This window comes from Diplotaxodon limnothrissa, linkage group LG7, assembly GCF_057381915.1.
Source record: "Diplotaxodon limnothrissa isolate DT_005_m linkage group LG7, D_limnothrissa_male_GT1.1, whole genome shotgun sequence".
Lineage (NCBI taxonomy): Eukaryota > Metazoa > Chordata > Actinopteri > Cichliformes > Cichlidae > Diplotaxodon > Diplotaxodon limnothrissa.
The window spans coordinates 17648665-17718976 of NC_140602.1; the positions used below are offsets into that span (position 1 = coordinate 17648665).

The window sequence follows — 70312 nt, forward strand, 5'->3', positions numbered from 1 at the left end:
CCAACAGCAGAGGGGAAGAAACTGTTCTTATGGCGAGAGGTTCTGGTGCGAATGGACCGGAGCCTCCTGCCTGAGGGGAGCAGGTCAAACAGACTGTGTCCAGGGTGAGAAGGGTCAGCTGAGATCCGAGCTGCACGCCGCAATGTCCTGGAGGTGTACAGGTCCTGCAAAGATGGGAGTCTGCAGCCAATCACCTTCTCAGCAGAGCGCACAACACGCTGCAGTCTCTGTTTGTCCCTGATAGTGGCTCCAGCGTACCACACGGTGATGGAGGAGGTGAGGATGGACTCGATGATTGCAGTGTAGAACTGCATCATCGTCCGTGTTGGCAGGTTGAATTTCTTCAGCTGCCTCAGGAAGTACATCCTCTGCTGGGCTTTCTTGATGACGGAGGTGATGGTGGGCTCCCACTTCAGGTCCTGGGTGATGGTGGTACCCAGGAAGCGGAATGAGTCCACAGAGGTGATGGGGGTGTCAGTCAGGATGATGGGGGGGAGTGGGGCTGTGTGCTTCCTGAAGTCCACAATAATCTCCACTGTCTTCTGGGCATTCAGCACCAGGTTGTTGTGGCTGCACCAGGACACCAGACGTTCAACCTCCCTCCTGTAGGCAGACTCATCCCCGTCCGAGATGAGCCCAATAACGGTGGTGTCATCTGCAAACTTGATTAGCTTGACAGACTGGTGGGTGGAGGTGCAGCAGTTGGTGTACAGGGAGAAGAGCAGAGGAGAAAGAACACAGCCCTGAGGGGAGCCGGTGCTGATGGTCCGGGAGTCCGAGACATTCTTTCCCAGCCTCACATGCTGCTTCCTGTCCGTCAGGAAGTCAGTGATCCACCGGTAGATGGGATCAGGCACATTCATCTGGGAAAGCTTGCCTCGGAGATGGTCTGGAAGGATGGTGTTGAAGGCAGAGCTGAAGTCCACAAACAGGATCCTGGCGTAGGTTCCTGGGGAGTCCAGATGCTGCAGGATGAAGTGTAGGGCCATGTTGATGGCGTCGTCTACAGACCTGTTGGCTCTGTATGCAAACTGCAGGGGGTCCAGGAGGGGGGCCGTGAGGGTCCTGAGATGGGAGAGAACTAGGCGCTCAAATGACTTCATGACCCACACCAAAAAGGTGTGGGTCATTATTAGCAGAGGTTTTGGGCGTAACCATCGTGATACCTTGCCTCACCCTATCATGTGACCCATTGAGATCACGTGAGTCGAGGTTGAAGCGTCTGGGAAGGGATCTCAAAACTGCACCGCAGATCACAGACAATTGGTGTTGTAAGCCACCTCTTTTGTTCAAAGATCATTCACTCCTCTTTCAAACCATCTGTCTTCTCTGTCCAAAAAGTGAGCACTGGCATCCTCGAAATAATGACCTTTGACCTTTAGATGCAGATGTCCAGCTGAGTCATGTCCAGTCGAGGTGGCTCTTCTACGTTGTGCTATGCATTTATGGAGTGGGTGGTTGGTTTCTCTAGTGTAGAAGTCTGAGCACTCCTCGCTGCACTGCTTAGAGAAGTCCAGTCTCTTTCTTTCCAAGCTCATTAGACTACCATGATCAGGATGGGTGAGAACCTACACAGACATTTAGATGGGGTCAGGTTGACCTGTGAAGTTCAGAATAGGGAAGAACGGTGATACTTTGCATAAACAACATGAACAACATCCTTTACGCCTTGTATTTGTGCTTCAGGTGTAATGGTGGGGCAGATAGTGGCACACTTTGAGCATTGTTTAAACACCACAGCCACCACAGAGTATTTTTGTTGACCATGTCCATCTCAGTGGGGCCACAGTGTACCCATCTTCTGATGCCAGTTTCCAGCAGGATAATGCAACATGTCCCAAAGCTTAAATGATCTCAAACTGGTTTCTTGAACATAGTAATGGATTCACTGTATTTAAATAGCCTCCACAGTCACCAGATCTCAATCTAATAGAGCATCTTTGGGATGTGGAGGAACAGGAGATTCACATCATGGATGTTCAGCTGACATAGTTCAAAATCCTCTTCTTTTGCAAATACTTCTTACTTTAATAACTAACAGTATAATGTGATAAAAGCGAATAAATTGACTGACAATTTATTGATTGATTGATTGTATTGACGGGTGTGACTTCTTGAAACTGCACCAATTTTCTTGAAATGACCTCCAAGACAGAAACTTGAACCTATTTTCGTAATACTGATTTTTTTTTATGCCATAAAAAGTAACTGTGCAGAAAGGAGACCATCTTCCATTTGTGGTAAAACGATGATCACATGTCCACTGTCACATATAAGCATTTCTACGTAGGTTGTTTATGCACCTGCACTTCTGCTGTCCAGTGCTCCGTCTTATTTGCGATGTTCAGGATGTTGTGTTTATGAGTTTTCTTTTTTTGCTTTGCATCCATAATTTTGCCACAAGTAATGAGCTATATCACAGAAAAACAGCCGCTTTACCTCCCTGAGAGCATCAACTGGATTTCATGAGCACAGTAATAAATTTTTATTAAATTGTGAACTCAAAATCAGCAGGGGGCAGCACATGCACAGACACAAACACACGCACGAATATTTTCTTTAACCGTGAACCATTATGTTCCACATCAAGGTTTACTGATGGATTTAATTTTTTCTTCGTTGTTACACTCTGCTCACTCAGTAGTTCCTTCATGCGTTCACACTCTGATAAACAGCTTTTATAACTTCAAGGCACGTGTGTAAAATGATTAATCAGGCTCTCAGTCTGCAAATGTTCTGCTTGTCTGTTGTGTTTTGCTTCATTTAAAAGAAAAAAGCAAGCACTTAAAAATTAATTTTGCCGTTGCATCGATATAATTGCTTTGATCCCATGATGAGCAGCAGACTAAAGTGTCCTTTTAGTTAACGTCTGCATGCGTCTGGCACTTCCTTGGGTACATAGAAAGGCTGCAGTAGTCTGCCAGGATGCGGTCCACATTAACCGCCTGTTCTCATCTTATTCTGTGAGAGGAGAGAGATGGTTTAAAATGATCAATAAAGATCCACAGCAAATGAGGTATGAAATCAAATAATGTGTTTAAGTCAAGTCGGGTCGTACTTTCTTGGCTTCGTCCACACACTGCATGTAGGCAGCGGCAATGCGCGAGCAGCACAGAGTCTTTCCCGTGTTCTCCTTGTAGCATTTTAATATCTGACTCTGCAAGTCTCCACACACTGGGTGGGTGTTAAAATGACTGAGAGAGAGATGGAGAAAATAATATTAAATAACATTTGCCTCATTCTTATGATTCAAACTTAACTTACATCAAATAAAAGCTGTAATAAGGCTTACATGACACTACACATAAACAAATTAAAGTGTTCTGACTTACGTAAAACGGCTGAGAGTCTCTTCTTTGCCCTTCCGGAAGCTCTCGACAGAGACTTTGTAAAACTCTGCACACTGCCAAAGTGGTAAAAAACACACACATTACCCTCAACATAACATATCACAACTGCTTCAACAAAATCCCACAAAAGAAATTCAGGACGTGACAGCTCCTCAGTGGCCAAAATTTGCATTTAAAGACCCCGAAAACATGTTTTAGCTCAACTTCACGGTTCTATCACTGGTGTCAGCTGTAAAAGGTGGTGCTACATGTGTGTAGGCTCTAATTAGGATCCAGACATGTTGGAATTAAAGCGTGATGACATTTGTTAAGGTGTTTGATCATGTACCTATGGCACTGTTAATAAAATGAAAACAAAGCGCAGCATACTGCTGTATCTTGGATTGGCACATGGGTGCATTTACAATGCAATTTGATACCTGAAGAAAGTAATTAACAGTTTCAAATAGTTCCAGATATACTGCTGAAAAATTAAAGGATCACTTAATAATTTTAACATCAAGCCCAGAAAGGATTGACGATTTGATAATTTTGGTTTCCACTAACTGGTGTTGTTTCATTTCTTTCTCCACAAATTATTCAGTGTGCAGTACTGTGCAAAAGTCTTTTTTGTTAGGAAAATGGGAAATAGCCAAAACGTGCAGATATACATGGAAAACAAAGTTGTATAATTCTAACAACTGTCCTCAGGAATCGCTCTGTAAATTTCTTGAAAGACATTCAAAGCTCTTCTTTGGATCCTGGCCTCTTTTTATTCTGTTCTCTTTCAAGATGACCCCACACTGCTTTAATAATGTTCAGGTCTGGGCTCTTGGGGGGGCAATCCATGAGTGCTAGTCATGGTTAGTCATTGCATGTTTTGTGCAGTGCCTTTGGGATCATTTTCATGCTGAAAAGTCACTTTCCAGATGATCCTAGATGGTGGATCAAAATCTGAACGTACTTTTCTGCGTTCATAATTCCATCAGTTTTGACAAAAATCCCCAACACCACTGACTGAAATGCAGCTCCAAGTGATGACAGAGCAGTCAGTCACTGTTGAACCTCTCTTCTGACCCCTGCTGTACAGATTGATAATCACTTGAAAACAAAAACGTCATTCAAATCTGGGTTCATCACTACATAAGACCTGCTGCTACTGATTTTCAGCCCATTATCTTGTGTAAAGATAATGGGCTGAAAGACATAAAGACCTGGATGGCCGCTAACTTTCTGCTTCTTAATTCAGATAAAACTGAGGTTATTGTACTCGGTCCTGAAAATCTTAGACATATGGTCTCTAACCAGATTCTTACTCTGGATGACATTACCTTGGCCTCCAGTAACGCTGTGAGGAACCTTGGAGTCATTTTTGACCAGGACATGTCCTTCAACGCACATATTAAACAAATATGTAAGACTGCTTTCTTCCATTTGCGCAACATCTCTAAAATTAGAAATATCCTGTCTCAGAGTGACGCTGAAAAACTAGTTCATGCATTTATTACTTCCAGGCTGGACGACTGTAATTCATTATTATCAGGATGTCCAAAAAACTCCCTGAAAAGCCTTCAGCTAATCCAAAATGCTGCAGCAAGAGTCCTGACAGGGACTAGAAAGAGAGAGCATATTTCTCCTGTTTTGGCTTCCCTTCATTGGCTTCCTGTTAAATCCAGAATTGAATTCAAAATCCTGCTCCTCACATAGAAGGTCTTAATTAATCAGGCCCCATCTTATCTTAATGACCTTGTAGTACCATATCACCCCATTAGAGCACTTCGCTCTCACACTGCAGGCCTACTTGTTGTTCCTAGAGTATTTAAAAGTAGAATGGGAGGGAGAGCCTTCAGTTTTCAGGCCCCTCTTCTGTGGAACCAGCTTCCAGTTTGGATTCGGGAGACAGACACTATCTCTACTTTTAAGATTAGGCTTAAAACTTTCCTTTTTGCTAAAGCATATAGTTAGGGCTGGACCAGGTGACCCTGAATCCTCCCTTAGTTATGCTGCAATAGACGTAGGCTGCCGGGGATTCCCATGATGCATTGAGTTTTTCCTTTCCAGTCACCTTTCTCACTCACTATGTGTTAATAGACCTCTCTGCATCGAATCATGTCTGTTATTAACCTCTGTCTCTCTTCCACAGCATGTCTTTTATCCTGTCTTCCTTCCCTCACCCCAACCGGTCGCAGCAGATGGCCCCGCCCCTCCCTGAGCCTGGTTCTGCCGGAGGTTTCTTCCTGTTAAAAGGGAGTTTTTCCTTCCCACTTTAGTTGTTGGGTTTTCTCTGAATCTATTATTGTACGATCTACTGTACAATATAAAGCGCCTTGAGATGACTGTTGTTGTGATTTGGTGCTATATAAATAAAATTGAATTGAATTGAATTAATCCAGCTTATCTTTTTCTCCCTGTTTTCCTGCCTTAAAAATAGCTTCTTGACATCCACCAGAGAGACCATTTCTAACACGGCTTCAGTGAACAGCAGACAGCTGAAAGGCCAAATGAAACTCAGGTCCTGTGTCAGGTCTTTGCTGGATTTTCCCCCCCATTTCTTAATTACATGACATTCAGATTTTGATCATTTGCTGTAGATACTTTTTCGGCCTACAACTCGCTCTTTTGTCCCTAATGTCTCTGGTTACCTTTAATACTTTGAAGGACACACTGAGATTACACAAGTTACAAGATAGTTTGGCTCCTTAGAAGCAAAATATAATAAAGGGTGACTCAAGACTTTTGCTCAGTACCATATGTCAGTAAAGATTTTCAAGTTGAACATTTAATTTATCAAGATCTGATGTCTGATTGTGTGTTGAGGGTTGCCTAAATTTTGGAGTAATATATACATCACATTAGATTAGATTACAACTGGAATTTTTCAAAACTAGTTAAAAAGCCAGTTAGGCATACACGTTGTCTTTTGTTTACAGTCTCCCCCCCCGGCCACTCGACACATCTCTAGCAAAACATAGTCTCGCTTTAAACCTGTAAGAACTTTAAACATATAAGAATTACTTCAAGTCTCAAAAATGTTAACTAACCTTTGTATCGAGTTTTGCAAGATGTTCCTTGTAGAGAGCGTCTCGTTTCTTCAGCTCTTTCTCCTTCTCCTCCAGCTGATGAGCCTGCGATAATGTAACATTCATAGAAGATATCAGCACAGCTCTGAAAACGTCATATTGAAATTTTTTAGAGGCTGACACTCAATTTACATGCGGTTTTTTCAGGGTCAATTTTTCCTGTTTTTCAAAGTTACAGCTGCAACTCATGTCTGTGATTTGCAGCTGTTTGAGAGTGAGGCATGCATGCATGCATCTCTATCGTCCTACCTTCAGCTCCATCCACTGAAACAACAATGCGGCAAGAAAGAAAAAGAAGCACATTAAAAGGAGGAAAGAGTTTTGTATTTACAGCAGAGTTCCTCACATATTCAGAGTCAAGCGTGTCTTCCTTTGCTTACATAAAGCTGCACCATGAGCTTCTCATCTTCCGTCTTCATTCGCTCTTTCATGATAGTCTCTGTGAGCTTCTCCGTGCTCGCCGCCCTCTCAGCCTCCAGAATCTTCTTCACCTGCTCCTCCACCCGAGCCCGAGCTGCTGCCCTCGCCTCAGCTCGAACCTGCACCCTCATCTCCTCCAACCTTCACATGCACAAAGTGCATCTTTTAAAGAACTTAGAGTTGATTAATCGATAAGCTGATCAACTGAGAATGCATCAGCAGCAACTGCTCAAGTGTGCAGATATCCTGGGATAATTGTACTTAATTAATAAGAATATATTCTCTGACTGGGGAGGGGCTGTAGATCTAGTACACTCTGCTTCTGTATGTGTAAGACACGGACTGATACAGTTCAAGGTGTTACACAGACTCCACTTGTCAAGGGAGAAACTGGCAAGAATGTACCAGGGGGCCGATCCGACCTGCCCCAGATGTAAACAGGTGCCAGCCAACTTATGCCACATGTTCTGGTCTTGTTCCAGGCTGAAAGACTTTTGGGCTAACATCTTTAGAACATTCTCATTCATTTATACTAAAGATATGGAACCAATGCCTCTGACAGCCATCTTTGGTGTGGCACCGAGGGAAACTCAACTAACAGCCTCTCAGAGGAAGGCAATAGCATTCACCTCATTGTTGGCTAGGAGATTGATTCTATTCAACTGGATAAAGGCAACACTGCCATCCCATAAACGCTGGGTGGAGGAGGTGATGGCACACCTCAAATTAGAACATCTCAGATTTACTATACAGGGCAACACCAAGAAATTCTTTAAGGTCTGGCAGCCTTTCATTTCCTATTTTGAAGATGAGTTTTCGTCTACTCCATAACTGGCAACTCCCCCCCCTTTTATTTATTTATTTATCTTTTCTCTGTCTGGGTATAGTTTGTCTTACACTGTGTTGTAGGAATTGAGTTCGAGCTTTTCTGTATGAATGATATGCTTTCTGAAAACTCAATAAAAACACTGATTAAAAAAAATAAGAATATATTCTCTGATATTCAAAGTTTTGATTGCAGTTTAACTTTAAAATCTTTGTTATCGCTATTTAAATATTATATTTATTATTGATTTATGGCGTTTTTGCTTAAAAAATGAATAAATTTGAATGTTTTCCTATTAAATAGAATTAGTGACTAAATAATTAATGTGGCATCTTGAGCAGAAATGTGTGCATCGGTACGGATCGACTACAAACCTCTACAGTTGTGTTTTTATCTTATCAGAAGGGACAAATGAGACAGCAAGATTCAAAACTCAGTAAAACATTCAGTCTTGTGTCCTTACTGCCTCTGTAGCTCCTGCCTCTTCTGGTCGATCTCCTCCTTCAGACTTCTCTGCATCTCCTCTTTGAGCTTCTGCCTCAACTCGTCTTCCGACACTTGAGAAGAAACAAACAAAGCAATGATTGCAAACATGTTAAATCTACTGATTAAATTTGATCTCCTACTAAAAGCCTGAAACTCTTTCCAAATGAAAGCCTCAAACATAACTTGAACATCACTGCTTTAGAACGCTGAAATGAAACTTCTACCAGAAATAATGGTCTGAAATAATGGTTACACATTGGTAATAAGAAAAGCAACAAATGGTGTGTCCCTGTGTACTTATTTTTCTGATATGAGTGCTTGATCTTCTTCACAGAGTCAGTATAGTAAGAAGCAAGGAAACGGAGAACCTCACTGGGAGGCAAATCTGCTGAGGTGGTAGGTGGCGTGTTCTGGCACACGCTACAGTTCGGGTCAATTCCACTGAATGCTCTGCCTCAGAGATTTCCGGATGTTACACTGTAACTCTGTAATGTATTTTAGGCTTGGAAACTTCAAACTGCTGCTTTCAGCTCTTGTTAACTGAAATGATCCTGCAGACAATAGACGGAAATGCTCATTCTCAAATCTTAATCCCACCTTAGAGACAAGTGGTTTATTATTGTTATTATTACACTTTTTGGATGCTTCATCAGCTGTATCTCTCTCATTTCCTCAGAGTCATGTGATTTGGACTTTAATTCTGCATACTTGTGTATCTACAACGAGTCTTCAACCTCAGTCTGCGACTGGGGAGAGTGCCTGCCCTATGGAAGACATCCTGCATCGTCCCGGTCCCCAAAAAGAACCGGCCCAATGAGCTGAATGACTTCCGACCGGTGGCACTGACGTCACATCTTATGAAGACTCTAGAGCGGCTCTTCCTCAACCTCCTCCGACCACAGGTACAACATGCCCAGGACCCACTACAGTTTGCATACAAGGCGGGTGTCGGAGTGGAGGATGCCATCCTGTACCTCCTACACAGAGCCCACTCACACCTGGATGGGGGAAAAGGCACGGTCAGGATCCTGTTTCTTGACTTTTCCAGTGCCTTTAATACCATCCGGCCCTGTATGCTTCAGGAAAAACTGAACAGGATGGAGGTGGACCCCTGCCTGGTCGCTTGGATCTCCGACTACCTCACCGACAGACCACAGTACGTCAGGCTGAAGGACATCACGTCTGACACAGTGGTCAGCAGCACAGGAGCACCACAGGGAACTGTGCTGTCCCCTCTTCTCTTCACCCTGTACACCTCTGACTTCTGCTACAACTCTGAATTATGCCACATTCAGAAGTTTGCAGATGACACGGCCATCATGGGGTGTATCTGGGATGATCAGGAAGAGGAGTACAGAAGTCTGGTGAGGAACTTTGTCACATGGAGTCACACAAACCACCTGCAACTCAACACCTCAAAGACTAAGGAACTGGTTGTGGACTTCGGGAGGACTTCTTCGACTTCCTCAGGAGGCTGAGGTCTTTTAACATCTGCAGGAAGCTCCTGAGGATGTTTTACCAGTCAGTGGTTGCAGGAGTACTTTTCTATGCTGTGGTGTGCTGGGGGAGCAGCACAGCAAAGAGGGACTCATCCAGGCTGGAGAAACTGATCAGGAGGGCTAGCTCTGTGGTCGGCATGAAGCTGGACACTCTGGTGACAGTGGCAGAGAAAAGGACATTAAAGAAACTGATGGACATTATGGACAATGCTGGGCATCCTCTGCACACGGCCATTAACAACCAGAAGAGTCTGTTCAGTGACAGGTTGCTTCTCCCAAAGACAAGAACTAACAGACTTAAAAACTCCTTTGTCCCACACGCCATCAGACTGTTTAACTCCTCTCTGGAGGGGAGAGGGAGGGGAAACAGGAGGACAAAGGAGGGGGGAACAACTAAGCTGTAGTGCCTCTTCACCTCACTGTACAATACCTTTTGTGCAATACTTTTGTAAATAGTCAACAGTGCAATAGACTCAATACTTGAAATGTGCAATTCACTTGTATTTTTATTTTTATTTTTATTCCTATTTATTCTATTTATCCCCTTCGTATATTTTATTTATATTGTCTCTGTATTTATATGTGTGTGTGTGTGTGTGTGTGTGTGTATATATAATATTCTGTAACTCTGTAACTTCTGTCGGTGCTGTGCTTTTTTGGAAATCGAATTTCCCAGAGGAACCCACCCGAGGGATTAATAAAGTTCTATCTTATCTTATCTTATCTTATCTTATCTGACTGAGCAACATTATAAGGTTTGTCCTATTAACCTCCATGTCCTTAGCCACAGCATGCACTTCAAAGCATCACAAGAGCTAATTGGAAATGCCAAAAGATTAGGATGGTTCAGACTCACCTGTCACAGGTGGGGGTGGTGTTGTGACAACAGGTACTTCCTTCTCATCAAAAGGAGGCACAGATGGGTTCTTGGGGGACTCCTCGGTTGGTGGCGGTGGAGCTAGAGGTGGGTGAGTTGGGGCAACAGCTTGCTCCACACAGTGACAAGATGGAGATGTTTCTTCAAAAGAGAGCATTGGAGGTGCTAGAGCGTCCTCTGGAGGAGGTGGAGATTGAGCACATGGAGGCTCTGGATCAATAGCTGGAACCACGACTGGTGCCTCCACTTGACACCGCTGGTCCACTTCCTCCACTGGTCCAGATGGAGTAGATTCAACCGTGGGTGGAAGTTGGACTGTTTCTACTGGTGGAGGTGATGGGGTAACAGATTCTAGAGGTTCAACAGATGGAGTGACAGTAGCGGGCTCAATAATAGTGGGGGGTGTTTGAGATGAAGGTTCAGGTGGAGCCAGAGATGCTTGAGATGACTCTACAGACGTGGGTAGGATTAAGGTTTCAGCAGAAGGTGGGACTTCAGCAGGGGGTGGAGGAAGGGGCTCTACAGGTGCTTTGACTCCTGGGGAAGGGGTGGATGGAGTTTGAGCTGCAGGCTCTGGAGGGGCTGGAGGAAAGGAGTGAAACTGCACAGGAGGAGGCGGGATGAGCTTAACAGCAGGAGCAGGTTCCACTGTTGGAACTGTGGCTCCCTGAGAAGGAGGAGAAAGAGAAGGAGGTGGTGCTGCGATAACTGTAGGTGGAGGAGGTGACAAGTGTTCCACAGAAGAGGTGGGATCTGGAGAAGCCACTGGTTTTGATGCATGAGCGAGATGCGGTGAGACGACCTCTGGCGACAGCTTCATCCGCTTGATGACTCGGTCTGACAGCTGATGAAAGAAGAATAATAATAACCATAAGCGCCACCTGCAGGCCACAAAGAGCAAATTCAAATGTTTCCCATGCTGGTGCTCTGCTCTCTATCACAGGTTCAAGTCTTGCGTAAGTAATGTGAAGTTTACGCATCACTGCCATTAAACACTGCAGCGTTATTTCATAAGACTCAGCGTGCCACTGAACAAGTGTCCAAAGGAATTTTATATCAAATACATCAGAAAATAGGTCTCCTTGTTTCTTGTAAATATAATTGAAAAGACCTTCAGACTGTCTGACCTTTAATATTTTCTAAGAGAAATTCAGAATAAGAACAAATGAGAAATAATGTTATTTTATTTGTGCTTTTGTCTGTTGAACAGCCACCGGCAGTGACATAAATACACATTCAAAATCCAGAGAAGCGACTTTGGTACAGCCTTGCTGCCCTTTGAAAAAGTAACACTTACTGAGAAAGATGAAAGCATAAATGGTATATAACTTTATTTGTTTAAGAGTGAAGAACCTATCACTTTTATGCAACAATATATTTTCTTAAAAGAGTTCTTATCAAATACCATGACCAAGGCTACATCAGTGGAGAAGTTTAGTGACTTTTAAGAAAATAGAAAGCCCAGCAGTATTGCAGCATTGAAAACAAGCCAATCAATCCAATGATATGTCAAACAAAACAATAACTGACAGTTTTTAAATTGAAATTGTGCTGTTTTTAAAACACAATCTCAAACACCACTGGCTCAAATGATGCTCCAAACCATGACAGAGCCTCCGTCGTGCTTTTACACAGCGGAGGCTCTGTAGACACTTCTCTCCTGACCTCCTCCATAAATTCAAGATTTGAACCTACAACTTTAAATTTAGCTTCATCACTATATAAATTTAGTTGGCCTTGAATTTCAGCCACCCTTCCACTGAGACCATTTCTGATGAAGCTTTAGCAAAAAGTGTCCTATTATAATTATTATTAGGACTTAACTTTCAGATGCGTTTCATCTAATCTGCATAGTTTTTTTAAGCCTGCCACTTCAAAATGAGAGAAAAAGGAAAGAAATGAGAGGTGGCTCAAGACTTTTGCACCTTGCTGTATTTAAGGACCCCAGTGCCTGTACTTAAATCATTCACATTTCTCGGGACTTTTTTGGTGTTATGCTGCCTCCCACTGACAGCACATAACACCAACTAGCAATATGCCTTCTGCATATTTGGACACACTTTAATACAATCTGTAAATACGATCATTCTTGACAAAATCAGAGGTTTGAGCCAGCTCCTACTGGAGAATTATATATTTTAGGATCATTTTTTATTGCGATCAATTCATGCAGTAAAATTTTATTCTTTGAAGCCAGGGATGTCAAACTCATTTTACCCTGTTGGTCACATCCAGCCCACTTTGATTTTAATTGGGGTGAAAATCCCCTCTGTCAGTGTAAAGAAATGTAACTGCGCACTTAATCCCTGTGATATCTCAATGTAAGAAAAAGGAAGTATGTTTTTCTACGTGACAAAGGAACTGTGCTGTAGTTAATAAAAGAAATCTTTGAGCAGGACTATTCTGGCTTAAATTGTAACAAATAAAAGCATAAAATTACAGAAAGATGTTCTGGTAGGTCATTGCCCAGACCATCCGGTAATTATAAAGAATAATATTTTTGTTAATTCACAGAAAGTTTCCTATTTTATTTATTTGTTTATTTTACTTTAAAGTAGACAGATTAAAAAAGGAATTTCTGTAGTGGATAGTGAGAAAAATAGTAACTTTAGTGTTTTTCATTTAACTATTACTTCATAACTTTGGTGACAAATACAGAGTCAAATACTGAATAGCAGTTTCTATCCTGTTTTTCTTATATTACTCTTTTGTAATTATATTTAAACCTTTTCTCTTGACCCCGCAGGGACTTTCACTTAATTTGTTACAATGACAATAAAGATATTCTGATTCTGTGTAGTATGAATGGTGGCTGGGCTGTCTTTATTAGCAGAACAAGCTGTAAAATTTATGAAAATACAGTTCAAAGTCCAAAATAAAAAAAAAAGAACAAACTCCAATCCTGTGGGCCAGACTGGCCGGATTCAGGCACGCGGGTCTAATATTTGACACCCCTGATACAAACCAAGGTAAAAGTGCTGTTGTTACACTGTAATGTCACCAATAGAGGTCGATAAAGGTCGCAGATTGAGAATGGCATTATTTACCTGAAATAAAGCTGATTTAATTATAGATATGATGCCGTAAAGAATTAACCCATAGTTTGGATATTACAGGAATTTAAAGACTTTGTGAAGCAGCACTTCCACACGTGTGGGGAATGTAAGGCGAGCATGCACTTTCTATTTTTAACCCCTACACCAGAGGGATGCCGCTGACTTTGTGCGGGGTGATTTTAGCAGACTTTAAAAAATGGAAAGAAAAAAATTTTTCAACAAGGGCGTCTGAGACAGGAATGGTAAATGGCCTGTATTTATATAGCGCTTTACTAGTCCCCAAGGACCCCAAAGCACTTTACATATCCAGTCATCCACCCATTCACACACTGGAATGACAGGAAATCACTGACTTGCACTGATGCGCTGTGCAGCCGTGCGCTATACTGATGGAAACAGCTCTAAACAAGCCTTCACTCACCCGAATGCCCTTCAGAAAAGTAATTCCTCCGCCTTCATCTTCCTCACAGAAGTGACTCGGGCTGTTTCCCCCCATCACTGCCCCTGCTGAAACTACAGCACCCACAGCGTGGACGAGTGCTTAGTGACATAAAACCCAAACAGCTGCCCTTCCCACCACCGACGGGGAATAACATGAGCAGCCATTGGATGGAGTTGAACACCACCCCCCCCTGGATTGGTCCATTGCGCATTAGTCAGTGAAACGTAAGAGAACAGAGTGTCCCAGCTTTAAACATTCATAAAACTCACTTAAAAAGGAAGCATGCACAGATAAAAAAACAAAATAAAAACAGTCTCAGTCTTCAGCTATGTTCCCACTTTAATTTCAGTCACCAGGGAGTGTAAAGATTTATTGTTGACAAATACACCTGAGACAATATGACAAGGACACGGGGACTTTAATATGCACTGCATAACCTGTCCCCCTATCTAATCACGCAATCTGACTCCAGCAGCTCTTCACACATGAATCGGTGAAGTCCTTAAAATGAACACGAACCTGGAGCAGCTAGAGGCTAAAAAAATAAATATCCAAACAACATCATAGGCAAAAAAGAAAAGTGGCACTGAATTTGTGTCTGTGAACGCACCATAATGAGGTACTAATGTTAAAACACCTAACACCGAGAGTATTCGTATTTTTCCTATTGTTAGCAAATCCAAAATAAAGACCAAACTCAGAATCTGTGTAGCCAAAGTATTACAACACAACACTGACCGACACTGTTGCACTGGCTGACAAAGCTCTCACCAGACCCCCAATCACACACTTCGAACAGTACCTACAAAATAAAATATTAACTCGTCCTGATAAAAACAGTCTCCAGCTGTATTCAGAAATGATTTCGTTAAATGACACCGGCTGGAAAAGTGGGACTAAGTGTGAAAATCTGACGTTTTGGCCACAGGGGGCAGTAAAACTGTCGACACAGCATATACATGCTGCAAACATATTTCTTTCCCCTTCAAATCTATCATTATAATTATAACAGATTAAACACTGAAAACATCTTTACCTAGAGTCTGTCAAGCGGAAACAAGAATGTTTATGGATTTTGTATGAAAAAAAAAAAAGACAATTTAATCTGACTAATAATCACTCTTCAAGTTTGTGGTAAAATGCTTGACAGGAAGCTCACAGTAAGTCGTTTTTACAACTTTCTGCAATCAAGCACAAGAAAAACAAGTTCTGGGGTAAATGATGGCATGTATCTCTTTGGGCCTGAAGAGAGGGTGAAAACTCTCTGTGGGTTCATCACCATAATCAAGTAGTCACGTGATCAAGTAGTGTAAAAATATTGACTATAGCTGGTTTTAGAGATCTACATCTTCAGTCACAGCGAATGGGCTTGGTGCTTGGAGTCAGAGAGCACAGACAGACAAAACACAGATTCATTCACACGTGGAATTAAAATAAATAAATCCATCATGAATGAGATCTGGCTCAACTGACTCAAAAAGCTCCTAGCAATAAATCTGTGCTGATTTTTAATAATCTGCTGGATTTGATCTGTTCATGGGATTTGCTGACAACAATAAAAATGCAGAACACCACCATCCTTTAAACTGTTCAGGTGGTGTATGACTGAGCACCGTGTAATCAAGTATAAATCTAAATGACCCTAAAACTGTATAAAACTGCTGCGGGATAACAACATCACTCTACGTCCAACACGATAACTGATTTTCTGTCCACCGCCAGTCTCTGGTTCGTCACTCTGCCTTCTTCTCTTTGGCGTCGGGTCCCCGTAGAGCCGCCCGCACGCTGCTCCACACCTCCGTGTACAGAAGAGTACCGACGAAGACCACGGCCGTCCCCACCCAGTGCCAGGTGGTGAAGGGGTTTTGGAAATAAATGATGGAGAAGATGAGGCTGAGGAACTTCCTGAGCGTCACCACCAGCGTGACCGTCAGTGAGGCGCACTCGGTGGTCAGGATGAAAACACCACGAATGCAAACGTACCTGAAGAAACGGTTAAAGACTGCAACAAAACTTGAGACACAGAAGACAAAAACCTAATTTCTTCACGTGTTGCTAAGACGGTCTGTGTCAATTGACCTCGTAAGCTAAACCGCCATTTAATTAATGTTATTTTTCACGATCAGCATCACTGGACAGATCAGGCAGGGATTAATCAGTTAATATTGTGATCCCGTGTATAACAGAAATATTCAAACCTAGTTTTGGTAGTAATATAAAATTATTCTGGTAAATTATTGTAGTATTTATTTAAATTAACATTTTTCTATGAAGCCCATAGTGGATTATTAAGGTTTTATTTTACAGCTGATTTATAGTTTAGTTCCATTAATTAATATTAGTTTACAAATATTTAGGAAAACAACTTAAACTTTCATTTTTTTAAAGTAAAAAAATAAGGGCCACTCTTTAGTTTTCTCACTTATAATATTACTTTGTGTTACGAACTATTTTAGCAGTTGTTACAGCACGAATTTAGATTCTGGGTCATACTGTTTCTCTTACTGAGACAGCATTATAGTTTACATACATGCTACAAAGGCTGAATCCCCACGAATATTTTCTGAATTTCAAATGAATCAGTATATGTACAAGTAATCTCTGTGAACCATAAGCTCTGGTTTCAGACTGCTCTGAACACACGGCTTTGTATTGTCAAATAAAAAGGATATCACTACCAAAGTTATCTCAGACACGCTTTTGGTTCTAAGCTGAGAGGCCCAACCAGGAACCAGCATAAGAGTTAAGCATTAAAAACAGCGCATAAGCGGCTTTGCCCAAATAACTCTGTTTTATCATTATAAATAAAGGCAAAGTCAGTAATCAAAATTCAGCTGATGCTCAGAAACAATGAAATTTGATGAGTCAGCTACTTAGAGCAAGAGGTGATGTATAAAATTTCCATGATTAAAACCACGCTGCAGTTTTGACTTTTGGTATAAAAATCCAAGCACCTTCTTCCTTTACAGCAGTGCCTTTCATGCCTTTATTTAAACAAAACAAAAGAAAATCCAAACAAGCCTTCATCAGCACAGCGTTGTCAACCCACTCAGGGGAAACATGAGCTGGCCTCTCACAACGAGAGGTATTACTTCACTGATGTTGTCACAGAAACCGGGCTCAGTGCTGTGAACATGTCCGGATACTTGATCTGTGAGCTCGCCGAGAAGCGACGCTACCATCTGTGGGACTAAGACCTGCTGACTCTGTGAATCCCGCCCAGACGTGACTAAAACCACAGGGCTGCTGAAGCGAGGGCCACCTCAGATAGATCCTCTGCTGTGGTGTGAAGAGCTGTTTGTGACACCACAGTTTTTAAGTCCAGTAAGAGCGCGATACTTTCAAACTCAACGGCTGTTCATAATGTCAACAGTGGGCTGAATGTGTCTTTAGTGCAAGCTGAGACAAGATTGATCAAACTAAACCGATTTTTTTTTTTAATATTAGCTTTAATAGCACACACATATGTGAAGTGCTCGACAGTTATCTCTGCCTAATTAGATGATTAAACTCTGCTTGGTATGTGGGTGTAAACATTTCTTTAAAACTGTGTGTGCTTAATGATATGAACATTGTTTTTTGCATCTGATGAAGGTCATTTGGATCTAAATTTGTGATTTAATAAAACAGCAATAAGCTGAGGTTACAGTTTCTATTTTTAGCTGCTGGGGGAAAAAAGCAAGTTATGAACTGTGATATTGTGTTTAGTAGGAAAAGAGAAAAACAGTACAAGCAAACTGCAAAAGTACTTGTTTTGGTAGGATACTGTGTGATGACATTGATCAGCAGGTAGATCCACATTATCGGCACGGTCAGTTCGACCCCAGGAATCAGCGTGGGAGCTGCAAAGAAAGTAATCATTGACACCTGTGATGAAACACGCACTCTGAAAAAGACTCCCAGAATGAATTGACGGCACTCACTGCTCTGACTGAAGAGGACACAGTGGTTGTAGATATTTGTAGAGAGAAGCAGGAAGCCCGGCAGAGGCAGGCAGTGCTGCAAAAAGATGCAAAGAAATCATGTTAAAGGATTGCACATTTTAAAACAGCTCCATGAAAACATTTGTGGAGTGAATTCCTGGGCTGTTGGTGCTGGAGGAAAACTCACATTGTAGAAGAGCGCCTCTTTGGAGTGTTTTCCATACTTCTTGTACAGTGTCTCCTGAAAAATGCCCATCCTCGCAGACATCAGCAGGGCAAAGGTCAACATGGCGATACCTGAATGCATCCGTACAACATGTATATGGATTATCAACATGTCATGATCAACATGACTTCCCACCCCTGCAAATGCCTCCAACACACAAAATGATTGGACAGAAACTTGTGACTTACTACTAAACATACACACCGATATTCACATATCTGCAAAAAGCCAGCATCAGCTGCCACTCACCTATAAGCCAATGCATAAAGGTGTAAAAGCCTTGGTCTTCTGAACCCTCATTTGACACATTCTGCAAAATCAGGAGTGCAGTTTATGAGAGCACACTTAAACAAATGCTAAAATGACTCACAGTCAAACTGCAGCAGTACCCAGTGTTCTGCAGAGGACTCACCACTTGTTTGGCAGACATGATGGTGCAGATGAAGATACCTGCAGAAACTAAGGCTATAGACAGATATTTGCTGGCCGAATATCTGCGGAGAGAGAAGAAAAATGTGGGTAGATTCACTACGACTCTTTTCAACTTTTATTTCGATTTGAAAGCTTCCTCTTTTCAATAGCTTCAACTACACAGCTGAAAAAAGTGAATAAAATTTGCATTTTTAAGCCCGAGATGAGCGTTTTCATTGTCGCCACCTTGGTTGAAAACTTGGCTGGGACAAGGAAGGGAGGAAAGCTGACTCATTAACCAATGAGCGGATAATTCTCCGTTCCTAAACATAATGTAACCAAGATTTACAAAATAGAATGTATTTGTTACTGAATATAACCAAAACCGAGTGACCGAGAGGGGGAACACAGACAGCTTTTCCTCCCATAGACTTCTATAGTATGGAAGTATCTTTGCAACCTAAGCAAGCGTCATCTGGTGGCCTTCAGATATAATGCAGGTGTTTCCACAATAGCTTCCTTTGTCCAACCTGGCTGCTATGTCCATCTTTAAAACTATCAATGTATAAAATATAATGATGGGTACTGTAGACAGCACCACTACAAACTTTCAAGACAATGAAGATGAATGTGTAAATCAGACTGTCGTAGTAAACCTGCTCCAACAGGATCTGGTGAAGATGATTTTATTTCTATAAAACAGCCAAATTTGTGGAACACGGGATTGTCTTTGTGAAATATGAATGAATCAGTTCAGATGCAGGGATTTTTGCAACTGTCTGTCCACGGAATAAAACCCTGATCATTATAATCTCTGTCAGCAAAAAATTGATCCTATTAGCATTTAATCAAAGTGTGTGGTCATTAAGTACACTCCATGAAGCGTTCTAGTTGCTAAATTTACAAAGTCAAAAACATAGTGGGGAAACGTTATGTATGTTGTTGGGGGATGCTGGGTACCTTTTCTTCAGGATGATTATTCCCAGGATCATGTTAGCGATTAGTGATCCCTACAGAGAAACAAGAAAACAGTTCAGAGATCAGGCTTTGGTGAAGGAAGTGATGGTCAGTGATAACAGGAAACATTCAAGAGTCATAGTGTGAAACTTACTGATCTAAAGATCATGTGTAGAGGCATGGCGATGTTGAAGTTGAGAGCGTAGTTGTTGATCACACTGACAGTGAAGAACATGGTCACCATGATCACATAGTTACTGAAAAAAAATAAATAAATAATGGACAATGTGATTCAGTGTCAGCTTTAAAAAGTCACCAGCTGAAAAATATTCACGTCAATCTTTTTTGTTAATAAATTATTTAATTTTCACCTAATAGGTATTGCTGGTTTCTTGCGTCCAAAGTTTGTTTCAAAGATGAAACCTTCCAATGCGATGAAGACAAACTGAGCAAAGGTGACTATGTTGCCACATCCTGGAAAATCTCTATGAAAAAAAAAAAGAAAAAGAGCCAAGAGTTAATTAATAATGCATCATTTAATGCTAACGACAGACATTTCAAAAATGAATACACTGGAAAAAAACAACAACAAAAAAAAAAAACAGAGCAATATATGTATAACTTTTTCTCTAATCTACATACCCACTTAGTATAATTGAATGGCATTATGTAACTGTAATGAAAATAAAAACTAGCTTCAGAATAAATGTGCTAAAAGAAAATAAAGATAGAAGTAAATCTTTAGTTTTAGTCTTTGGTAATGTGGCCCAATCTATGGATACTATACCATGAGCAGGCTTTTGCATGGCTGTTTCTAGACATAGGGATATCTACATGAATATGAGCCAGGTGCCTGCACAAGTGCTGTGATTATTTATTCAGAAATTCTTAAATTTACAGTCAGATTTACACCCAGCCTCACCTGTATGGACGCACAACTTTCACAGGTAAGGAAGGGGGGATAAAAACAAACAACTAAAACAAGGTGCTGACAGACACCCCAAATATGGGTGTGTATAGTATTGACACTGTGCATACACATAGTCACCTGACACTTTATTTGGAATACCTGCTCAGCTCTTGTTAAATAAATTATCTCATCAGCCAATCATAGGCACCTTGTTAAATCTGTTGCCAGGGAGAATTAAACAGTTCTGAAGGCAAAAGGTCCAAACTTGGACCAAATAAGTGTGCAGTAAAAGTATTTCCATAGAATCTCACTAACTACAGGAAACCACTCTCTTACTTTCACTTCAGTAACACTGACCAACAGCTGATAACACAGAAACACCGAATAACCACAGAAGCACAAAGTACATGTCAAAAGACTGAACTCCTTCCAGCATAAACTCGTAATGCAAGTGATTATGACACACAGTGATACTGCTCTGCTACATATACTGCACGCAGCGTAGCCAGTTTTCTCGTTAACACCATCCATTAACTACGTGAGGTCAGGAGTAACTTAAAAAACGTCTTGATCAAGTATGATTTAAGAAGCAAAAACCGTTGAAAACGAGTTAAAATTATTCAGGAGGAGAAGGGTAGCTTAGTAACACTCAGACACTTAGACAAACATGCAAACGAGACTTCACTTCCTGTATGAATTCAGTGAAAACACCTGTGCAACGAGGAATCTAAAAACAAACTGTTCACACAAACGTTTGTGAAGTAAAGTCTTCATGAGTCATTGGTGTAGACACGGTGTAAGTTTCTCACTGACCTCACAAGCAGCTCCAGAAACACCACATTGCTACAACAGCCGACAAAAACAAGAACAACGGCAAACACGGGCCCCATGGTGTTCACGGCGGGAAAAACTCGGTGGAAGATGTGTCACTTAATCAAACGGGACAATGAACGGAGCATGTTTGCATTACGGCAGCGGTTTGTGTGTCCGACTTCTTGTGCTTTCACACAAACTCCGGTTTCAGCTGAACACGTCTGAATCCGAGATTTCGCTCTTCCTTGTTCCAGGTGCTTCATGGGAGTTGTAGTTTATTTAAAAAATAGGAAAAGGGGTTTCCCGTGTGCGTAATATTTATAGTTTCATGTAACACATTACGAGTTAAAAAACGTATTGTACAGGAAGCAACACTACATGTGAATATTAGAGAAAAATGTAACAAACGAATGAATAAATATGCGTTCAGCGTAATCACGGTCCAGCTCTGACGACACGCATGCGCAGCTCATTACAGACTGAAAAATAATGAGATATCACTCTGCCTCATTTTATAGGTACATGAAGCCACGCAAGGCTGTTGGAGCAGGGGAGCTGCTCACTATGAACTATGATCGTGCAAATTTTGGTATCGATTTGATACCAAGTAAATACAGGAAGATTATTACTGATACTATTACTTTTAATCTATGAAGGGAGCTTATATAGGGAAGAGCAGGGTGCTGGGATTTATGACATGAATCATCATCCATTTGCAAATTTTGAAAAGATTTAAATCACTGTGGTTTTACTTTCCATAATAAAAAGTCAACACAATCAGCGTTTCATGGATTTTAACAATGACCTTTTTGGAGAGCTGGAATGTAAATATGCCTGTCTCTGACGGACTTTGTTTTTAAATATGTTATAGACTATAGATAAAATAGATATGACAGTCAAGCCAAAAAAGGTTCAGACATTTTTCTTTTTCCAAATGTTTTAATTAAAAAAAAAATATATAACACAATTCAATGATCTACATACTAAACTTGAGGGATAAAAATAAAGTACTGATTATTTCGCGCTAGCATCGATCCAATATCAATAACATTTACAATTTGAAACATCTAATAATTATCTGATATGACACCTTATATATTTTTGGACTACAGATGTCTTACAGTTAAATGATTACAACAGCCAAATAAATCAAATTAATAAGACCAAAGGATAACAAGTACTTTTTTTCTAAACGTGCACACACAGACAGCAAAATTGGCAGAGTGTGTTGGATCAGTGAGTGTCATCATAGACGATCTTTGCTGGCGTGCGCGTATACGTGGCTCCGGCTGACGTGGTTGCGTAATGAACCGCTACCTTTGCCTCCACTGCTGCTACTGCCGCTTGTAGCATCAACACTTTGGCTACGCTGCTTTCGTAAAGCTGCCAGTTTGAGTCGTTGCGACCTCTTGGTGATTGGACAGAGTCTTCAGCGGATACCAAAATGATTTCGCTCACGGATTCACAAAGTAAGAGCCGCTTCTGTTTCTATGCTGTTCTTTGTCTTTCTAGTGTTTCTGTGCGAAACCGGGTTTAGCTGAATGTACGAGGCCAGCAGCTCAAACATGATTGGCTGAGAGCAACGCTACGTCACCACGTGAAGTAGCTGTAAAGGGGAACTGTTTTTTTTTCTTTTTCACTTGTTTCTTGTTTTAAAAAAAAAAACGTATATCGAGCACGGCCGAAGTGTAAACCAACGAGGTTAGCGTATGTGCACGAGTCATTTAACTGCTTGGTTTTTTTGTTGTTGTTTTTTTACACTTGGCTGTGTGATGTCAGCACAGAAGTCCCACCTACCTGCTGTTCAAACCTTCTGTCTGCAAAGGGCAGCTAATAATAAGAAAGCTTGCTTAAAGCTGGCTAATCCAGAGTCCCACTGTAAGAAAAACAAGGCTTATTTTGGACTGGATCATGCAAAGCTGCCTTGTAATAAAATGTGAAGCTGGAAATGAATATGAATACCCCCCTTAATGAATAGTCATTCTGCATTTCTTTAATAAAATTGAAATCCATGTAAACCAAAGTAGATCATGCGACTTATTAATAACTTCTTTCTTTTTCTTGATGTCTGCAGAGATTGGGATGGGACTGACGGGGTTTGGTGTGTTTTTCCTCTTCTTTGGGATGATGCTGTTTTTTGATAAAGCTCTCCTTGCCATTGGAAATGTGAGTTGATGGTTTTTGGGTTCATTGATATATCAGAGTAGTACCTGTATTGTTGATTGCCATTTGGCTGTTGGTCCATATGATCACATTTGCTGATGTGAGTGGAAGTTGATCTTTTCTTTGCTGCTCTAGAGCAGGGCAGTAAAAAGGAAACAGATGTTAAAAATGAATGTTTATATCGGGTAAATTATTAGATTAAAAATTGCTGTGAGCACAGAACCTACCTAGTAATTATAACACAGTGTGAAAGTCTATCCTATATAACCTAAAAGATCTTGGACCCGTGACATGTTGTTTCCTGTGCAGATTCTATTTGTCTCCGGACTGTCGTTCGTCATCGGCCTCGAGCGTACCTTCAGGTTTTTCTTCCAGAGGCACAAACTAAAAGCCACCAGCTTCTTCCTGGGAGGAGTGTTGGTGGTTCTGCTTGGCTGGCCGATTGTTGGGGTTGTTCTGGAGATCTACGGTTTCTTCCTCTTATTCAGGTCAGCTCAGTCAGAAAGGGCTGAACTCCTTTTCCTCTTCTTCCTCGTTTGGCTGCTCCCTATTAGGGGTTGCCACGGTGGATCATCTACCCGAATCTCTCCCTATACCTAACGTCCTTTGTCACCTCAATCCCTCTGCATGTCCTCCTTCACTATATCCATGAACCTCTTCTGCCGTCTTCCCTCTTTCCTCCTGCCTGGCACCTCCATATTCAACACTGTCCACTATCTCTCCTCTGCACATGTCCAAAACAATTTCCAAGTCTCACTTTATTCTTGCACTCGTTAACAGGGGATTCTTCCCGGTGGCAGTCGGATTCATCAGACGAGTGCCTGTGCTCGGATCTTTGCTCAGCTTACCGGGGATCAGTGCGGTAAGTGTCACTCTCAGGCACTTTAACCTTAATAAGGGTCACTAATCACAAATATTGTTTAGCTTTATAAGGCTTTCAATGACATTTGTCTGCAGGACTAACAGTAAATAAACACTGTCTGAATTTGATGAAACTTTGTGGAGAGGAAGATTCCACTAATCTTTGATGCAGTAATAATAAAAGTTGGTCATGGTGGAGAAGGTGCTCTCTGAGTGCACCTGCAGTTTTCTTTTATGCAAGCCTCTCTGGTTGCAGTAAGAAGTCAGATTCTATAGAAGTGCATGAGAAAATGGCTTCTGGCTCTCCTGCTTAGGTTATGGTCTCAGTTGCTACTTTCAGGTTTCATTAAATACAACATGATGTCCACTGTGTACATGAGATTCCAGCTGTAGTTGAAATAGCAGGGTACGCCACCTACATTGTGGCCGAGTCACTCAGACTCATGGTCTGATCCGCACCTTGCATCTATTTAAGCTCAAGGCCTGGAAGCAGAATTTTGCTAATCAAAGGGTGTCACGGTGGCCTCCTCCATCTTTTAAATACAGTCTTTGGCAGACATGGAAAAATCTGGTATTTGCAGCCCGTTGTCTAAAAAGTCATGCAAGTATAATTATACGAATACTAAACTATCTTGTTTTATTTGTGCTAAACAAAATTCAGTTTACCACCATATATGACTAAAATACATCATTTAAAGTCTTGCATTTGAGAAGCTGGAACCAGGGATTTGTTTTCTTTATTCGTATTTGAATAATGTTAAGTGCAAAGAATTGATTATCAAAATATTTGGGGATTAGTTCTCTAAGCTAAACATGAACTTTTTCCATTAGATGATACAAATGGCATTTACGGCAAAAAGCAGCTGAAAGTTTTTAAAGAAGCTGATATTACTTTGTTGATCTATGTGGGCTTTAAAGATTTTTAGAGTGAAATGGCTCCAAAAGCTGAGGAAGGTTTTTTAGATGAGAGGGCTCTGGTCTTTCTCTCATCTAGTCTAATAACAGGGTCCCTGTTGTCCTGAGCACGACCTCATGGGATTCCCCGCTCAGTCTCGTGTCTTTGAAGCCTTTTGTAGCTTCTTGGAAACCGTCAGCGTCCAGGATCAGTTAATTCTGCCGTGGTTGCTAATATTTTACAGCTGTTTACCAATATAAAAACCTCACTGCATTATCAACATCATCATCCTTGCATGTTCTGCTTCATACATGTTATTTTAAATCATCCTTCGCATAACAACTCGTAAATAATTCTGCTCTTTTTCATGTTTTATTTCAGCTGGTGGACAAAATTGGTGAGAGCAACACGATGGTATAACAAAGAGGACAGTTTCAGCGTTTCTTACCGCCTCATGGTGACTGTATATTTTGACCATTGCCATTCCAGAGCTGTGAATCCAAACATTACTCTGCACAAAAGACACACGCATCTGTGGATGTCTGACTGACTGTACATTTAATTCTATTAGAGGGAAACTGTTTCTGACTGCTACTGGAAAACATTACCAAGAGATCTTTTTTTTAAGGCTGAAAGCAGTTTCTCTTTTATGTCATTCCACTCTGATATTTATGGACTGATAATCTGGGACCACTGGATTAACTCGGAGGACAGTGACAGCATCTGTGTGCCTGAACAGACACTGAGGGCCTTTTTTTTCCCTCCATGAAGAGTTAGTGGAATTTTATACTTTAAAAAAATGTGCAGTTGAGCTAAATGTGGCAGAAATGTAAAAACAGTTTATATTGTCCTGGATGGAGATGTTTAACTGTAACTTTTCTAAGCGCTTGAAATAAAGTGTGCATTTTATAAATTTTGTTTTGTAGCGTAAGTAATTTAGATGTCCCAGATCTTACCTGCGTTTTGGGTAATAACAGTATGATTTGCTAAAAGAAGCCCAGCTCCATCTTCTATTCAGGGACTCTACTAGAAGAGCTTTACATGGTTCACCCATACTGGGCCTTGGTGAAGCTCCTCTAATGCACATGTCCTCTGAAACAAGCTGTTTTACCCTTTAATGCACAGGTGTTCAACTTCAGTCCTCGATGGCCGGTGTCCTGAAACTTTTCCATGTGTCCCTCTGCAGCACACCTGAATAAAATCAGTAGGTCATTAGACTTTATAGAACTTGACTGATGCTGAGGTGGCAATTCATCCATTTGATTCATGTTACAGCAGCTCATGACTAAATTAACATGGTACAATAAAAGTACTTTTAAAAGTAGTTTTTTTTTCTTCCAAAAACTTATATTTACTTACATTTATTTAAACTTCAGTATGGTTAGGTGTTGCCACCTGAGCATGTAGTCAAGTCTTGCTAATGACCTACTAATTTTATTCAGGTTGTTGCAGCAGGGACATATTTAGAAGAAGGCGGTTGGAGACTGTATGATCGTGTGTAGTAAACTAATCTCATTGTCTTGGTTGCTTCAGAGGCAGGGACCAAGTCTGCAACCACTTGTAGTCAGTTGCTGGATTCAAAGGTGGCAACACAACAGCATTAAATGGATTCAGTCTGCTATCAGTGTACGATTGAATGTGCTCAAGTTGGCATCCACATGCAATCTGTTTGTGATAATACGGTGGTTATACTCAATAATATATATAAGATTTACTAGCATAAATTTACAAATTTGTTGCCATGTATATAAACAGAAGTCTAAACCATTTAGATTCAGAGTCCAGCTGAAAACTCATTGATTTGAAACAAATTCATCCAAAAACAGTGACGGTGTTGTTACAGGACAGGGATTTAACTATATAAGCAGCTGGAAACCAGTTGAGTCCTGTTACAGAGAGGCGTGTTGCAGATGAGTTGCGCTGATTGGCACAGACTGACTTGTTTAGATTGCAGTGTGTTGGCACTCTGCGTTTTTAATTGGTCGGCATTGTAAATATTCACCAATCTGCGTGAGAGTGATTGCAGTTAGTCCGAGTGGCCCGCAATTGTCTGCAGACAGGTTGCCTCCCAACAGGCGACCTGTGCGGTCACTTTGTGATTCAAAGTGGTCACTCACTGGTTGAGGGTGCTGTACGGTCAACTTCTGATGGAAAGGTTGGTCATCAAACTGGTGTTTACTCTGATGAGTCTTAAGCCAGCTTTATATGACAACGTCAACCACTGTGAAATGATAATACGTTCCCTTTAAGCATTCACATATCAGAGATTAGATTTATAATTCAAAACGAATTAACTGTTTATACACAGTGTGTACAGGTCATAAACACAGAGATTTATGTATGTGTGAAATTTCTAAAACAGTTGAAACAAAAATAACAAATAAATTCAAGGTCCTCATGTCATCCAATGTCCTTCATGCTTTCAGCTGATCCAGGCTTCTGCTCCTCATGTCGAACCCACATTCTCAAACTTTGATACAAATCCATCATCTTCAAGCAAATGCACTGCATTCATAATAAAAGTGGAAGAAAAACTAATGATGGGTTACTTAAATATTTTTGCTAGAGCCCTTGGTAGAACAAACACATTTAATTTAACTACACTTATATTTGCCTTTGAAATAAACACATTAATTGCCATGTTGTGATAGTAAAGGCCTAAATGTCTCTTAGAAAATGTTTGAGAGGTTAAAATGTATTAGTATGTGTATATTTTTAGCTCACCTGGCTGAAGGACCAATGCACTTAAGCCACGGCAAGACTTAAGTTCATCCATAGTTCACATTAATACAGTGCTGGTCTTATTTTAGCAAAGACCACCATTCACTTTAGTTTTATTACATAGCTGCAGTTCAAAACAACAGTTGCCCCAAGGCTTTATATTAAAGAGACAAAGACCCTGCAATATTACCAAGACACTTGAACAATCATATGACTCCGCCCCCTATGAGCAAGTAGTGCTCCTCACAATGATGACCGCAATTTGGGAGAAGACCTACTGAAGTCATGGACAAATCAGTTGTAGCCAATAAAATAGATTTGCAGATTACACAGGGCCCTTGAAGGACTAGAATTGTCTTATTCTGGCATCTGCACCTGCCACCTCATCACTGCTCACCGCATCAACTTCATTCATAAAATCTCACCGGCGTTGTCGTCCTGCAGTGACCCTGTGAAAATACTCTGCTGCTTGCAAGACTTAAAAGTTTGAGTGTCTCTCATGCGTCTGCGATTAATGTGCAGCGACATCTTTAACAGCACCGTCAGCTGAAGAAGTAGGTGTGAAGTGATTAAGACACCTGTCAGCGTCATCAGTTGTTTTTTTTCTTACAAACGATGTGACTGCACTGACAGGGAAACATTAAACATTTAAACCAGCTGCAACCTGCAGGAGAGCACAACGCTTAAAGTAAAAGGTAAGATATCCCTCTTCTTAGTTATATATAATATTTTAATTTTCTTAAATGTGAAAAAATTAAGTAAATTAAACTTTTACTTTCTAAGTCTACCTTTTACTATTTATGAGCAAAATAAAATTTGTTTATAACACAATACAGCATAATAAATCATAAAGCTAATAAAGCACAGACAGAAAACATGTAACTATTGTCATTCAGTAGTAGTTAGTATAGTGAGGTGTTAGTACAATACAACAGCTCACAATTGTGTGTACAGGAGAAGTTTACTTGCTAAAAATACACGGGCAATTTCTTAAACCTGCTTACAGAGATTTATTATAGTGTGTTTACATTAGTAACATGTAACAAAGTCAGAATGCTATAAATTGAAGTAAAATAAAACACTATTAATGAAAATATGCTACAAATACTGTTATTATAAATACATTTTAACTGTATAATGTACACAAACCGCAACTTACTGGTGTCCAACTGTAAATTTACTTGAAGGTAGTGGCTGTAATTTAATTTAAAGTACATTTACTGTAATAAAAATGACAGAAAATGTAATTTACTGTAAAGTTACTGCAAACATTTTACTGTAAATTACTGGCATCTAGATGCTGATGAGGTGCTTTAAAATTTGTTTACAGTGAGTTTACATCTAAACACAGAGAAATAGATGTGTGCTGGATGACTGTAATTAAACGTATACTTCTCAGAAAAACATTTTCCCCCCTCTTGTTCTGTTGCAGAGTTCAACAATGTCTCTACTAGTCACGCTGCTTTTGCTGTCGCTGATTTCTCAGTGTTGGACTGCTCCACAGGTTAGTCGGTATTTTTCTTTTGTCATGTTTAACCCTGATCAGCCTGAGCTGGAACAGAATTTTCTTTTCCCTTTTCAGAGGAGAAACTGGACTTCTCAGGCGATCCTATACCTGAAAGGAGCACGTAAGAACGCACTGACGGCAGCAAACAGTCACCCAGATTTTAGACGTCTATCAGATCGAAACAATATAGTGTGCTGATCTTTTACAGAGGGACGCCGCTCATTTTTGGAGCGTGCCAGAAGAGAGGAAGAAAGCACTTTTCACTCAGGTGTGTGAATACATGATGCAGCTCGAGTAGTGTGATCAGATAAACAAGTAAATATTCTGTGTAAGCTGACTAGTATTGTATTTGGCTCTTAGGAGCCTGTATTCATTTGTAAGAAATCATCCTTTGGAATAAGTTTGTACTTAATATTGTGGTAACTTTTTGTTTTAGTTTGTTTTTACTCACATTTATTGTATTTGTTAGTTTTTTAATGATTTACTTGATTTTATTCATTTTATTGATCTTGTTTGTTTTACACTAACTTGTAAAGCACTATGGTCGAGCTTGTTTGTTTTAAATGTACTCTAGAAATAAGGCTGATATTGTGATTTTGAACTGGTTACATTTTCTGAAACATTTACTAATGTTTCAGAAATCAGTCATTAATGAGAGCTTCTTCTTCTTCTTTTTAATCCTAGGCAGTTTTAAGAGTTTGTTAAATTTTTTAGTTTGCAGGTATTTTATTTCCATCAGAGTAAAAACTCCATGAATAAATTATTTTGCTATCATGTTTGAAGTGATGGCTTATTACCAGAGTTAGAAATCATAATAAATATTACATTTTGTTATGTTTACTTATTAATTTTGTGTTCCTTGTTTTAACCCTTTAAAGCCTGAACAATGAAATAATTACCAGAAAATTAATTTTTTTTAAAAAAACAAAGTGTATTGTGGAATTTTAGATTTTAGACAATCCCCACTGATGATGTAGAAGTCTCAAAAACTGTATGTGTCAAATATGATACACGAGGCGTTAAGAGGGTGAAGTGCCACATATGTGATTTCATCAGCCTGATCCTGGGTGTTTATTTCCGAGGGTTTCATACGGAAGATAAAAAAGAGGAAATCTTAGTCTCCTCTTCACACAGCTATATTTGTATTTTGTTGGTTGCACAGTTTTTTGTTTCTTTTCCAAATACTGCCATTTCTGCTCCGATTCTCTGCAGGGACTCACAAGCAGAACAGCGATGGCCGAGGCTCTTCTTTGCTTTTATCCATTTTACTGGAACTCCTACAGCGAGCTGTAGAAGAAGGTAAAACCTTGGAATTCATCACCACCAACACCCTGACTTACCAGATCCTCCTGAACTGCTTTAAGATTATTTATGGCTCTTTTTTTTAATCCTCAGATGCAGGCAATCCAGATAATCACCTGGACTATCAGGAGGTGAATAGAACCCACTTGTGAACATTCATCAGAGCCCAGTTCTATGTTTTTCTGTTTCTTATGTTGCTTGTTACATTTTATTGTTATTGTTGATGTTTGTCTGCGTGTCGCAAATTTGACTTAACTTATAATAAAATGCGCAAAATAAATGAAAATGTCCGTCTGCAAGATGTTAGAGTCTGATTTATGCGCGAGTTTATCTCTTCATTTGACTGTCATCATGTGCAGTTTGGTGGTGTGACGCATGGATGGATTTCCATTTACACTCATCCTTGTCAACTTATTAAAACAATTACGCCAGTCACTCATTCACACCATGAAGTGATTAACACCAGGATGACAAACTATCAGTCACTCATCATCGCGCCGTCTTCACAGCGGTCACTGAGAGAGCCGTGTCGGAGGTAGACGATCGGGATCAGAAAGAGTTCATCGACTAATACATTCCAGTAAAATCACCATGAGCTTCCAGCAGGGTTTTAGGATTTATTTTATTGAACCATGTTGTTAGATCATAGGCCACATGTAACACTCTGCTCTTCACTTTCAGCAAAAGAGAAAGCCCATGTTCACAGATTTCTATCACGCTACATAAATAGCCAACACTGAAGAACTGAAACACTGCACTTATTGCTTTAGTCCCTGCTTCTTTTATTAGTTGCCAAAGCAACATGACACGTGGTCCCACAGTGCAACACAGCAAAGGACAAATGAGTCAGAGCATCTCACTCATTATTGGGGTCACCTTTTGGTCTCCAGCGAGCAGAAGTGCACAAACTGACCCCTACGGCTAAATCTGGCTGGATGAAACCCCTCCAAAAATCTGGGAATCTACATAGTGCAGTAGGCTGAAGGTGCAGAGGGGCAAAGCTTTCTGGTGTGACCGTGGAGTGATGCTGAAGGTCATGAGTAGTCAGGAAGGTGTAGCTATTAGCTCCCCCTGCGGGCAGGTTAGACATCCTGCAAGTCCTTCTGGATGTCCCAGAGTGTGTTAGCGCTGGCCTGCAGCTGGGCCACCTCTTCATCTGTCAGGGTCATGTTGATCACGCTAGCCACACCCCCGCTGTTCAGCACGCAGGGCAGACTCAGATAGACCTCGTCACTGATCCCGTACATGCCCTGTTAATGACAAAGCACACTGTCTTTATGTGGAAGGGCTTAGCGTCATAACAAAGACTTGCTATAGAGGTCTAAAGAGGGGAACTATAGGGAAAGCAATTGTTTTTTAAATATTAAAATATGACATTACTGTGTATAGAACAGGGGTGTCGAACTCCAGGCCTCGAGGGCTGGTGTCCTGCAGGTTTTAGATATCACCCTGGGTCAACACACCTGAATCACATGATTAGTTCATTACCAGGTCTCTGGAGAACTTCAAGACATGTTGAGTAGGTCATTTGGCATTTAAATCAGCTGTGTTGGCTCAAGGACCCATCTAAAACCTGCAGGACACCAGCCCTCGAGGCCTGCAGTTCGACACCGCTGATCTAGTGCATCTACACATCATGAAATATATTACATATGTACTCGCACAAGCTCAAAGGGGGTGGAGTTGAAATCTGAACACCCAACGTGGAGCTTGAGCCCACGACCCTGAGATCAACAGTCTTATGCTCTAGCCCAGGGGTGGGGAACTCTGGGCCTCAAGGACCGGTGTCCTGCATGTTTTAGACGTGTCCGTGATCCAACACAGCTGATTTAAATGGTTAAATTACCTCCTCAACATGTCCGGTAATGAGGCCTAGTAATGAACTTATCATTTGATTCATGTGTGTTGACCCAGGGTGATATCTAAAACCTGCAGGACACAGGCCCTTGAGGCCTGGAGTTCCCCACCCTTGCTCTGGTGACTGAGGTTGCCGGGCTTCAACTCTAGAGAACGTGTCGACTGAACCTGCAAATGTTCTGCGTTTTTCCTTGAAACTTGCCTTTTGGAATATATAATGATTATCCAAACAGATGATTACATCTGATGATTCTTTTTTGGCTTAGTGTTTCACTCTTACTATCAGAAAAGTGGCTTGGGAAAAAAAGAGCTTTATTTAACACAACTGGTAATTACACTCACACTTTATACATTTTGGATTCAAAATTCTAGTTAAAGTTATATTTTAAAGAATACTGGGAAATTCTTTAACGAGTACATGAACATGAGCGTCTGTTACCTCCACCATGGTGGAGACGGGATGAATCCTGTTCATGTTCCTTATGAGACTCTCTGTCAGGTCGGCTACGCTGAGACCGATGGCCCAGTTGGTGTAGCCTTTCAGTTTGATCACCTCATAGGCACTAAGAGATGTAAAACAAACAAACAAACAAAAACATGTCTAAAGTGTCTAAAATCATGAAAATTCACCGAGATTGATTAAGACAGCGACAGGTAACAGCTAAGGTAGCAATAGGTGATACGTCTGTGTCGTGTCTAAACGGTCAGCCATTGTATTGTGACGTGGTGTTGACTCGGTAAAGATGAGATCTACACTCATCTACACAATATTTTAAACTCGCTGATGTTGATCCAGCATGAAAGAAATAGAGACTTTTAGCCTGAAGAATTTCAGAATTGAAGAGAAAGTTTGCAGATGAGCTTCCATGTTGGCCTTAGTTTGAAATCTGACCCATGTCAGGGTTTCCGACCAATAAGGTGCAGCTCTTTGCTGACAGTGCACATGTCCAGCATTGACTGTGACTGTGTTATCAACTTGCCCATCAGTGAACAGAGATATCGGCTCACCACTAGCAGGTGAGTTTAAAAAGATCATACTTTAAAATATTGCATCCATAAACTAGATTTAAGCGACCTCCAGCCTACCTGTCCACCACCTTCTTGTGAGTCTCTTTCCAGTTCTCGTCGTCGCTGTCAGTGCCGATATCAGGGTTTAACGTCTGCAGGCTGACTCCAGCCACGTTTGTTCCACTCCACACAGGCACTGTAACACATCTGGAAACCATCAACCTTCATGCACGTACACACCATACACAGTTATTGCCTACAGCATCCTCACCACTTGTGTCTCCATGCTCTCCCAGGATCCATCCGTTGAAGCTGCTCGGGTGGATTCCCAGTTTGTCAGCCATCAGGAAACGGAAGCGTGCCGAGTCCAAGTTGGTGCCGCTGCCGATGACACGGTGCTTTGGAAGCCCGCTCAGTTTCCAGGTCACATAAGTCAGTATATCGACTGTCAGAGAGAGGGAGAGATTTATAGTGTTAAAAGGTGAATACTGCAAGATTTCATGTCTGAGGACGTAAATAAAGAAGAGCTATGTGGTTGGCTGAACCTGGATTGGAAACAACAATGATGACGCAGTCAGGGCTGTATCTGACAATCTGGGGGACGATGTGCTTAAAGATGTTGACGTTTCTCTGAACGAGGTTCAGCCTGCTCTCCCCCTCCTGCTGACGGACTCCAGCGGTCACCACGACGATGCGGGAGTTAGCTGTAACCGAATAGTCTGAAATACAAATTTTAAAAAACAGATCAGTTTGGGTTCACATTCTCCTTCAAACCTTTGCAAAGGTGGGAAATTAAATTTAAACAGCTCCATAGTGAGCTGCACCCTGTAAATACTTTTTAAAGAGTTTTAATTAAAACTAAGGCTGCTTTATGAGATTGAGCTCCTGTGTGTTTGCATGTGTGTGTGTATGTGTGTTTGTCTGCGATATGAACTCGCCTTTATCTGCAACTATTTTGGGGGTTTTGAGGAAGAGGCTGCCATGCTGCAGGTCCATCATCTCTCCTTTCAGCTTATCCTCCACCACATCCACCAGCGCCAGCTCATCAGCCAGCTCCTGCACATATCAGACAAGGTCAAACCGATCCATAGTACAGTTTGCTTGTTGCCATTAGAACTAGTTGAAAAAAAGAACATAATAGAGAGCTTCAAGTGAGTCTGTTTTAAGCCTAATGGCTTAAATAATTGTTTTATGATGTATGATTCAGTCCAACGGTGAAACGGGTTATCTAATTTAAGTGAATGAAAATAAAACCTGAACAGCTTTAGGAGAACTCCACTGTAATTCTTCCTTTTTGATTACAAATACATGTTTCCTTGTTAACAAGTGCAGTAAAGGGATAACGGTCAGATCAGACACCAAGAGATCAGTAATCTCGTGGCAATCTTGGAAGAGCCTGAGTATGATCCCATCTCGTGACCCCAGCAGGCAGCGTGGTAATCTGAGAGGCAGAACCAGTGAGACTCTTACCCTGAGTAGGATGCTGAGAGTGCAGGCCATGCCAACCTGGCCCACACCCACCACTGTAACTTTATTCCTCGGAGGCTCAGGTGGACCACTGAACAGCGGTGTGATCAGTTTCTGCAGGACTGAAGCCATTTTCAGTGCTGAGAAGTGTAAATGAAAGAAGAAAGGGATGAGCGTTTAGGGTCAGGTGAAGCAGCAAAGCATTTTACACAGACACGACAGTAGCCAATGGTCCTGCGTGCAGCCTCGCATGCACACAACTCATAAATAAGTCAGAGTGCAGAGGGATTTCTAACGCAAGCCTGACATACAGTGGCATAGAAGAAAACCACTTCTCAGACACTTCGATCATTTACAGCAGTTTTCTCTTTTTTGAAATGGAACTGAAGGCAAAGGAAGGAGGGCAGGAAAAAGAAAAGGCTTCAAGGACAACTAGAGAGTGCATTATTTCCCTTTCTAGCAGGTATGAAGAAGGCGATCTGCTCTCAGACAGAAACGTATTAGGTCCTGTCTCACGCGTTCTCTATTTGCAGAGAGTTCACCTTGAAATGACATATGGCCAGACACAAAAACACCAGCAATACTTGCATTGTCCGATGAAGCTCCGAGCTGCAAGGTATAAATACCACCATGTAATCAGCATGGCCACCTGGATGGATGACTAAGTCGTGTTCCTACAGAGCTCTGTCCCCCCTCCTGCATCCACAACACCTCCCTGAGTCACAGTTTTTGCAATGCAGTCGGTCCAGGCAAGTATCCGCTCAGCTGCAGCAGTCCCACAGAGCTCATGTGACTCAGGGTTAGATGGAGGAGCTGTCAGCTGCACAGAGCTCCGCTCCTCACCTCCCTCCCTCCTTCCCAAATGAGGAGGACGTAGCAGTATAATCGGATGCCAAACTTGACTGACTGACTGCAGACTGTTAAAGGAGTTACTGTAATCCCTTAACGCTGCTTCCATCTGCTACACCTCACCTCTAATGGGAGGTCTCAAAAGAACAGCTGATTTCTATTTAAAAGGCTTGATAATTTATTCTAAATGAATGAAGGGACCTGCTTTATGTCTCTCTAAGCACAGTTTAAAACACTGGCCTGTAATGAATCTGAAATGATGCTGTTGTTAAACAACCATCAGATACGTTTAGAAATAATTAGATTAAAACCATGCACTGCAAATTGCAAATAATGTAAAGCAAGGGGCACTTATGCTTGAAGAGACAGACATTAACATCCCTGTGCGTCTCTAATAGCAGGCATGAATGCTGAATATGCTGCTATTGAAAGTGCAATGCTGAAACGATCCATTCATTATCCAAGACCGAAGCTGGATTACCAGCTGACAGCACCATGCACTCCAGTCATGTAAATGTGAGCGGTTAATGAGATGGCTTAGCATCCAAGGTCATTGGGGAGGGAAGGAGGGAGGGAGGGTGACAGCAGTTTTCATAACTCTCAGTCAACTGCAGTAGAAGCATGGTTGGTACTCCAACACAGTGAGGTAGTCGGCTGCGACGTCTGAAAAAAGTTACATCTGCCTTGAACTTGAACCTAAACAGCCACTGCGGGGGAGGATGAGATATAATGAATACATGATGACAAAACAAAGCAACAGGAAAGCCTAAAGCCCCAAACTCAGCTATAAAATTAATGTAATGCAGAATTTTAACTTCTAGCTAATTGCCCTGCTTATACATAAACTTTTCATTTGTGGTTGTGAAAACAAATCCCTTAAAAAAAAAAATACTCTGACTGCCACTGTAAACACAAGCAGACCCTACGTATATGTAAACTTAAATGTGACTCACAGTTCTGCACACACTGAAATGGACCACCCTAAAGTGAGAATGAAGAGAGGACTGATGCAAGCAAAACAAAGCCAAAGGCATTCAGGTGTCACAAACTGCTACACATATTTCAACAACAGAAAGATAAAATTATACTATCTACACAACACGGAAATACCGCAGTTCACCTGTTTTGTTGAGCGTCCAGGTATAACTCCTTGGGCTACAGTGAGACTCTCCTCTGTTGTGCTGTACGGTGTGGCTACTCTTCTTCCTGTTGTGCTGTCAGCCTGCAGTCTGCCGGATTTAATGGGCTAAGCCTCTCCGTCCCCTGCAAAGACTCAATTTGGCACTCCATCGGCCACCACAGTCAGCTGGTACATCATTCACTGACACTTCATGCAAAATAACAAAACATGACTACGTATTCCAAAAACATAAACCAAAAATAGAGCTGTTATTGTTGCGGACATTATTGTCACATTTACTTTACATATTCAGTCGGTGAATGAATGCCACATGCCGGTGACTCCAGCAGATTTGGTCTTGTGGCGTTTGTCCTTCTAGCCGGTCTTGGGTTGGAATTAGCAAAGTTAATAATTAACAAACAAAAAGCCCTGCGTTTTAGTGTCAGTACAACACTCACGCACTCTGATGGGCCTGCCTTTTACCTCACTATGTAAATATACTTAATATAAATTAGGTAATTTTGCCTTTATTTCCTGACTTTCAATTATCTTTAAAAAAACAAACAAACAAACAAACAAACTTATTTCAGCTTGTATTTTTCTTTAAACTGTTCCAAGAAATAGATGTGTGATTCAGCTGCAGGTGTGGACTGACCGAGCATTTGGACGCTGAGTCCTTTTTTACACGCTGCTGGATCTGAGTGTCATGAGGACACTTTGTCAAACACAAGCACACACACCAGTAAACCAGCAGGGGGATACAGTCTCATGCAGAAAAGATTCATAAAACACTGTGTGCAGTTCATGAGGGAAGGCATGAAATGCAGCAAAGTGCAAACGCATTCTTTCATCGCCTTTAAAAAGCCACCAGTGCACGTGCTGTCCTGGAGGCAGCAGTCCAAGCAGAGGTTCCCTGGACCTCCCTCTCTCCAGCCACTTCCTACATATCTTCTGGGGGAATATTGGGAGGTACCTAAACCAGCTGAGATGCATAATCTCTCCAGCTTGTCTTGGGTCTTCACCCAGTACCACGTGCATGAAACACCTTACCTATGAGGCTTTCTGTAGGCATCTTAGTGAGGCCCCTGAACTCAACTCCATGACCTACTACTCTATTGTCATGGAGGTGTCTGTGTGACTGAGTGATCTTGTCCTGGACAATTTGCTGCTTGTAGCGTCTCTTAAGGCAAATTGGTCCTGGATGAGGGGCCTGACTAAGACCTTGACTTATAGACCAATGGTGCAGGTTACCTTACCCTGGGTAGGGTTACTGGGGCCATCCTGGAGCCTGGTCTGGAAGAGGCCCGCTGTCAAACAAATTAAAGCTAGCTTCTGAGAGCAATGAACACCATTTTTACTTCAGAGATTGTAATTGTCTCCATGAGTTTACAGTGATGACAACAGAAGCTACCATATCTGATTTCTTATTTAATATCACAACAAATGTTCAATAAATGAAAAGCTATGGCGTTCAAAAAAGAAAAACAAAACATGCATAAAACACTTATTGGTCTCAAAGGATTCACAGACAGAAGAAAAAAAAATAATCTAGCAACAACCAAGTTTATTTTATGATACACTGCCTACATTATCATAAATAAACAGATTCAGAATCCTTACCCACATAACCCCTGCCGTTTCTGTCCGTTGTGGGAGAGCTGCCTGATGATCAAATCACTTGAGTTAACTCAGCAAGGTTCAGATTAAGATACAGTATTACTTGCATGTATTGCTTTACAATATGCTATAAAAAGTTGAACACGCCACTTTAGAAAAATATCAAAATAGAAACAATCCCCGCCACCGAGAAATCTTCCAACATCCCCTCGAGTAAATGCATCCTTGCTTGTTACTCCAAGCGGATAAACGACCCCATTCGGAGAAACCTGGAGCGTCTTTACAATTTTGCCCAGGCGGAACTTGTGACAAAAATAAAATGAGGGTAACTGTTTGGAGAAAAAAAAAAAAGAGGAGAGGAAAAATTAAAAATAAAAAAATAAAAGGATTTACTTTCCTCCTCTTGGAAACACCTGCAGCCTGTGAGGTGGGCTATGTGGGTGCACGCTAAACAGCCAGCCCTGCATAAAGGACCGAAGGATCAGAAATCTTATAAAAACAGGACAAAAGAAAAAGCACAACAGAGCACTACAACTCAACGCGTAGAAACTCACATGAACTGGACTGGCAGGGATGGACGAAACCAGTAACCTGTGATCGCTGAATTCTTTATTTTCCTCATAATTTTCTGTTTGCAAGTCTTAAACGAAAATGTCGATGCAAGAGGCAGAAAGCAGAGTAAACTTTATAACCTCAACCTGCCAAGTGTAAAAATCGCTACAATACACAAAGCTGAGAATTAAAATTTAAGCCATGATCACAAATCCCGTTATGAGAGATCTTAGCAGTGATCAGCTATTTAAAAAAAGATTTAAAAAAAAAAAAAAAGAGCTTCTAATTCATGCTTGAACGTGGGCCGATTTTCCTCATGCAGTGATGTGACCTGATTACACCACGCCTCCTCCCAACACAGACCACATGAAAAACGTTTGAGCTGAATCAACCTGAGCACCATAGAAATAAATCAAATATTCTACTTAACACTATAGCTGGAGAGAAAATGTTGAAATTGATACCAATGACGCACTGATTGTGAAAATTTGGCCTGACAGCGATGCTTACAGTGACAGTACGGCCTAAAGCTAATGCTGGCTTTTATTTATCTTGTTTTTATATTCCTCTTTTGTGGCAGGGAAACACATAAATCATCATCATATTAACTAAATATCATTTTATCAAACCATCTGTGAACATTTAGCACAAAACAGATGACACACAACAAATAACCCCCTCCCCCAATGCCAATGAAATGTCATCATATTTGCCAATAAGCTGATCAGTTAACAAGGCCAGTAACAACCAACACCATTCGATACATGAGTGCGTCCCTATTTGATAAAGAAACACGGGTGTAGACATTCTGGTGTTAGTATAAGCGCTGCTCTGTGCTTGGGGATAAAAAGAAAAAAGAAAATTATATATATGTAGATGTACGGGAGGGCACTAAGTGCTAATAGTGTCCAGGCACTTCACCGTCAGAAAACACCTGGCACACGGCGTCGGAAAAAAAAAAAACTACAGTATGACCTTTAAAAACTACAACCATGCACGGATAAAAATGGCCTCTCCGTTCTGCACTCATTTCTACATATGAGGGTTATAATACACACAAAGACACAAACAATTCACAGATTAAAATCAACATTAAAATTAGTCTCTTCTGACTGCCACAAACAGTGTTATCCAGAAGCTACTGTTTGAATATACCTCCCTCTTGTGGCAGGAGGAAAGTCAGAGTCCAGAGAGGACAATTTTTAATCGTTCCAATTAAATCTGTCCACACATGGAGGAAAAGAGGTGAGCAAGGTTTACTGCTTGAGTTGTGGTGTGCTGTGGTGGGCGGCAGGGAGGTGCTGTGGATATGGCGAGGGGCTGCTGATGGTCTTTACTTGGGGATGCCCTCTGTGACACCGCTGCCGCTGATGCCCAGGTAGGTGGCGACTTTGTCCACGGCGCTTTGGACCGGGACGACGACGCTGTCAGAGAGGCTTTTGAGGGTATTGATCTGATCGGCGTCCAGGTTCTGGTAGACAAAGAACAGAGAAGCGCACACCACCACAAGGAGCAGGAGCTTGAGCAGCAGGGGCAGGAAGCTTCGTCGAACCGGTGCTGCGTTTGGGGAGACCGTGAAGCTCGGCCGGGACAGAGACTCAGAATACAAGTTGTATTCGGTGTGGACATCGGTCTTCACGCGGGACTCATCCAGCCAGTACTCACTTGGTTTTAAAGGCCGACCAGCTGCCCCTCTGATTGGACGCCTGCAGGTCGCACTGATAAAAAAAACAAACCCCAAAAAACCCAAAACAAAAGCAGGAAAAATTTGATTAGACTGAAATTAAATAAATACATCTGTGCACTCAACAGTTTTCCCCACAGCTCGCGCTCACATATTACGATCTTTTCTGAGCAGATCAAAAGGATCTAGACCCAAATTTAAAGATTTTAAATATTTAACCTTGCCATTTAAAGAACTTCTTTTCTTTGCACAAAATAAAGCAACATTATCTTTTTGTGCTGTAATGTGAATTAATCTAGTTCCAAAAAAACAAAAAAAAACCCCCAAAAACTCTAGAGCAGGGGCATCTCAAACTCGCGGCCCACGTCACCCCTACTTGCATAATGCAATTTGGCCCTTGAAGTTATTTTTTGTTAGGGAGGATTTGTTTTTTTTTTATTGAGTGCAATGTTAAAATAAGTTCTTTAAAAAGCAAAAAACAAATATTCAATATGAAGGCCATATGAGCAGAGAGTACAAACATGTTGAGGGATTGGCTGTGTTAGTTCAGTGAGAGAGTATTTGTAAAGAAAACATTTTTTCACTAGCAATCAAAAACTAATGTGTACAGTTATGTCTGCATTTTACTTTTGCTAAATACGAACAAAACTGTAGCTGAAGCGCTGCCACGTATCTGGCCAGAAGGAGAATACCAATTTGTTTATTTAGTAGTTCAATAAAAGGCTGCTCTAGAGCATGAGGTGAATACTTCAAGTGTGAGCTGGGTTTTGAGAGGAACTGATTGAAGTTTTTATGAGTCTTTGTGACCAATATTGTCAGCACACAAAACAAAAATTCAGTATTTTCTTCAGTTGATTTTTTGTGTGTTCAGAAAAAAAAACTTGTATAAGTTTTGGTATTTTATTAAAAGTGCTCCAAGTAGATGGAAAGAACTGCAAGTGATTTACAGCATTTCCCAGCCATTTTTAATGTCTTTGTTAGAGATGGACCGATCCGATATTACGTATCGGTCCGATACTGACCTAAATTACTGGATCGATATCGGAGAGAAATATCAGTAAATATCAAAAAGCACTTGCAACATGGCATAACTCGGCTCATAACCGTAGCACGTCGGAGCAGTATGCGTCACGTGATAGAGCGGCTGTGGGTGCGGGACCTGTCTGCGGTCAGGCTGAGCATTTGGAGCCTCGCTACCAAACCGGCATTTCATCTCTGAGAAAGTGATCCCAGAGAGAAGTAAAGCAAGTGTGTAAGTTCATCTCTGAATGTTTGTAAAGCATTCCAGCGTTAAGCTTAACAACAGATATATGGAGCGACTGCCTCTCTCCCTCCCTCTCCTGCTGCTACTTCAATCATGAAACTGATTAATGATCAGCTGATCGGCTTTTCTGTCGCGACTGTCTCTCTTGTTTGTTTATCACCCACTTCGCGCCAGAAAGAGGAAACCAGCGGCTGAACAACAGCAGCACGTTTACGCTTGATAAGCTGTTGTTAGAATTTATTTAATATTACTTTCTACACCAGGATCCATTTCTGCGCAGCTAACGGCTGGTAACTGTGCAGGGGCGGATCTAGCAAAGTTTAGCCAGGGGGGCCGATAGGGCATTAACAGGGAAAAGGGTGCACAAAGACATACTTTTCTTTCTTATTCTCATTTAAAATGTGTAGCTGTTACGATCCAATGTTGTCAGTGTTTTGTGTTGGGCGTGACTGTTATGTGTTTCCTGTTTTACTTTGAAGGTCTGTCTTATCTCAGTGTGTTCAGTTTACGCTTCCTTGTCTCGTCAGTTCTGATTTGCCCCAGCTGTGTTTCCCTCCTGTTGTTCATTCCCTGATTGCTCCCTCTATGTATTTAAGCCCTGTGTTTCAGTTTGTCATGGGTCGTGATCATTGTGATGTTGGTATTGTAGTTTTGTAAATAGATTTGTAAAGTAGCAATTGAGTATTTTTTCCACCTTGTATATATTGTTCACTGTAGCAGCCTAGTAGGCGTGAGAAGCCATTTTTGTTGATTAAGTTTTCTCCTGTTTTTCATGTAGCGAGTTAGGTAAGGGAATTGTCTTTTGTTTGGTTTTCAGTTTGGGTAAGAAAGCATAGGGACCATTAGGGAGTTTTGTTTGTTATTTTTGGCACTGCTCACTGCTGAAGCAAATAAATGGCTGCTTAGCATTTTAAAAGAGATTGTTGTTTGTGTTCTTGCTTGGGTGGAGTGTGAGTGGGCCAATGTTTTGTTGCGTTCAAGACAGGCCTAGACCTAGAACGTAACATAAAGAACACGCCAGCGAAGACAGACGAAGGCTGAAGCGGTCATTCTTGTTTGGGTGGTGTGTGAGTGGGCCAACTTCTTGTTGCGTTCAATACTTGCCTAGACTAAGAACGTAACACTTTTAATAAATAATTATCTGAATCTTACACCCAAAGGTTTAATCTGATGTAAAATGTATAGAAGTCCATTACTGTATATAGTACCTATTAAGTCTAATATACCCTGGTAAGCTATAGTACTTTTTCCCTTTGGGAAGGTACCAGCTGTGCAGTCTGCAGTTCTGTTGAAGAAAGATGTTGAATCTATTTAAATATTGTAAAAAAATAATTGATTTCTGTGGATTTTTTTTTTTTTTTTCCCACACTGCATCAAATTAAAGTTGATTATGTCGATTAAGCATCATGAGGTGGAGGGTGGGTGGGGGGTGGTGGGGGGGGGGGGGGGGGGGGGGGGTTCCCTATTTTTTTTTTTTTTTTGCTGGGAGTTTACAACCCTATTAGTTAAGTAGGTAAGTACTCCTTAAAATACCAGAATAGGAAAGATGGAGTAGGTTTAAGTTTATTAGATTGATCATTATTGCTGAACTATGAAATATTTTGGGTGCAGTGTATTTCTTGCATACAGGTATAACAATAGCTTTAGTGGGTTTTTAAAACTTGAGTTTGAACTTATACAAAATGCAGCAAGATATTAAAAAAACAAAACAGTTTTATTGATTAAAAACACACTATATCGGATTCATATCGGTATCGGCCGATATCCAAATTTATGATATCGGTATTGGACATAAAAAAGTGGTATCGTGCCATCTCTAGTCTTTGTATGCTATGTTTAGCTTTTTTATGTAGTTTGGGTAAAGTGTCAAAGCCAAGCAGATTTTTAGTTTGAGCTAACAAATGTTGATCAGTTTTACTTACACACCTTGCAGATTACTGGCTTTGTGTTAGCATTACGTAGTAAACAGTAGGGCTGCTCGATTATGGCAAAAATGATAATCACGATTATTTTCACCGAAATTGAGATCACGATTATTTGACGATATTTATTTAACCCTTTAAGACCTACCATAGAACCAAGTCCGCCAGAACTTATATTATTTTTTTTGTACATGCTGTAGTGCCATTTGTGGGAGCATTTCAAGTTGCTATACATCAATACAACTGTTATAGCCCATATTTTAATAATATGTATGCATTAAGTCCATAGTAACTACATTAATTGCAAACAAGTGCAATAAACTACAAAAAAATTGAAAATCGTTTTTGTTTTGTTTACATATATTTCTACTTGGAGAAATTTAAGAGGTTTATCCCTCAAAACTTTAAATACAAAAAAGTTGCAAAAAATAGTTTACAACAACAGGAAATTTATTTTGAGTGTCTTCATAGTTTTATTTTGGAGATACAGCAATTTTTATATACTGCAGGAAAAACAAAAAAAACAATCCTATGATGCAAATTTGCAAAGAAAACAGCACGTGCATCAAAATAAACTATTTCCAGCTGTGCAATTCGAGTTCTAAGCATCCCAGCAACTATTCAGAAAAGTATAGAGTCAAACATGACTTATAAAAACACTAGTATAAGTATAGTATAGTATAGTTTTTTACTTAAGGCCTACAAGTAAAAAACTACATTTTCCGCAAAAATGACATCACTTCCGGTTTCGGGCAGGAAATGCGATAGTTCGAGTTGACGTCTTTTTCAAAGTGGGAAGTGTTAGGAACAGCTGATGGATCGGCAAAGCGTGTTTCTGGAATATTATGTTTTTGTTCCTGCACGCGCTTTTTATGCAATTTTCGCAAAGCTTTATGTGGAAGGAAACCGTGACCGAGGACAAGCTGATGGCATAAGATGTAAGTACAACTCCTCCGGTTTCATATGCAAAACAAATTATTGCGCTAGCTTAGCGGTTCAGGTTCTACAGGGATTTAAAAATAGTTACGCAAAACGGAGTGTGCTGCTCTGACCGGCTTTAAAGGGTTAACAATAACAATGTATTGAATAATGACTTTAAAAAATAATATAAAATAGTGTGCAAATACTGATAACAGTGCAAATGTTTGCAATATAAGAAATAAATGAAAAATGTAAACATCTATGTTTAGTCAACTTTGCAGTGTTGCTCTGTGGTGCAGCTACTACATCGTAGCAAAGTTTACACACTGTCTACTTGATCCACGTCTAACTCCGCCAACCCATAATGTTTCCACACCACTGAAGTTTTTTTTTTTAACCTCTTTTCAACCAACGGCAGTCACTCTCCTCTCCAAATAACTTCTGCTTAGCTTTCCGAGCTTCAGTGCGCATGCGCCAACCAGCGTGCAGCCTGTTACAGTCGCTCCTGCTTTTCTCTTAGTTTAGCTCTTTTTTCTTACGTATTCTTTTTTTTTTCTGACTTGTATTTCCTCCGTTTTCTATCTCTTACTCAATCATGTGGATTGAGAGAGTTTTTGTTCTTCTGGTGGCCGTGGAACTGTTACTTTTATCATGGAACGGGACCACGGCACATCTCCTACACGCACGGACTGTTTACTCCAGAGATCAGCTGATCGCCCTGATGCCGGCCGGCTCGCTGGCCAGGCCCGCAGAAGTGCCCGCAGAAGTACCAGCTGAAATTTGGAGGAAAACACATCGGGGATGCAGAGGTCAAGGACAGAAGAGAAGAAAAAAGGTGACGGTGAGACAGCGGAGGCTCGAAGCGAGGAGGAGGTTTAAACCGTGTCTGCCGTCTATCGTGATGGGAAATGTGCGATCGTTGGCAAGTAAAATCGACGAGCTCTCAGCACTGGTACGGAGTCAGAGGGAATACCGAGAGTGTAGCCTGATGTGTTTCACCGAATCATGGCTGCACCAGGTCATTCCCGATGAGAATGCTTCCGTGGAAGGCTTCCACACTGTTCGGGCGGACAGGGACAGCATCGCTAGCGGTAAGCGTAAAGGAGGTGGGCTTGCTGTTTTAGTTAACAACCGGTGGTGTAACCCTGCCAACATAACAATCAAAGAAAGGATTTGTTGCCCGGACACTGAACTGTGTGCTGTTGGACTCAGGCCGTATTATTTACCCAGGGAATTCTCTCACGTCATCTTGGTGGCTGTTTATGTTCCCCCCTCTGCTAACCCCACAGCTGCATGTGACACTATCCACTCTGCCATAGCTCGGCTACAGACTCAGCACCCGAGTGCCTTTATTGTGATCTCGGGTGACTTCAACCATGTATCACTGGACAATACACTACCAACATTCAAACAATATGTGGACTGTCCCACCAGGGGAGAGAAAACTTTAGACTTACTGTATGCTAACGTCAAGGATGCATACAGCTCCTCCTCCCTCCCCCCACTTGGTAGGTCAGATCATAACCTGATTCACCTCACCCCCCGCTATGTGCCAATTGTGAGGAGGGAACCTGTGACCACCAGGACTGTTAGGAGGTGGTCAGAGGAGGCAATAGCAGAACTACAGGGCTGTTTCGAGGTGACCGACTGGGAAACACTCTGTGAGCCTCACGCCGAGGACATCAATGGGCTTACTGAGTGTATCACAGACTACATAACTTTCTGCACCGACTCCATTGTTCCAGCTCAGACTGTTCATTGTTACCCAAATAACAAGCCGTGGGTGACTAAGGACATCAAAGCCCTCCTCAACAACAAGAAGAGGGCTTTCAGAGGGGGCAACAAAGAGGAGGTGAGGAAGGTCCAGGTGTTACTAAAGGACAAGATCAGAGAGGCTAAGGACAATTACAGGAGGAAGCTGGAGTGGAAACTCCAGCAGAACAGCATGAGAGAGGTGTGGAGGGGCATGAAGACCATCACTGGATTCAGGCCAACCAACAGCAGGGGAGCTGAGGGAGGTGAGAATAGAGCCGACGAGTTGAATCTGTTTTTCAATAGATTCGACACCACAGTGTCTGCTCCCACCCCCACAACCTCACCTGCAGTCAGCCTGGAATCCAGAGCCACACCACTGTGCCAGCCTCTCTCTTCACATGTTGCCTCCTGTGAGATTCCTGACACCCCTCCCCCACCCATCACCTTCACTCAATACCAGGTTGAGATGCAAATGAGGAGACTTCACTCAGGCAAGTCTGCTGGACCAGACGGAGTGAGTCCCCTTGTCCTCAAGGCCTGTGCCCCCCAGCTGTGTGGAGTCTTTCATAAACTGTTTATGCTGAGTCTGAGTCTGCAGAGGGTCCCGGTGATGTGGAAGACATCATGCCTCGTCCCTGTACCAAAGATGCCTCGTCCCAGTGGCCCCCAGGATTACAGGCCCGTGGCACTGACCTCCCACATCATGAAGACCCTGGAAAGGCTCATCCTGGACCAGCTGCGACCCATAGTAAGACCACATCTGGATCCCCTTCAGTTCGCTTATCAGCCTCGTCTCGGAACAGAGGACGCCATCATCTACCTGCTCAATCGTGTCTACACCCATCTGGACCAGCCGGCGAGCACTGTGAGGGTCATGTTTTTTGACTTTTCCAGTGCTTTCAACACCATCAGGCCGACCCTCCTGGGTGATAAGTTAGCAGCGATGCAGGTGGATGCTTCTCTGGTGTCCTGGATTGTTGATTACCTGACAGGAAGACCACAATATGTACGTCTCCCACAGTGTGTGTCTGACAAGGTGATTAGCAACACAGGGGCACCACAGGGGACTGTCCTCTCCCCCTTCCTCTTCACCCTCTACACCACAGACTTCAGCCACTGCACAGAGACCTGCCATCTTCAGAAGTTTTCTGATGACTCTGCGGTGGTTGGATGCATCAGCAGGGATGATGAGACAGAGTACCGGGCTGTGGTCGACTCCTTTGTCACGTGGTGTGAGCAGAATCATCTGCAGCTCAACGTGGCAAAGACCAAGGAACTGATCGTGGACTTCAGGAAGACCAGGAAACACTTGACCCCTGTTTCAATCCAGGGGGTCAGTGTTGACATTGTGGAGGACTATAAATACCTTGGAGTACACATTGACAATAAACTGGACTGGGCTAAAAACACCACAGCACTTTACAGGAAGGGCCAGAGTCGTCTCTATTTTTTGAGGCGACTGAGGTCCTTCAACATCTGCCAGAAAATGCTGAGGATTTTCTATGAGTCTGTGGTGGCCAGTGCGATCCTCTATGCTGTTGCATGCTGGGGGAGCAGGCTGAGGGTCGCAGATGCCAACAGACTTAATAAACTGATCCGTAAGGCCAGCAATGTTGTGGGGATGGAGCTGGACTCCCTCAAGGTGGTGTCGGAGAGGCGGATGCTGTCCAAGATAAAGACAATGTTGGATAACACCTTCCACCCACTCCATGACATGTTGGTCAGTCACACGGGCTCGTTCAGTGAGAGACTGAGATTACCGAAAAGCACCACTGAACGACACAGGAAATCATTCCTGCCTGTGGCCATCTCCCTGTACAACGCATCCACTTAACACACTGTTTGCTGCTACAACTACACATGTTTCTTTTCCAAATATTTATTTATAAGTGACTTATGTATGTATGTATGTATGTATGTATGTATGTATGTATGTATATATATGTATATATTGTACTATTCTTAGTTAGCGTATTGTCTGTCTTGTCTTAATGTTGGTTTAAAATGGAGCACTGTAACAAAAAATAATTTCCCCCAGGGATCAATAAAGTATTCTGATTCTGATTCCCTCGGGTCCTCTTAATTGTTGTGACGCGTGTTCGAAATGGAGAGCGGTGCGCTTGACTTACCACACGGAGCAGCGCGAGAGTAAAGCATGAGGGAGGGTCTAATAATCGGCTCAGTCATTTTTAATGATCGTTGAAAGCCCAGATCGTAATCGTGATTAAAATTCGATTAATTGAGCAGCCCTAGTAAACAGACATAGTCACAGCCTTCTGTGTATTCCAAATTATAACAACTAGAGCTGGGCGATATGAGATTTTTTCATATCACGATATGTTTTTTTCATTTCAGGCGATAATGATATATATCACGATATAAGCCAAATAACTATATTTGTAAGATTTAAATGTGCCATTGCTCACAAGTAAAATGTGAAATAATCAGCAGCTTGTTTTTATTTAAATATTTATTTCCCATAATAAGTTCAACAGGGTAGATGTACTTAAGGAACATGAGACTTTTTCAGATAGATAAAGGCAAATATTGCAAACTACACAAAAGGCAGCCGCTAAAGCGTTTAAGTTTCAAAATAGAACAAACGAAACAGACTAAATTGTCAATTCCACTTAGAAACAAAATATTAATTCTAAAAATAAATCTTAGTTTGTTTTACAGAAGAACAGACAAAACTGACTAACTTTTGTCAATATCAAATAAACTGAGAACTAAAAGGAAATTCTCAATCTCTCCTTGTTGTATAGCTTAGCTTTTCAAACAGTTTTAACAGTTACTTTAGTCTGACAAAAGCCGAATGACGAATTAGCGCTTCCAGTCAGAGACTGAGGCTACGTCCACACGTACACGGGTATTTTTGAAAACGGAGATTTTCGGTTTTCGTTTTAAAAAATAATCCCGTCCACACGTAAAGGCAGAAATGAAGGAAAACGCTGCTATGAACATGCCAAAGCAGCAGGTGGCGCTAGATTCCTAACCGTGCAGAAATGTTGGCCAATCAGAAGTCTAGAAGCCTCGGTGGGAAAAAGTAAACAAAGCTGCGGCATAGAAGCAGAACCGAGTCGTATGTGTGGAGGGACAGTAACTGTGTGTATATGTAATCATTTAAACACTGCAGAGAGTAGAATTAACAGTAACAGTATTGTAGAAATTCATTTCACCGAAACAATAACGTGGCGCACAGTGTGACGCATGCACCAGTTTATTGTATTTCCAGACTTGCTTTCGGCACAATTTACAGTGCACGCTACTCTGTTTTTTGTCAGACTTGAAATAGCCGAAATACCTTCACACTACGGAACTTCTATGGCTCTTCCGTTCGACAATCTCTCCGGCATTGGAACCATCATCTGTTTTCTCTTCGGTCACGCTCGGTTGATTTTTCTAGTCGGCACACTCATTTCCTCCATTACCCGCTGGCTGCTTCCCAAACAAACACACGTGCGGCTTGGCACTTGTGCTGTACGTAACAAGTCACGCGACGTGACGCTGCGGCTGTGATTGGTTCAGCTCTGCGCTACTGAATTTGGATCGGCTGACCTTTTTTTTTTTTTTTTTTTTTTTTAAGAGGACAAGAGCGGCGAGGTCTATCGCGATAGCTTAATTTCTCTATCGAGTAAAAGTTATATCGCGATACATATCGTTATCGTTCTATCGCCCAGCTCTAATAACAACCCATGTTTAGTTTTTTTTTTGGCTACCAAGAACAATTACACTTGCTGGAGTCTGCACTGTAGCACTGTCAAAAGCCCTCCGACTCTCTAACACATCACAGTAGTCGTGTTCTTTAATATTTCCAAATATCCGGTTCGCATGTTCCATACAACTGTCTCAAAACAAATAAAGACAAATAACATAAAACATGATTATCAGGTGTTACCTGATGCCGGTTGGTGTGCTTATTTCATTGGCAAGGATATCTTCAACCACACTCTCAGTGGCCTTTTTAGGGGTCTCTTCAGGAATTTCCTCCACCACCTGTCAGTGTAACATAAAACATGTTCACGCAAACTGAAACTATGCTGTAATTATAGTGGGGAGCGATGAAGGGAGATGAGCAGGTTAGTGAGGTATGCAGAGCTTGAAGTCAACATCTTTAGTGTTATGATTTCAGTGTTATTCTAGTGGCACTCTTTTTACCTAACTAGATGCTGATACTAAATAAAACTAACCACAACTCCTGGCCTGAAGCTGGTGAAGTTTTAGTTTAAAATTGACTTTAACCTCCTAGGACCTGGTGTCCACATATGTGGACATCACATTTTGGATTATTTAGACCAAAATACTCAATTTTGCTCTACAAGGGCCTGATATCCACTTACGAGGACATTATACTGATACTGTTCTACTAAACAATTGAAACAAATATCCTCATGTGGCTCTTATTTTTCTTAAAAACAAAAATAAGGTTAAAAAAAAAAATCTGGTAATTCTTTCTTTTTACATTTATCAGGCCCCAATATGCCCAAATATTTTATAGTGTCACATTTTTACTGAATATTTCCTTTTGCTGAGGAAATGTGTTACACATTCACCCTTTTGAGCTGAACATTGGGAATACCACCACATCGCACCCTGCAGTTAAACTGAAGCTGTGCAAACTCTGCGTGCTGCAGAGTGACGAGAACGTGCATGCATTCAGTTGGTGATGCAGAAAAACATCATCAACTGAATCCAGAGTGGGTCAAGTGACACATGAACTTATCTTTATGCTTGGTCTGTTTTACTCTGTGGGAATTGTTGTGAATAAGATGGGTTAGAAAAATATTAGTCTATTTGTTGGCTTTTTAGTAATCTATAATATTAAATAACTAAATCCACTTAAGACACTTTGCACTCTGAGACTGCCAATTATTATTACTGATGCAGAGCTGGTAGAGTGAGCCTCACCTTTGTCTGCCGTTTGCTGCTGGTTCTGACAGTGACAGGAGCTTTTCCTCTGCTCCTCACAGACTTCTCTACCACAGGAACTGGCTCTGGTTCAGGGGCAGGGACCTCCTCTGTGTGAAGATTGAAATGAGGGAACATCAATATCATGATGTGTATTTGTAATACCCATGGGATATTACAAATATGTATAATGTGTAATACTCATGGGCCTATTGCAACCAATTTGAAAACTTTTTCCTCGATGAAACCCCCAACCAACCAACACCCCCCCAAGGGCTCACCGTCTTCTTTGTCGCTGTACTGGTCGGAGTTTGTGTTGCCGTTCTGATTACTGTCTGCCTTGGGGAGAGTTGTGACAGTAGGAGCTTCGGGTTCAGCTGGAGGCTGGTCCAAAAGCTTCTGCAGCCTCTTCTCATACACCTTACGGGTAGAGGCTGAAAGGACACAGAGGGATTAAAGGGGAAATAATTCATGCCTTTCATTAAACGTTTGCATAGTATTTGCCTTAGTTTTCTTTTCAGATTTACCGGTATCTTTGTATCATTTCATTTTCATTGTATGATTATGCAATGTTCTGCATAGTACAGATTTTTATAATTTTTTTGGACAATGGATTTGATTCTTATCATAAAACGTTTTGTGTTAGGTGTGCCTTGATGCATTGGTTAATCTGCCTGCATATTGTTTTTTTTCTATCATCTGGTTAAAATGCTCGCTGATTCACCGTACTGACTGGCTGTGGAGGCTCATCTGCACGTCTCCCTCTCCTCAAGCTTTTTTTCCTCAGTTGCTTTTTGCATTTTTCTTATTTATTATAAGTGGAGTGGGAGTTACCAGCAGTAACTAACAGTAGAAACAAACTTACTAAAAATGACTGTTTTCAGTTTTAGATTTGTTTAATTCACTAATTTAGCCCAACTCTAATCTGTTTCTTTTCCCTGACCTCTCATCACCTTTGTATTTAATCATTGCAAGTAATTATGTTCATCTCACATAACTAATATATTAGGCTCCTTGTAGTCGTGGATTTAGCAACAATCCACGGCACAGTGTAACAAATGCACTGCCATTTTTATTTTTATAACTGGAAAACCCTTGACTAACTGTTTTGCTGTTACAAAAAATGGGTTTAAAAATATAATTTACCTTTAAAACAAACATATTCTCTTATGACAGCATAGGTCTTGACATTTATTGTTGGACTAGACTTGTTTTGACTACGGTGTTGTACATTTGTATAGTCTTGGGTTGGGTTGGAATTAGATCAAATCTTACACTAAAAAAAAAAAAAAAAAAAAAAAAAAGAAGCCAGATTTTCCTGTTTCGACTGTGATTAGTATAAAAATATCACGCTATTCGTATCATTGTTTGATTCAGTTTTTAAAGGATTTATTGCGATTGCTTTTTTTCTTTTTTAAAATTTTCCTTTTTAAAAATATTTTTAATTTTTCTGTTTGTATCTGTGCTCTTGCCATCTTGATAAATTACATTTGTTTTATTTTGCATGTGTAGGACATGAATGAATGAATCCAGGGAACTCACCAACAATGGGTCCTACGTCCACACCATGCTTTGCCAGCTGCTGTTTTAAGTCTTCATCAGTCAGATCTGTCACCTCCACTTCCTCCGCGCGAGGCTTGTCTGTCTTTCTGGTAGCTTTCTGTAAAAAAGGTGAAAAAAAAGAAAAGAAGAAACATTAGTGTTGCAATTTTCGAAACATAAACCAGTCCAATCAGACGCGTGGAGACTACCATCAAACCACAGGTGGGAAAAAGTAAAAATAAAACCTAATTTTTAGCAATTAGAAACTTACCCTTCCGGAGCGACTTTTGTTTGACACCACCGGGGCAGGTAACTCTTCATCGCTGGAGAAGGTGTCTGCAGGTGGGGTCTTCTTGTTGTTCAGTACGGTCAGGTTCTTCAGATACAGCTGCACATACACTTCTTTTTTATGCTCTCCGCTCGGAAGGGGCACATTGTTTGCCGTAAGCTCGTTTTTCAGCTTGTCTTTCGTGAGAACTGACGGATCTTCGAGGAATTCTGCCATTCTAACTTTATTTTTATTGTTAAAAAATCTCTGAGCGATTTCCTTCGTGACTAACGGAAGCTAGTTCGCCGAGCCGCTACAAACAACACCGGGAACGTGACGGAATAGCGCTGTTGTCAAACAGAAGTGGCGCCTACCCGCTGCCAATTAAGCTAGCAGGACAGAAGCGGTTTATTAAGATAAACGCCCAATTCTTCTCGTTAGCCTATCGGTTCAACTATTTACAGATAGCTTTGATTTTTCGAAAACAGATAAGCGCGTTTGCTGTAAATGAAATCAGTGAAAAAAGCTAAATTAACTTAATGTAATTTGACTGAATTAGCTTAGCTTCAAACCGGTCCACTTGCTTCTGTCTGTCCGCGTTCGCAACAGGGCCAAACATCAAACAGCGCCGCTATTGGATGGAAGTCCTCAGTAAACTCTTCTCTGATTGGCTTGCTATGAATGGAACCTTGGCAGGCTGCCGCGACAAAGAAACCGAAGCTTTGTGGGTTTTGGAGAACAGCTTTACATTAAATCCCGTCGACGAAATTCGCATATTAGTTTCATTTTCAGGACTTTATTGATACTGGGATTTTATGAAGCGGCCAGATGCGAGTTTAAAACACTAATTTGATTCGCTGCAACAAGGAAAGAGATAACAATGTTACAATGGCAATAGCTGTTAAAAGCTTTCATACAGCTGCAGTTTCTATCCATCCCGTTTGCCACATGAATTTAGTCTAATCATTAGTAGTAAATAACTTGATTATCTGTAATAATATAGAGCCCCTACAGATTTTCATGCTACACATGGCAATGGGCGTATGTTCCACGATTTAGATGAAATCTGCCTCTGTAACAGAAGAGGGCAGCATAATGCCGCATAGTTTTTGAAAAGAAATCGGTTATCCAAGGCTTAATGCTGTTTATTATGAAGTCAGAAAGCAAGCAAACTTTATTAACGTTATAAATGCACAAATGCTGCTTTGCAGGGATAAGGCAAGCAGGTATAATTACTTGGCAACTTTCACAAGAATAATAAAAAAATATATTTAAAGAAAGAAAAAGAGCACTGAAAAAAAGCCAAGAATATGTTTTAAGACTTTTTTCCATGGATGTTTACCAAGGATCTGCATGATCATCAGATTTTAATCTATAAGCATGAATACTTTTGTAGACAGAAGGACAGCTTAAAAGATGAAAACATGCTTGCTATATTGCATTACAAGTTGCACATCTTTAGTTTTTTTTATAGAGTGCTGGACAAATGGGGTCATCTACTAATTGGAAGGTTGGTGGTTTGATACCTTGCTGCTCCTTTATGTATGCCAGAGTATCCTTCGGTAAGATACTAAATTTTAAGTTGCTCTCTGATGCATCCATCAAACGATGAATGTGTGTGAATGTTAGGTAGAAAAGACATATAAAAAGTGCTTTTATGAATGGGTGAATGAGGCATGTTGTATAAAGCACTGTGAGTGCTCAAGTAAAGTAGAAAAGCATTTACCACTTGCAGAAATGAGACACCGGAAGTTGGGATGGATGTTTATTCGGTGGGATGGTAATTGTGCTAAAGTGACATTTCATTTCGCTGCACTGAATTGCTGAACAAACACGTGATGTTGGTGGTAATTCAAGAGTCTGGGAGAAGACAAATGTTGCCCAAACAATCTGTCAATTATTTTTAATGACCCCTTAACAGAAAATCACTAGGTGCGGATCTACGCACTCCCTCACAGACACGGCAGTGTTCGACTGCCTCCTCTTTGTCTTGGTCTCTGAACACTCTCCTCCTCCTCCTCCCCTCAGTGTGGGGACAGTGGTTTGAGGTGGCACTGTGTGGCTCCCCACCTGTCCTTCAGACCTGCCCCTCTGGGGCTTTTCTGGGATGCTGCTGCAGAAACCAAGCAATTGATCCCCACCTCAGCTCCAAACCACACTAAAATACAGCACTTGAAGTATAGTTCAGCTTTTCCATAGCGGATTTGCCAATGGAGTGTAAGCGTAAAAAATGTTGAGCCCTTGAGAAACACCTCTTAAGCTTTCTTTGTATGTAATTTATACAGAAAATAAGACTTGGGCCAAGAATCACAGAGAGTGCCTCTTTAAGCATAACAGTCATGGCCTCTGAAAAATGATCAAAGACTACTCTTTAATCGTCAACGTTCACATTTTCAGAATGAATTCATTTGAAATGGCCCTGCTCCACCTAATGTCGAGCAGTCAGTTTATTTGATGGCATTTCTTGACAGATGATTGTTAAATAAACTGACAGAACAAATGTAACAACTGGCTGAAGGAAGACAAAAAAACAATTTAGGTGAAAGCAAGAGCCAGCGGGCGGCTACCCCGAGAGAGAGAGTTGAATTGGCAATTGAAATATTAAATGTTGTGTTGTGTTTGGAAAAGACGGCACCTCTCAAATGAACTTAAATGCCAACATCCATGTTCTAAAAGAGGATTTCTGATCATTTAGAAAAATGTTGAACGCAGGCTCCTCGCTTGAGTTTATCTTGGATTTTAAGCATCTCTACATCCAAAATGAGCCAACCACAGAAGTACCTTAGGAAAAGTCAACCTTTACCACCCAGTCAATGTCTGATCCAATTCCACTGACACAACAAAACACATACTTGTGAAATTAATCGGTCTTACAAAGCTTCAGCATACTGTATGACAACAGACCTGTCACTTCCCGGGCGTAGAACTGCTGCATGGTCTAAATTTACGCAACAGGCGTGCATTCATTCCCCCCCCCCCCCCCCCCCCCCCCCCGTCTAACAAGATTCACAAATTTTTACATAATGTGAAACATTTTGCAGTATCACGAAAAGCTAAAAACGGTCAGTTTTGCTGCACTAATCTATCACAACAATCTCTAATCCTCCAAGGATGTTATTACTTGCTGCCAAACTAATTAAGATCAAATCCTGGGCAGTTTCCTGTGCAAGAAGGAGGGTAGGATGCGGGCAGCAGTGTATTTCACCAGGGTTTTGTGTGTCCTGGCTTAGGAACAGCCATCTAGTAATGCTCACACAGTATATTTTCATCTGTTGACAATCTAAACTCTACTTAACGGACACGCACTTAGTTGTAGACATTTCTGTCAGAAGGAAAAATGAGACTGCCCTTCTGGCCCTTGCTGATGCCCATTTGGCGGCCTGCCTGTTTGTATCAGGCGTACTCCTCCGTGTATTTGCATTCCTATTATGATTTAGGCTTTTTCCCGTTTTATTTGGCTATTGAGAGCAGAGACAAACTTGCTCATGTCCTCGCTGAACTTAAGGCAAACATAACTGTGTGTGAAATTTCAAGTAGTCATTGAAGATTTTCTATTAAGTCCCCACCGAGGCACTCATGTAGCTCATCTGGTGGAAAATTTAGTACAAGCCATCCACTTGCCTAAATAAAGGTTCAGCTCTTATCAGTCGGAGCAGTTGCTTGTGACACTGTACTGCTTTAGAGCTTTAATTCACTTCACAGTTTTGCTCATTGTCAATAAGCACATACAAAGGTTCAAAATGTTATTCTTTTACAAAAGTAATTTATGAATGTTTCAGAGAGGTACTAAGAAATCAAACCAAACACCAAAGTCTTCCTTCTTGTTCTCTTTCAGTTTATTGATACAAAATTCTGGTGCACCTGATGCCCCATTTTTATTGAAATCAAATCAAATCAATTTTATTTATATAGTGCTTTAAAAAACAACAACAGTTGACCAAAGTACTGTGCAATAGAATAATCAGATAAAATTTAAAAGGAAAGTAAAATAAAAGATAAGAAAATAATAAGAATAAAATAATGACAGACTCATACAGAATTAAAAGCCAAGGAGTAAAAATGGATCTTAAAACGAGTTTTAAAAGTATCCAGTGTTGGAGAGGTCCTGATGTGTAAAGGCAGTTTATTCCACAGTTTCGGAGCAGTCACAGCAAAAGCCAGATTGACTGAAAAATGAGATGAAATACAAGTAGACAAGCATCAAAGAAGAAAAGAAAACACATTTAACGCCCTATCCCTCTTATCACTGAGCAATCTGCTCAAATCCTGTAGTTCAGTAGTTCAGAGGTGTCAAACATAAGGCCCGGAGGGGCAGAATTGGCCCACCGAAGACTCCAATCCCGGAGGGCGTGTAGACTTCTGACTTATAGTTTTACAGTTTTTCCTACTGATAAGGTTTCCGAAGGTTGATTCTGTTCATCTGGACGTGACGTTTTCAGTGGGAGAAACGTTTCGTCACTCATCCAAGTGACTTCTTCAGTCTCAGCTGACTGCAGGTTTCCCCAACCTTATAAACAGTACGTTTGCATAAGGATTGAAACTAGCACCACTGAAGGAACAATGGGCTGGGAGGTCAGTTCCTTCATCATAATTATGCAAATTCTCATGACCATTGCTCAACAACCACTGATCAAAGGCCATGAGTACCATTCACAGAGAGTTGGGGAATGGCTGCAATCACAGCATTGCACTGATAAAGTTGTCCTCCATGACCATTTAAACGGCATTAAATGAACTAAGTAACATTTAAATGATAGAAAAGCTCCTGTATTTACTTACAATAGAAATTAAAAATAACATTTCCTGTCAATTAACAAAAAACTTGTCTGTAATTTTACACATCTATGTCAGATTCCCTCCATTAACCACAACAGCATTTCTCTGTAATGTAGAAAAACTGAGACGTGCTTTTGAAATTGTGCCTCTTTTCTTAATTATCTCAGGGATTCAATGTGTAATTAATCTTCTTTACACTGACAGCAAGTGGAGTTTCACTTTTCTGGAATGGCTTGAACTTGTTGTCAAAGAAAGCTGCATCTGGACCACAATGTAAAATGAGTAACATCCCTTCTGGAGTCCATCACTAAGGTTATGTTAGATTCTCTCCAGGTGATGGGTATCAGTCAGCGTTGTTATCCTTGATTAAAAGTCAGCACTTCCTTGATACTATTGTTTTAGCAGTACTAATGTTTCTTCAGATAATAACTTCAGGAACAAACAAAGGAGTGTGTGTGTGTACATTTGCAAAAGTGACAGAAAAAAAAATCCTACAAAATCCTAATGTTTCTCTGTATCTGCTGTCGTGAAGAGAAACTGTTTGAACAGTCTGCAAACTAGTTATCCAGATCAAAGTTGCTGTGCTGTTTTCACAGTTTGTCTCTGCTACTCTCAGTTGGCTAAATATATTACTAATGCAAGTTATAGGAGGGCAATCACTTTTGAGAGTCTCAGCAAGAATCCACTGCTATTTGATACCAAATGTCACAAAAGTTAATGTCAGACAAAAAAAAAACACGTTGGAGACAGTTACCAGGTTACCAGTTACCAGGTCAGTCGCAGCTTGTCTAAGGTTAGAGTGGAGTGAATTTTAAGAAACTAGAAGATTTTGCTTTTGAAATCAAGTCTTAAAATGATGTTGAAATAGGTTTTTTGTTTTTCATAATTATGTTCCAAACAGGTGTAACTTCTACAAAAATGGATGGATAGTAAGTGACCACCAATCCCACCCTAACCCTGAATGGACTGGTGGTGATGTTGGGTAAGCTTTTTTGTTTTACATGCCTAACATGGCTGAAGACAGTGGCTAGTGGCCCTTGAATAAAAAGAAAGGGCAACCTCACACAAGTGACTGCCAGAGCCTCAAGTTAACAGGAAAGAAATATTTCCGTGCTTAACTTGGCAAAAGTTCTACACAGACCTGCCTCTGCTTAGTTTTTCTGTCTACATGGCCGAACACAGGTACCAGACCAGCATGGGAAGAGCCAAAGACTTCTCGAAAGGCTCCTGTGATGTGTCGGTAGTGACACCCCAATGCCCTGCGACTGTTTCCTCTCTTTCGCAGAAACCTGGGCTCTGAGCTCACAGGTCTCCACAGTCAAGCTAGAAGGGCCCATTAAGTGGCCCTAATGAATGAGAAGTAGACAATCAACAGAGACTCAGCAGGACTCACAGTTGCCAAGTGCCAGATCTGTGAGCTCGCCAACAATGCAGTGCATTCATCATTTTATTGCAATCATTGGCAGAACTGAAGCTCAATTTTCAACAATTAAGTACCAAAAAAAAAAAAAAGAGAATAAAGAAAAGGGAATGGATTTTATCAGAGCTGACAAACAGAGACCTCTTTGGGGATCTTCATGTGAGGTGCTTCCATAGACCGACGTGGCTTCTTGCAATTTCCTCGCCAGTTTTGGGAGTTTCTGGTGTCAAGTTATTTTAAGTAATAGATCTCAGCTCTGTATCTGCTGCAGCCAAGACAAATCTGGTACTTGCTGATACGTTCTTATCTTATTCAATTTTGGAAATGTAAAAACATTCAGGCCTCATTACCTGAATGAGCTGCTCTTCAGCTCATCCTACACCAGAACTATTTGGTCAGTAGACCCGAGGTGAATCATGTGAAAAAGGCACTTGTCTTCGTGTTTGCTGTTCTTCCAGGAGGTAGTCTTGATGGTTCAGATTATGTAGCAGCTCATAGTTTTGGGTAGTAAAACACCGCAAGCCTATCGATGCTCCGAAGCCTCACAGCGTGGCTTGTCCGTGCCAGCGGTAAAGGACAAATGTGCCAAAGTCTGCTGGGTTTGGCTCTTTTCTCACCCCCTGGCGTCCAACACCGATGTATCCAGCTGAGGTACAATAATTTGACACCTCTTAACCAGCTGGACCCTTTAGCGTGACAACCACTGCTTTGTTTTATATTCCTGTGTATTTTGAACGCAATAAAAAATTATAGTCAGCAACATCTAAACTGTGTTTTTATCCACTTTGGACTTCTGCCCCTCCCCACCCCCTTCAATCTCCTTTATCCCTCCCTTTCCTATGTGGGATTTAACGTACACTTTGTGGTAACCTTGCTAAGTTATCAGTTTTTTCTACGTCCTCTCATACTGAATAAAGGCTTGTTTCTGCACGCCTGCTTGTTAAGACTTCAAGGACAGCTCCCTCCATCTGGTATTAAGTATTCCTGGTGCCAGTGTCGGGTTAACTGACACTCCTGCACTTAAACTAATGGCAGCGAACAGTCATCTCCCGTGAGGTGCTCACCTTGGAAAAAATCACCCAGCTCTCTCATCCCCAATCATAGAGGTGCTCTTGCCACCCACTGAATGAAACCATGGGCATGAAAAGAGGGATTGTTTCACCATTCAGGCATATACGAGGGCAAATGAAAACATGTAATACGCATGTCCTGTCTTGGATTTGCTTTCCTCTCGAGCTCAATGAGACGTTGAGAAGTGAGAGCGGCGTGCAAACAGAAAAAGTCAAGAGTCAGCAAATCGTCATTAATAAAACATCTTCATTAGGACAGAAAACATGCAATCTTTTCTTTTTTTTTTCTCAGCAAATGAACCTAAAACTCAATTCTCATTCAAATGTATAAGAAATTTAGCTTTTAAAACATGTTTGTTACAGAATGGAGAAGAAGAAATGATAGTTAGGCACAAATACACACATAACATTTATTTATATATATATTGTTATTGTTGTTTTCTACAGCAACCATTCATCAAAACTGCTAGTGGAAGTTTGAAAAGGGAAGATATAATATTTGTTTTGTCCTCAGTGATCAGGTGCAATTTTTTTTTTAACGTTTTCATCCGATATCACCTCGTGAGTCTGGAATGAGCCGAGCGGTTCACATGCAATTACGCCGTATGTTGGTCAGCACATTAGAAGCGCACAGCTTACAGACTTGGTAGTCACATTTTGTATTGGTGAGAGAGTGAAATGATTAAAAAAAAATTCAATTTACTTCCAAGTAAAGAAAATAATTGCACTGGCAAAAGTGTTCACATGTGTTCGAGGTATTTTCCACAGCCTGCTCTTATCGCCTTCTTTCTGTTCAGCTGTGGAGCTGTATGCCATAACTGTCTCAAAATGTGTTTTTCCATGTTTTTATTAGACCACATCGTATTAGGCTGTGCTTTGAAGTTAGATTATGACTGTAAGCAAAATATGTCCTCCATGCCAAAGAGAAGCATCCCTCAGACCACAGGAGTGCAGCATCACTCACCTCTGAAGACTCTTCTCAATGGAAACCTAAACAGCTTTTTAAGAATGAAGAGGTTTTTCAGTTTGTTGCTAAATATAGGCCAGTCCGGTGGGAGGTGACAGGTTCTACAGCCATTTTCAACAAAGATGAACCCCAGGTCCTGCCCAGAGCCCGGCGGGTGGCTACTGCCGGTGGTCCGCCTTTCTCTTATGCACCGGCTCTTAAGTAAACACTGCAATCCTGCGGTCAGCTACAGCATGGCAACGAGCAAAAGGACTCACTGTGTAGTTACACATAGCTATGGTGTGTTGTCTCCCTCTGGCTCACTCAAACTTGGTCTTGGGGTCGAGGGCCAGCGACAGACCTTGATGTGTGACTCCAGGAGCCTGCTGGGAACTCCTGGTGGAGGCAGTGTTGGGCTTGACCTCTCTGGACAGCTTTGATCAAACAGTTTCCATCTGCCAACGTCTAAATTAAGAACATTATCATGTTTATTGACATTGCCCTAGTTATCACTTTTTATGTGCAGGGTCATTAAAATTAATGAACACGGGTCCACGTTAATGAACCATGCGGCCACTATCAATCAACTCAGAAAAACATTTACTTTTTATTTATCAAAGCGAAATCATGCACGTATATATGTTCAAATTCAAATGCTTCCTGAGTTTACATAGTATTAATGGTAAAAGGTTGAATACAGTCCCAGCAAAATCCTAAACATTGTAATTCTACAATAAATACAGTGAGCTGATTACATTTTTACATTCAAAAGTTTAGTGTTTTCAGGAATAACAGCCAGGAATATCAGGTTCAATCAGGAAATATCTTAAAGCTGAATGTTTTTTATCAGAGGGGCAGGATAATATGCCATTAATCATCAGAATCATATCCAATAAAGCTCCAGATTAATCAACACAGAGAAAAACTGACAGTCCCGGTCCTTATCCGCTGAGGAAAATGAGGGGCAACAGGTAAGCCTTTATCCATTGAGCTCTGTTCTTGCATTGCTCTCCTATACATGGCGATCATTATTTAGGGAGTCTCAGCGGCTACCTGTAAGGACCACAGGGGTGGCAAATAGCAGGGTTGTGGCTTTCTGAGCTTCTTAGTGGTGCGAGCAGAAGGATTTACGGTAACTCTCAGACAAGCGTTCACAGCTTGGACTCTTGGCATGGATCTGATATTGTCTCTGGCTGAGCATCAAACCCACTGTACCTGAGGTCCAAAAGTACCTACACAAAACCCTAGGATGTTTGAATGATAAATCGCCGACATTTAGTGGCAGAACAAAAAATATTGGCCTTGCTGGGGATATCAATTTTAATTTTAATTTAGAGTGAGAGTGCCTACTGGGTGGTTTGATTGAGCAGAGATCGGCTTCTAGTCAAAAGTGACGTGCTCTTCTCGTTCAGACAAGGATATGAGTTTTCCTGCAAATTCAGCACAGGTGCATCACTAGAAAGCCACCCTGCAGTGTAAGAGCCGCCAGCGGGGGTGATATTGAATATCAGCTATGATTTAAAGTAAATTGACCAAGTTATCTTTAAGGTAATATCCAGTCCTTTTGGGACACACAATTTATTTCCTTATGTAACTGAACCTTTTTGCAGTCTCTGCTTTAGCCCACCATTGTAAGGCACTTCTGGTTCTGATAAAAGGGAAATCAGTTCTTGGGAGTGTTCGATGACAAAAACATATGGCCACAATAGCTCAAGAAGTTAATATAACTGACATGCCGAGTAGCGTTATGGATCGGCTGTGTAATCTGTTCTGTTATGCAGGATTAATGTCAAAACGGAGAATGTTTTTTAAATCACTGGTATCATTATCTTCTATGTTACATTCAGGTAAAATCATCATACACAAGGCTAATACTGTGCTTTATTAATGTGCTGCTTGCCGATGATGCCAAGAGGTGCTTTACACAGCCGCAGGACTGAATCTAAGGTCAAAGAGGACACACTGAGCCAAACACACCAACTGCCACCCTGGAGAAAAAAGCTATGGTGCTAATATTAGGGGGGGAGACTGATTACAGTGCTACTATTAGGTTCTGGCATCGATTTTGGACCAAAGTAGGAACGCCCTCAACACTTCTCTTTGGTGTTCATGCCCTTGGTCCTCAGTGGCACACTACATGATATTATGAGGAGCCAGACCAAACATGCCAAGCCAGACCACAGGGTTACTCACAGCCGTTGCACATTCTTTTGAGGGTGAAATGTGACCTGGTCCTATTTTTCAGCAGCTTGTCAGGCTCAGTGTGGTGCAGGGAGGTAAACTAGGAAGGAAAACTGTTGTCACCTTTCTATAGCTCTTACTTTTTTCAGTCTTACAAGATGGTAGCCTTGGGTGTCAAAGTGAGACCAGATGGGTGGGTTGGCCGACTGCCGGCAGTCACTATGGATATGGACAGAGTGGATGTGCTTCAGCAGCAGACAATAAATGGAAATTGGTTTATTGGTGAAACATTGCGAGTTGATGGACACGCTCTGGCTAGGTAATAAATGTTTTAACCACACACATTAAGATATACTGTAAGTATAATGCCATATGTGAGACTGAAATTGAAGTGACAACATAATGATTTGGGGCAAATTCAATAAAAATCCCTGCAGCAGCTTGAGGAAACTGCATGTCCAGCTGGGTGTAAGACGCTAAAAACATTCCCTTCCTAGATGATGTCTGCTCCATTTACAAGAACATGTTTTTCTGTTTCCTCCCTCAACAGCGTTGGAGAGAAGGCCCTTGTTGAGCAGCGTCATCAGAGGCTTGGGCTGGAAAACACTGTCAGGCATTCAATTTGTCTGAGCTTGTCATCAGACTAAGCTCATTTTGAAAAATGCTTGTTATGACTGCTGCTAACCATATCCACCAACTCTGCGCCTGGTAAGAGGGGGACAGAAGACAGGAAGTCTTTCAGTCAGTCTGGTTATACTGGTTCCCAGCAGACTATCAAATGAGTGAATGGCAAGACTTTAACTGATTGTTTTACCCAACTTAATTGCAAAAGACAGAAGCAGTAAAACAGCTTTCTGAACGAAAAAAGTGAGCTCACTGCTGTAAAAGCAGCTCTTCCCTTTGTTAATATGTTGGGAATAGTTATTCTTGGAATTAGGGGTCAAGACAGTAAAATCAATCTCAATATCCTGAGTTTTGCCAAAAACCTTCATAGTCACAAAAGCTTATACTTCCCTCCCTCCTACCAATGTCTTCTACCATCCAAATAGGTCACCTAGACCAGACCTCTGAAAATTGGCAACTGTTTCCATAAGTGGAAAAAATAGAGCCAGACAAAACTTTATAGGCAGTGCAAAGAACTGTGACATAATTTTCTAGATGCCAAGAAAAAATATTCCTCTGAAAAGGATTAAGAATTAGTTTTACTAGGTTTGGTAGCCAAACTATGGGCAGAAATCTGTGCCATCAGAAACTGAATTTGAATAAGTTAAATTTGAATTTGAATTGCTCAGATTGAATCTGAATTGTAACTTGAATAAATGCTTTTGAAAACTGAATTTGAATTAGTCTAATTTGAAATTGAATTTATGGTTTGAAAATGATCATCACTAAATTGAAATTGAATTTTATATTTTGAAAATGAATTGATTTGCTTTGAAACTGCATTTTATCCTTTAAAAATTCAGCTCTCGAATAATTTCAGTTTCACTTCTCACCATTCAGTTTCAGTTCTACAATTCAATTTCAGTTCCAAAATTCAGTTTTTTGGAACTTACATCCGGTTCCGGTTCAAGCGCAGATTAATAGAACTATGTTCTACTAGCGGACCGAAAGTGTTACTGACGGGAATCTACAGCGTCTTGAGCTGAAGTAAGACTTCAGAAGTCATTCGTCATGTCGAATGACCAGCGGATAAACTCTCAGGTTGGTAATAAATGTATTACATGTATGAGAACAAGCGTCATGTTAACAAATGATAGCTGTAAGGTAACTTTTATGCTTATTGTAGCTGTTAGCTAAAAACGCTAATTTAGCGTAGTTTGCCCTGGATTCAGCTTTGACAAACAAATATGATCGACTGTTTCTAGTAGAATTCCAAAGTTGTCATCTTGTACCCTCTCAGAATGCTTGCAGAGACCCCTACAGTAGGGAAACATGCAAAACGGTGTCCAAACCTTTGTATTTTAGCTTTATTTATGTCTTACACAGCATCCCAACTCTGTAGCTAACTTAATAACTTTAGCTAAAGTGAATAGTTAGTCTAATTCATTAGTGCAGCATTACTGGATCATCTCTGTTTGAAGTGATATAATATGATATACAACTATCACTGTGTTTAACTACCATAATAATTCTTAGGGTACTGAGTGAATGCTTAATTAATTAATTTTTTTTTTAAAGCATACTGCTCCATTAATATGTTTGACAGGCTGAAGTTGTCGGGTCACCTCCTAAATCGACCATCTTTTACAGGTGTTTTGTGCCAGAAATGGAGTGTCCACTGAAGACACTGAATCTCTACGCCTTGCCATTGATCCCTCTTGTGCCTTCATCTAGACAAGAGACATTAACTTAACCACTCTCATATGCTCTGTACCTACATCACCTTCCCTGACAGTCGTAGCTTGGCTCATCTGAGGGTGAAATTATAAGAATGTGTTATTTTGCAAAGTGCTCTCCAGGGTTCCTAAATAAAATATGGCGTTGAGGTCATTTCTTTTGAATTAATCCCTTCTTCTGAAATATAAGAACCTCTCCTGGTTTTAATGGCACTTTGGATTTCTTTACTTTCTGTTCCACTTCCAAACCCAAATAGATGCTGACACAGTAACATGGAAGAGGGAAAGACGTTGGAAAGGACTACTACAAATAAACCTAATGCCTAACAATGAAAAGTGTAAAATAAGAACAATAATAATAAAGATAAAAGATGAAGTAACACGTTTTTAGTATTTTATTTATTCCAAATGATCATCCAGATGTCTGTGACATGTGATGACAAACACCATAATGGAAGGCCTTAGTCATCACATGCTTAAACTCATCATATATTTTTGCATATGCTGAACAGGCAGTCAGACATGCTGTAACTGTGGGGTAGAAAACAGCATGAACACCATACGGCAGGGGTCTCAAACTCCAGTCCTCGAGGGCATGGAAAAGTTGCATGACACTTTGACCTTTGAGGACTGGAGTTTGAGACCCCTGTCATACGGAATATGACAGGTGTGGTTGAACTGCATGAAGACTCTGAAGTTTCTCTTCTCTTCTGGCAGGACAGGAATGTGGCCTAGTCCTGTGAGCCACTGTAAGGATGTACTTAGAGTAGAACTGGACTGTCACCGGCCTCAGGCTCTTCACCCTTTTCAAAGACAAAGCAGTCATTTAAATAAAATATTAGATATTGTTTACCTGTACATGCACAAAGTAAATTTAGAAATGTTATTATTGTCAAGAGTGAACAAGCACTGATAGTGTAATCTACAGCTGTGGCCAAACGTTTAGAGAATGAGAAGTGTTGTTTGCTTATTTACAAAGTTTGCTGTTTCAGTGATAGTTGTATATCATATTATATCACTTCAAACAGAGGTGATCCAGTAATGCTGCACTAATGAATTAGACTAACTATTCACTTTAGCTAAAGTTATTAAGTTAGCTAAAGAGTTGGGATGCTGTGTTATGCTGGGCTTACACTGTGCGATTTTTGGCCCATTTTGAGCCGATTTTTGAGTCGTGCGACCGTTTTGGCGATCGGCCCGATTTTGGCCTTCATCGTGCGTCGTGTAGTATACGTGGGGTAACGAGAAGCGATTAACACCTCACGACCAGCTCCCGATCATCAATCGCTTGGTCGTGAGGGTGTCGCCGCAGCTTCTCACACTGCGCACGCGCAAACACAAATGTCAGCGAAAAAGACGGCGCAGCACGGCAGTGCAGCGTGTGATCTGGACACACAAGCGATGGAGGCACAACTTGTAGAACTATGGCAAGCTCACCCGAACCTTTTCGATGTGGCCTCACAAAATTATCACGACCACAACAACCGTGAAAATAGTTGGATTTACATTGCTGCTCAATCACAGCTGCCTGATCAATGTTTTTCATTAGCAATTTAGCAAAGTTGATGGTGGTGGTGTGTCTGTGTGAGTGAAAGAGAGAGAGAGCGAGCAACAGAATTTCTCTTATCGCACAGTGTCTGCCCAGCATAAGACATAAATAATAGGGGTGCAACGATACACAAAATTCACGGTTCGGTTCGGTTCGATACTTTGGTGTCACGGTTCGATATTTTTTCGATACAAAAAAAATGTTCATGCATTTTTAATTTGTCATTTATTAAAATTATAAATATATATTTTAACTCAAAAGTACAGTTTTTAAATTTAACCCTAACCCTTGTGCGCGTTTTTTATTTTGACAGCGAATGCGCACCTGCAGACCACTTATGTGCAGCCCTGGTTATATAGCTCGTCATATTGCAGCCACAGAAATTATTTTGTCCATGAAACCATAAAGCTGCACTTTCTTTTTGCCTTATAGTCTGATTTGTCATAACTTCTCCGTTTTGTGGTAAGCTTTTATTTGGCTGTCACTTCTTCACCCTGACCTGTCTTATTTGGCTCAGCAGAACTGAAATGCTTTTACACGCGCACTCACATAAGCTCAGCGATTCTCTGCGCGATCAACCTCTCACATGTTTAAGCTGCGGGAGATTTCACTTGTCATGTTTGCATAGTAAGCTAACGATTAATAAGACGATGTCAGAGGAATTGGTGCACAAATTATCATCACTCACAGATCAGTGCTGTCGCTCTCTATACACAGTTCGCACGATTGCAAAGTGAAAGCAAAAAAACAAGCGCAAATTCAAACGCGACTTCAATATGTCACATATTGACAGTGGCTCACCGATGCCAATGACATAATTACCCAGCTACATTTCTGAAAGAATGCAAAAGCATTGACATATATTTTTCCTACAATAGCCCGACGGGCAGGGAAGAGATAGATTTTGGTAGCCCGACTGAAAAAATCGCTAGCTCCGGGACGTCGGGCTAGCGATATTGCAAGCCCTGTATCTGATTGAGGAATCACTCATCTTTGGAAAAGAGAGTTTATTACAGAGAAATGGCTCTTTCCAAAATAAAAGCTATACTATCCGCTTCTTCTGGGCTATATTCTCAGCAGCATAAGGAGAATCATGTGCTAACAGCTGTCTAAATGACTCGGCTAAAGTTAGTAGCATGCTTGTTGTTTTTGTCTTTGCACTAGGATGATGTCGGTGTAAATGTGCAGTCATATTCGTTGTGTTCCCACTAGTGCTTTCAGGTTAATCTCGTTGAAATGACCTTAACGCCACAACACGGCAAATCTCCGTTAACGAGCTACCGCCGATCGCTCCGTGCATGGGGCTAGACGGCCAACACATTAACGAGCTAACTGCGCTAACACACTAGTTCACACCAATGTAATTGAGCATTGCATGGCACATCCAACATACTGTTTTACTTTAGTCCATGACTCGCTTACCTTCAGGGTCATACGTCACATGAAAACCAAAATAATTCCAAACGCCAGATCTGAATTAGGGTCAATTTGCCTGTTGCAAGGAGAGCTTAACTTCTGTCTCGCTAGCTTGCCCTGTGCTCTTCCTTCTGACTATGCTGTCTGTGTGGAGCGCTCAGTGGATCTGCGCTCGACAGTGCAGCCTAGGCGGAGTAGTCGAACACAGATTCACTGAGCGCTCCACACAGACAGCATCGTCAGAAGGAAAATTGATAAAATAAATTACAAATGTTGTATTGTTCGATACATATGCGTACCGAACCGAAAGCACTGTATCGAACGGTTCAATATCGATACGAATATCGTTGCACCCCTAATAAATAAAGCTAAAACACAAAGGTTTGGACACCGTTTTGCATGTTTCCCTACTGTAGGGGTCTCTGCAAGCATACAGAGGGGTACTCTGAGAGGGTCCAAGATGACAACTCTGGAATTCTACTAGAAACAGTCGATCATGTTTGTTGTCAAATCTGAATTCAGGGCAAACTACGCTAAATTAGCGCTTTTAGCTAACAGCTACAATAAGCATAAAAGTTACCTTACGGCTATCATTTGTTAACATGACGCTTGTTCTTATACATGTAATACATTTATTACCAACCTGAGAGTTTATCCGCTGATCATTCGACATGACGAATGACTTCTGAAGTCTTAATTCAGCTCAAGACGCTGTAGATTCCCGTCAGTAACACTTTCGGTCCGCTAGTAAAACGTAGTTCTATTAATCTGCGCTTGAACCGGAACCGGATGTAAGTTCCAAAAAACTGAATTTTGGAACTGAAATTGAATTGTAGAACTGAAACTGAATGGTGAGAAGTGAAACTGAAATTATTCGAGAGCTGAATTTTTAAAGGATAAAATGCAGTTTCAAAGCAAATCAATTCATTTTCAAAATATAAAATTCAATTTCAATTTAGTGATGATCATTTTCAAACCATAAATTCAATTTCAAATTAGACTAATTCAAATTCAGTTTTCAAAAGCATTTATTCAAGTTACAATTCAGATTCAATCTGAGCAATTCAAATTCAAATTGAACTTATTCAAATTCAGTTTCTGATGGCACAGATTTCTGCCCATACCAAACTTACCTAATCATATCTTTTAGATTTTACCGTGTTAAATACAAAGTTTT

At 41.1% G+C, this 70312-nt stretch overlaps 6 protein-coding genes across 6 annotated transcripts; 2 read left to right on the forward strand and 4 right to left on the reverse strand.

Moving 5' to 3' along the window:
• Positions 1–2265: 2265 nt before the first annotated feature.
• On the reverse strand, positions 2266–14105 carry LOC146628123 (uncharacterized). Its single transcript, XM_085357594.1, has 9 exons — positions 13995–14105; positions 10497–11361; positions 8119–8212; positions 6790–6970; positions 6659–6673; positions 6371–6454; positions 3333–3403; positions 3059–3194; positions 2266–2961 (listed from the first exon to the last, which is right to left on the reverse strand). Exons 1-9 carry the CDS (start codon positions 14067–14069, stop codon positions 2938–2940), a joined length of 1545 nt encoding a protein of 514 aa, XP_085213720.1. The 5' UTR covers positions 14070–14105; the 3' UTR covers positions 2266–2937.
• Positions 14106–15155: 1050 nt separating this feature from the next.
• slc35b4 (solute carrier family 35 member B4) lies at positions 15156–21461 on the reverse strand. The gene is made up of 10 exons (XM_085357595.1): positions 21256–21461; positions 19904–20017; positions 19687–19789; positions 19536–19585; positions 18577–18658; positions 18414–18474; positions 18126–18235; positions 17939–18014; positions 17782–17857; positions 15156–15998 (listed from the first exon to the last, which is right to left on the reverse strand). The coding sequence occupies exons 1-10, from the start codon at positions 21330–21332 to the stop codon at positions 15749–15751; spliced, it is 999 nt and encodes a 332-aa protein (XP_085213721.1). The 5' UTR covers positions 21333–21461; the 3' UTR covers positions 15156–15748.
• A 1137-nt stretch (positions 21462–22598) lies between these two features.
• golt1bb (golgi transport 1Bb) lies at positions 22599–25969 on the forward strand. Its single transcript, XM_085357596.1, has 5 exons — positions 22599–22724; positions 23330–23421; positions 23728–23906; positions 24199–24280; positions 25556–25969. Exons 1-5 carry the CDS (start codon positions 22700–22702, stop codon positions 25592–25594), a joined length of 417 nt encoding a protein of 138 aa, XP_085213722.1. The 5' UTR covers positions 22599–22699; the 3' UTR covers positions 25595–25969.
• Positions 25970–29336: 3367 nt separating this feature from the next.
• On the forward strand, positions 29337–30856 carry LOC146628126 (spexin prohormone 1-like). Its single transcript, XM_085357597.1, has 5 exons — positions 29337–29399; positions 29478–29523; positions 29611–29670; positions 30615–30701; positions 30798–30856. The coding sequence occupies exons 1-5, from the start codon at positions 29337–29339 to the stop codon at positions 30854–30856; spliced, it is 315 nt and encodes a 104-aa protein (XP_085213723.1).
• A 930-nt stretch (positions 30857–31786) lies between these two features.
• On the reverse strand, positions 31787–35679 carry ldhbb (lactate dehydrogenase Bb). Its single transcript, XM_085357598.1, has 8 exons — positions 35625–35679; positions 35040–35176; positions 34508–34625; positions 34115–34288; positions 33841–34014; positions 33648–33765; positions 33001–33124; positions 31787–31954 (listed from the first exon to the last, which is right to left on the reverse strand). The coding sequence occupies exons 1-8, from the start codon at positions 35677–35679 to the stop codon at positions 31787–31789; spliced, it is 1068 nt and encodes a 355-aa protein (XP_085213724.1).
• Positions 35680–40450: 4771 nt separating this feature from the next.
• Positions 40451–54031, reverse strand: tmpob (thymopoietin b). Its single transcript, XM_085357599.1, has 6 exons — positions 53442–54031; positions 53171–53288; positions 51910–52062; positions 51629–51738; positions 50619–50716; positions 40451–40892 (listed from the first exon to the last, which is right to left on the reverse strand). The coding sequence occupies exons 1-6, from the start codon at positions 53673–53675 to the stop codon at positions 40508–40510; spliced, it is 1098 nt and encodes a 365-aa protein (XP_085213725.1). The 5' UTR covers positions 53676–54031; the 3' UTR covers positions 40451–40507.
• Positions 54032–70312: the final 16281 nt, after the last annotated feature.

Bases quoted from the DNA above. Each gene is read 5' to 3' on its own strand.
- LOC146628123 (XM_085357594.1), bottom strand. From the start codon at position 14,069: ATGGGGGGAAACAGCCCGAGTCACTTCTGTGAGGAAGATGAAGGCGGA. The intron at 8,213-10,496 runs GTGAGTCTGAAC...TTTCTTCTCAAG, and splicing joins ACCACCCCCACCTGTGACAG to TGTCGGAAGACGAGTTGAGG. The intron at 3,404-6,370 runs GTTAGTTAACAT...CCACTTTGGCAG, and splicing joins TTGCAAAACTCGATACAAAG to TGTGCAGAGTTTTACAAAGT.
- slc35b4 (XM_085357595.1), bottom strand. From the start codon at position 21,332: ATGGGGCCCGTGTTTGCCGTTGTTCTTGTTTTTGTCGGCTGTTGTAGC. The intron at 18,236-18,413 runs GTGAGTGGCAGC...GGATGCATTCAG, and splicing joins CTTTATGCATTGGCTTATAG to GTATCGCCATGTTGACCTTT. The intron at 15,999-17,781 runs GTATCCTACCAA...CCGTTTCTTCAG, and splicing joins CTGATCAATGTCATCACACA to GTACGTTTGCATTCGTGGTG.
- golt1bb (XM_085357596.1), top strand. From the start codon at position 22,700: ATGATTTCGCTCACGGATTCACAAA. The intron at 22,725-23,329 runs GTAAGAGCCGCT...TGATGTCTGCAG, and splicing joins TTCGCTCACGGATTCACAAA to AGATTGGGATGGGACTGACG. The intron at 23,907-24,198 runs GTCAGCTCAGTC...ACTCGTTAACAG, and splicing joins GGTTTCTTCCTCTTATTCAG to GGGATTCTTCCCGGTGGCAG.
- LOC146628126 (XM_085357597.1), top strand. From the start codon at position 29,337: ATGTCTCTACTAGTCACGCTGCTTTTGCTGTCGCTGATTTCTCAGTGT. The intron at 29,400-29,477 runs GTTAGTCGGTAT...TTCCCTTTTCAG, and splicing joins AGTGTTGGACTGCTCCACAG to AGGAGAAACTGGACTTCTCA. The intron at 30,702-30,797 runs GTAAAACCTTGG...TTTAATCCTCAG, and splicing joins ACAGCGAGCTGTAGAAGAAG to ATGCAGGCAATCCAGATAAT.
- ldhbb (XM_085357598.1), bottom strand. From the start codon at position 35,679: ATGCTGATTACATGGTGGTATTTATACCTTGCAGCTCGGAGCTTCATC. The intron at 35,177-35,624 runs GCAAGTATTGCT...TACACTTCTCAG, and splicing joins TCGGAGCTTCATCGGACAAT to CACTGAAAATGGCTTCAGTC. The intron at 33,766-33,840 runs GTGAGGATGCTG...GATGTGTTACAG, and splicing joins AGAGCATGGAGACACAAGTG to TGCCTGTGTGGAGTGGAACA.
- tmpob (XM_085357599.1), bottom strand. From the start codon at position 53,675: ATGGCAGAATTCCTCGAAGATCCGTCAGTTCTCACGAAAGACAAGCTG. The intron at 53,289-53,441 runs GTAAGTTTCTAA...CCTTTTTTACAG, and splicing joins ACAAAAGTCGCTCCGGAAGG to AAAGCTACCAGAAAGACAGA. The intron at 51,739-51,909 runs GTGAGCCCTTGG...ATCTTCACACAG, and splicing joins GTACAGCGACAAAGAAGACG to AGGAGGTCCCTGCCCCTGAA.